General features: G+C 47.5%; 4 protein-coding genes across 4 annotated transcripts; 2 read left to right on the top strand and 2 right to left on the bottom strand.

The window, feature by feature from the left end:
* Nucleotides 1–3,912: 3,912 nt before the first annotated feature.
* HSPA12B (heat shock protein family A (Hsp70) member 12B) lies at nt 3,913–24,420 on the top strand. Its single transcript, XM_053458070.1, has 13 exons — nt 3,913–4,088; nt 10,629–10,674; nt 14,910–15,010; nt 15,258–15,382; nt 17,124–17,310; nt 17,546–17,650; nt 18,159–18,275; nt 18,493–18,664; nt 18,904–18,990; nt 21,240–21,344; nt 21,809–22,067; nt 22,883–22,986; nt 23,098–24,420. Exons 2-13 carry the CDS (start codon nt 10,632–10,634, stop codon nt 23,736–23,738), a joined length of 2,046 nt encoding a protein of 681 aa, XP_053314045.1. The 5' UTR covers nt 3,913–4,088; nt 10,629–10,631; the 3' UTR covers nt 23,739–24,420.
* Nucleotides 24,421–26,325: 1,905 nt separating this feature from the next.
* Nucleotides 26,326–32,540, bottom strand: ADISSP (adipose secreted signaling protein). Its single transcript, XM_053458075.1, has 5 exons — nt 32,445–32,540; nt 30,640–30,782; nt 29,875–30,013; nt 28,725–28,847; nt 26,326–27,265 (listed from the first exon to the last, which is right to left on the bottom strand). Exons 1-5 carry the CDS (start codon nt 32,461–32,463, stop codon nt 27,165–27,167), a joined length of 525 nt encoding a protein of 174 aa, XP_053314050.1. The 5' UTR covers nt 32,464–32,540; the 3' UTR covers nt 26,326–27,164.
* Nucleotides 32,541–37,483: 4,943 nt separating this feature from the next.
* Nucleotides 37,484–47,800, bottom strand: SPEF1 (sperm flagellar 1). Its single transcript, XM_053458069.1, has 7 exons — nt 47,575–47,800; nt 45,049–45,160; nt 41,985–42,135; nt 41,312–41,354; nt 40,747–40,819; nt 38,492–38,597; nt 37,484–37,625 (listed from the first exon to the last, which is right to left on the bottom strand). Exons 1-7 carry the CDS (start codon nt 47,672–47,674, stop codon nt 37,518–37,520), a joined length of 693 nt encoding a protein of 230 aa, XP_053314044.1. The 5' UTR covers nt 47,675–47,800; the 3' UTR covers nt 37,484–37,517.
* An 8,614-nt stretch (nt 47,801–56,414) lies between these two features.
* ADAM33 (ADAM metallopeptidase domain 33) lies at nt 56,415–68,748 on the top strand. Its single transcript, XM_053458068.1, has 14 exons — nt 56,415–56,831; nt 57,882–57,988; nt 58,272–58,348; nt 60,489–60,567; nt 62,318–62,394; nt 62,699–62,849; nt 64,826–64,879; nt 65,122–65,193; nt 65,354–65,523; nt 66,164–66,248; nt 67,244–67,380; nt 67,975–68,080; nt 68,423–68,468; nt 68,554–68,748. The coding sequence occupies exons 1-14, from the start codon at nt 56,675–56,677 to the stop codon at nt 68,706–68,708; spliced, it is 1,473 nt and encodes a 490-aa protein (XP_053314043.1). The 5' UTR covers nt 56,415–56,674; the 3' UTR covers nt 68,709–68,748.
* Nucleotides 68,749–71,574: the final 2,826 nt, after the last annotated feature.

Raw genomic sequence — 71,574 nt, 5'->3', positions numbered from 1 at the left:
AACCAGCGGCAGGAAAGCGCTCCCCGTGTAATCATCGGGCGAACGTTGGGTGCCGCCTTTCAGGGGGTCTTATTAGACTCCACGGAGGTCTTGCACAGACCGCCGCTGGTCTCGGCTGGTGGGGAGCACAGGCAGGAGATATGGTGAGCTGGAGACATCTGTGTCATCCCTAGGAGCTGGGGGCAGGGAAAGACGCAAAAGGGGGGGCATTAATATAAAGGGGGCGATCAGCGATCAAGCGTTAAAGAGCATACGACGGCTGGAGGGTCCTTCCAAGCTGCATTATGAAGGGGCAACTCCTGTACGCTTCTCCTGCAGGGGGGCAAGTCGGTCCTGGTGGGCAGACTCACTGATTGTCAGCTCTGCAGGTCAGTGCGTACACGCACACACAAAGTAGGTCGGTTGTTGCCCAAGTTTTATCTCCAAAGACAGATTTTCCAGCATTCTGTAACCGGTCGGCCCCCGGATCTTTGGCCGCCCCCCTCCCCCAGCGCTCCTCATTGATGTCACACACGTGCCAAAGAGCTGCTAGTGAAAGAGCTGTGAGCCGTGAGATAGCAGCCAAGGCTATGATGTCATAAGGAAGAGAGAACTATACCACAGACGTGTTTCGCTGTCATCGGGGACTCCACATCCCCCGTAATATTTCAGATGTTCTCGGAATGTTCTTTGCCGCCAAGATCTTCTTTTCATTTCCGGATTGTTTCCCTTTTTTTTTGTTTACGATTTCCTACAGGAATTCTGAATTTTCATCGACTTCTTTCTCGACTTCATTCTTTTTTCTGCTGAAAAGAATAAAAACCACGCTTCAGCTGCAAGTCATTTCTGCGCGGATTTCTGGCAGATTATGTCATTATTCGGTCCGTGGGTCGCGAGCCAGAGAACATGTAATCTGAATCCTGGTAACGTTACACACGGGCCGCACGGCTTAAATAATAAAGAAAAAAAATAAAATATAGAGTCAGAGCGGGGCCAACCCCACCTGGGGAGGAAATGAACGGGGGGGGGCCCTGGCTTTGGATTCTAGAGTTTCGGTCTTTACTCTTTTTCTCTCTATGTAGAGAGAGAGAGGCAAAAAAAACGAGGGTAACAGAAAACTGTAGGATTTAACGGTATTTTAAGTCAGACGACTGGATGCGCGGGGTCACGCACTACCTTTATTTCTACTTGCATAGCATGTAGCCGGGCACATCAAGCCACCGGCCGCACACACACCAGCACCCCATCTGCCACGGCTGTATAACAAAGGATTATGGGGCAATTTTCTAATGTAGAGCAATCACCATGGAAACCGGTAGTATCTGCTGACTCCAACCCCCAACCCCCATCCCAGGTATATCATTGTATGTGACCCGGGTTACGACTATCCTAACTGAACAATTTCTCTCTAAATTTCTCCTGAACTCCCTTTTACTTTAAATGAGGAGACATGTTAGAACAAAAGGTCATGATCTAAACCTGGGGGTCAGAAGCTTAGATATAGACAAGTAGTAGATAAGTGAAACGGCCTCCCAGCAGAGGTGGTAGATGCTTATTCGGTGAGAGATATACCGCTCGTAATGCCTGTATTACTTTATTGCAGAGTTTTTATATTTTTAGAATATAATTACCTGCATTCAGTGCTGGCACCCCCATTACCCCTAATGAATAACAACCACCTGTCTGGGAAAAGCCCCAAACATTTCAACTATGGCGTCGAATAAAAGAAGCCCCATCCACGCCGTGCTGCCCCACTTCTCCAAATCATGTGTGGTGTGTGGGGGTATAACATAAACCTCTATTTCCTTGTGCCTTGAGTTATGCCCCACAGGCTAATGTCATCCCCCATGGTTTGGGTAGTTAAGGGGGATGCAGAATTGGTGACTTTTAGCCATCTAGAGAGGGACAAATCTCTTCCAGTAAGCACGAGGTGAAAGGTCTTCATGGCGCCTCTGGGGTCTGCAGGAGGCCCCCCTGGCTGTAGGAACCTATAGGTATAGCTGGGAACTTTTGGGCTACCTGGAGCCTACTCTTGTGGGACATGGCCAGGGATTCCCGCTAACATCAGGGGGTAGTCTTGCTGACGTTGTTGGGCGTTCCCGCGGATGTCGTCAGACACACGCCTATTTAAGAGGGAAATGGGCTAGAAGTGGGTCGGATCAGGACTCCGTTCCCACAAACCAGAGGATTCGAGTGTCAACCCAGAGAATCCGTGCTTCTCCCGGAGTCTCCAGCCGTGACCCGGAGACTTCCCAGGCTGAGGAGCCGCTGAGGAGAACAGAGTATCTCTGCACAATGGCTGCCTCCTCGGGCAAAGCCTTCCCTCGCTGCTCCATCTCACTTCTACGAGTGGTCGGATATGGAGTCATCTCCTGGCGCGCCACATGATCTGCACAGCCATGATGATGAGTTCTCTGCTTACTACAGAGGAATTTGAGGAGCCCTGCCTCAGGCATGAATCCAGGCCCGGGTCAAATGCACACCGATCGGGGTCCAATTACAACTTCTGCAAGTAATCTTCAGCTTAAATTGAAGTGAAAAAAAAAATGCCTTGACAGGGTGTTCAAAGAGCAGGAGTCAGGATCGTCACACGGGGGTAGAATGGGATCTTAAAGGGAACTGAGTGAAGTCATCTTCCCACCCCCCCGTGCAGGTTCATCTACAGAGCTGCAGCCTCCCAGCGGCCAAGGGGTTAAATGCATAAATGCCCAATTGCAAACAATGCCTGGAAATAAGGAGAGGAAGGGGTGTTAAAGGGAATAAAATGCGGCTTTTAGACCTTTGCCAAAAAGTTTCACTAGAAGGAAGGTCCGCGTTGACCACGTTCAGGGAACCGCTTGTGGTCCGGCCGCGCGGATCATCCACGGGGGGACTTGTCTGCAGCTTATGGGTCCCGGCGTGGAAATCTCAGGGCCGGGTTCATAATGCAGAGCAGGGGCATTGGGGTCGCCGCTTTATAAGTGGGGTAGAAACAGATGCATTAAGTGCCCTCCCTATCAATGCTGAAAAACGCACCGGTCCATCCAGTTCAAACGACCTCGCCCCGTGTACCTTTATTCACGTTAATATTCCATTTAATAGCCGCTGAAAAAGGCTCATAGGCCTTGTTGCTTTTGGTGACAGCTCTCCCCAGGTAGTGGATTCCGTATTTTTACTGCTCTTCCCTCACCCTCACTGTGTGATCTAAACGACCGTTCTCTGCCTGAACGCATTCGCTGACAGATCATTTAAGAGCATTTTTTGGCGTGATCGGTATGGAAATTTGACTTGGGGGGGTATGAGGAGAGCGAGCGAGAACCACGAGAGAAGGAGAAAGTGTGTCAGAGAGAACCAGGGGGAGAATGGAGAGAGAAACAAGGGGAGAATGAAAAAGAGAACGAGAGAGAGAGAGAGCCAGCTGGAAAATGAGAGAGAACTGGAGTGGGGGTCGAGAGACAACCAGGGGAAAAAAGAGAGAGTAAATGAGAGAGAACCAGCGGGAGTGAGAGTGAGTGAGTGAGAGAGAGAGAACCAGGGGGGAATAAAGACCAGGGGGTGAATGTAAGTGTGAGTGGAAGAAAATGAAAGGGTGAGTGAGAGAGAACCAGGGGGAGAATGAGAGTGAAGATGATACATAAGACCTCATTTAGTGTGAGAGGCTGTGAAAGTGACGGAGAGAGGGTCACATAGGAGAGACACCCTGCAGCAGAGAGAGTTGACCCTGCGGGGGGATAGAGATAACATCTGAGAGAAGGAAGGGAAGAGAGGAGGAGAGGGATCTGGAGGAAACAGACCCAGGGAGAGGGAAGCGGGAGGCAGGAAATAATGGCAGCAGCTAATTAACCTGCATGGAAATGGAGCAAAAACAAAAGAAGCCCTAAGAATAACACGAAGCGCAGAGAGGGCCTGGAGGTGGCTGCTCTGCTGAAGCTTCCCTCCCTCTGCATTCCTGGCCCTGCCTCCCCTCACTTCCATCTGGGATGGCCATTTAAACCAGCGCTGGGCTGGGACTGGGCTAGAGGAGGCTGAGCACCGCAGACTGGGACGAGCTGGGGAACGGGGGCCACCAAGCAGGAGACAGCTGGACCACATCTGGGCTCACAGCCGGGACTCGGGGACCCAACGCCAAGGTACTGGCTCGAGCCATTTAAACTTCCAGTAATTGGATCGGGTCACTTTGTAACTCTTTGCTGGCAAACAAAAGGTTGATCCCATCTTTCTTTAGAACATCGGCGCCCAACCTCTGGGACCCTTTCGTCGACTTTGCGAGATGAGATTCATCCCAGTGGCACTAACGGGGTTAATAACCCCAATCCTTTTGGGCAGCGCCATGTATCCGCCAGTACTTAGACGCTGAATGGGTTAAAACGTGGAACAACAAAGCTTGCAGATGTTAACTGGTTGCTATGTACCCAGGCAGCAAAGGGTTAACCTTATATTTTTTAGCAATGAAACGAGAAAAGATGCAAAATAACTGACTTTAAAAATTGACGAATTTCAGTAATTAAGTTTCGGCGAGGCTTGAGTTCTCTGGGAAAAGGGGTTTTGGGGGAAAAACAACGGTTTTGCATGTTACCTGAAACCTACACTTTTCAGAGCTTGTAGGGGGGGTTCCTGGAACCCACCGTCTGCTTTATATCAGAGAATGCCAACCAAAGCCGGGGGTCGGTTTTCATTTTGTGGAATTTGTTTTCTTTTTCAAAGTTTATTTAACGCAAAGCCCCCGACGCGTGGAGAAAAAACAAAATGTATTCAAAAAACATAAAAAAAGTGAGATTTAAGATGTAATTTGTCTGTAATAAGTCCCCTTGGAATGTTTATTCATCATTGGAACTTTTTTGCCCAAATTTGCTAAAAACATTGTTGTATTCTAGAACGGTGATCTAGAACGTTGGACGCTTTGGAATTTTTTCTTTTTTATGAATAAAGTGAAAATTCTGATGTTTTTTTGTAAGTTTTAGTCCGGAGCGGCAATGCGTTTGCATCGGATGGGTACTGATTGTTGGAATTAGTGATTATTGCACAGATGGCTGGTTAATCCAAGTTAAAATGATCCGAGTTTGGCTCTTATCACTGAGCCAATAGGCAGAAGGCGGTCACGGCGCAGCCGTTAGTAAATGGCGTCCATCCACATCACGCCGACCGGTTAAGAGTCCCAGTAGCCGGTGGGTGACGGCTCCCCAATGGCTTCTTCTGAGCTCTATGTTTTTTGGGTCTACTGGGTCTTTCCCGAGTCCCTCATAATAAGATTGGTGGCTCTACTGGGCCGGACTGGTGATGACTAGGTAGCCCTGGCACTTTAAAGCCCACGGCCGCCAATGGCTGCTCAGCAGCATGTTTTGTTTTTAAGCTTACATAGCGTGCAGCCGGCCGGCCGTATTCAGACTGTTGGCCACAGACTCGGGTGGGTATGGGCCACCGATGGTCAGTGTGGGCCAGTAAGTGGTACTTGCCATGGAACACGGGAGCAAAGCTCTGAGATACTTGGTCTCATGTGTTGGTGTGACCTCTTATTGTGCCACCAAGTGCATGCTGGCAATGTTTCCACCCAGAAGGTCTTCGTCAGGCACGGTGTGGATGGAGTGGCTACTGTGCGTTAGACATCTTTAGTATAATGCTCACGGAAGGGACTATCATGCTTAATTCCCTCAAGGATCAGCGATGCTTCACAGCCTCTGTCTCTGGGTAACCCAAGCTTTATCTTAAATGTATTTATGTTATATTTATTTATATTTGTGACGTGGTCATCATGTCGTGATGTCAACCTTATGATGTAACTTGCTGCTGAAGCTGTTGGTGGAAACTGTGATCTTCTCATGTGTTTAGATGATGTTTTCGCGATTAGACTGAATAAGGTGTCAGTCGGAGGCTTCATCTAGGCTGTCAAAGTAACAAAAAAATGGGGCGGAAAAAAAAATTTATTGTGGGTATTCTGGGTTATAAAACAAAGATTGTTTGTGAAATGTCTGGTGGCAACTGTAATGCAAGTCCTTCTCCTGCTACCATGGAGTCTTTGAAGTCGTCTCATTGAAACCCATGGGACCCTGAGTGTAAGGAACCTGTAAGACCCTGAGTGTAAGGAGCCCATGGAAACCTGAGTGTAAGGAACCCATGGGACCCTGAGTGTAAGGAACTCTATAGGACCCTGAGTCTAGGAATCCTTGGGACTCTGAATGTAAGGAGTGCCGAGTGCCTTCTCCATGGATATTTAATTGAGGAGTTGACCCTGGTGTTGGTGGAACAAAGTTTTGAAGTCCTCTGCTAGCTGAGTGTTAGTGCATGTCAGTGGTCCCCATGGCAACTTCTCAGGGCTGACCCCAAAAGATAAGGGGCCTGGCTAGCTGCACCATGGTGCGGCACTACCCCAAATATCCTCGAAAGGGGCAGGGGAGGACAGGGGAGAGTGGGAGGAAGCCGGGTGCGGAGTGGGTACGGCCTAACATCGGCCACAGATGAAGCACGTTGGTCTGGAGGCCAGGTAGTCAGCTTGAGAATATGACCATTGCCCATGTGTGGTATTCACTTACCTGCAGCTAGTAAACACCAGGGGCCCGTTCCTCAGAGATATGATAAGAAACTCGTCGCGCATGTCGGAAAATAATTACAGGAACCAGAAGAATATTAGTGAAAGGAGAAATGTCCACATTGCTGAATCTATCGGATTTGACACCGTCAGGTTTCTATAGCAAGAAGACTTGAGCTGGCCCTGTATAAAGCATAATTTAATAACTATATATTATACAGGGCCGTCCAGGCTCTTCCACAGCAGAAGCTCACTGGCGATGGGCTTTCATTATGTAAAGAAGCCGAATCACAACCTCCAGCACAATGCAAAAGAGCATCAAAACCAGACATTCTGTACAGAACCCGACGAGAACGCGAGACAGAGGAGAGGACAACGTAACATCCTTCATCATATTCACCATCATACTCACCATCATACTCACCATCATATTCACCATCATACTCACCATCATATTCACCATCATACTCACCATCATATTCACCATCATATTCACCATCATACTCACCATCATACTCACCATAATATTCACCTTCATACTCACAATCATACTCACCATCATACTCACCATCATATTCACCATCATACTCACCATCATACTCACCATCATATTCACCATCATACTCACCATCATATTCACCATCATACTCATCACCATCATACTCACCATCATACTCACCATCATACTCACCATCATATTCACCATCATACTCACCATCATATTCACCATCATACTCACCATCATACTCACCATCATACTCACCATCATATTCACCATCATACTCACCATCATATTCACCATCATATTCACCATCATACTCACCATCATACTCATCACCATCATACTCACCATCATACTCACCATCATATTCACCATCATACTCACCATCATATTCACCATCATACTCACCATCATACTCACCATCATATTCACCATCATACTCACCATCATACTCACCATCATATTCACCATCATACTCATCATCATATTCACCAATCAGCGACGGGCAAAATGGTAGATCTCGGTAAAAGGACTCAGATTTCCCCCCCTTCGGTGTTCACGATGTTGTTGGTTTTTGTGTAACGGAGCAGAGAGGCCGTGGCTCGTTATACCTGCCTCTGTCCCCAGGAGAGATTTCTGGTTTTAAGGGGTAGTTCAGTTGATTTGCTTCTCCCCTGTAGCATAACCCCCAGCGCTGTATACAGTAATATAACCCCCAGCGCTGTATACAGGAATATAACCCCCCAGCGCTGTATACAGTAATATAACCCCCAGCGCTGTATACAGTAATATAACCCCCAGCGCTGTATACAGGAATATAACCCCCCAGCGCTGTATACAGTAATATAACCCCCAGCACTGGATACAGTAATATAACCCCCAGCACTGTATACAGTAATATAACCCCCAGCGCTGTATACAGTAATATAACCCCCAGCACTGTATACAGTAATATAACCCCCAGCGCTGTATACAGTAATATAACCCCCAGCACTGTATACAGTAATATAACCCCCAGCACTGTATACAGTAATATAACCCCCAGCACTGTATACAGTAATATAACCCCCAGCGCTGTATACAGTAATATGACCCCAGCGCTGTATACAGTAATATAACCCCCCAGCGCTGTATACAGTAATATAACCCCCAGCACTGGATACTGTAATATAACCCCCAGCACTGTATACAGTAATATAACCCCCAGCGCTGTATACAGTAATATAACCCCAGCACTGTATACAGTAATAACCCCCAGCGCTGTATACAGTAATATAACCCCCAGCGCTGTATACAGTAATATTACCCCCAGCACTGGATACTGTAATATAACCCCCAGCGCTCTATACAGTAATATAACCCCCAGCGCTGTATACAGTAATATAACCCCCAGCGCTCTATACAGTAATATAACCCCCAGCGCTGTATACAGTAATATAACCCCAGCGCTGTATACAGTAATATAACCCCCAGCGCTGTATACAGTAATATAACCCCCAGCGCTGTATACAGTAATATAACCCCCAGCGCTCTATACAGTAATATAACCCCCAGCGCTGTATACAGTAATATAACCCCAGCGCTGTATACAGTAATATAACCCCCAGCGCTGTATACAGTAATATAACCCCCAGTGCTGTATACAGTAATATAACCCCCAGCGCTGTATACAGTAATATAACCCCCCAGCACTGTATACAGTAATATAACCCCCCAGCGCTGTATACAGTAATATAACCCCCAGCGCTGTATACAGTAATATAACCCCCAGCACTGTATACAGTAATATAACCCCCAGCGCTGTATACAGTAATATTACCCCCAGCACTGGATACTGTAATATAACCCCCCAGCGCTGTATACAGTAATATAACCCCCCAGCGCTGTATACAGTAATATAACCCCCAGCGCTGTATACAGTAATATACCCCCCCAGCGCTGTATACAGTAATATAACTCCCCAGCGCTGTATACAGTAATATAACCCCCAGCGCTGTATACAGTAATATAACCCCCAGCGCTGTATACAGTAATATAACCCCCAGCACTGTATACAGTAATATAACCCCCAGCGCTGTATACAGTAATATAACCCCCCAGTGCTGTATACAGTAATATAACCCCCAGCACTGTATACAGTAATATAACCCCCCAGCGCTGTATACAGTAATATAACCCCCAGCGCTGTATACAGTAATATAACCCCCCAGTGCTGTATACAGTAATATATGCTTTATGGCGATGCTAATGAAGTCCGCTCCTCCATAGACTTTCATTGGTCAGTCGGCTGAACGTCTCTGATTTGCTGGAAAATTAAAGGTTTTTATGCTGATAAAATCTTGATGTTTCCCGTTCTCTCCCAGTTAGCAGATAATAAACATATAAGACGTCCCACCCCGGGAGCATGAGGCTGTGACGGGTACCAGCTGGAGACTCCCGTGGGGGGCTTTAATATGTGCTCTGCAGACTAATGCGTTTAAAGACTTTTCCCCGGGCAAATAAAACATTTATTACTGATAATCACGCCCCGGGAGATCAGACTCACTTACACGATGACGCAGAGTCAGGGATCGGTCAGCGAGAGACCTCCCGGTCCTGAAACATTTAAATTAAAGGAATTCATTATATGAGAAGACGGCTAATCGTCATCTGTGACTGGGAGTCTTTAAAGCCCCGCGTTGGGGGTATAAAGGGGGCGCCTTTGTTTATAACATGCGGCTGGGGGCGGGGCTTTAATCAGATTTTGTGGCCTGTTGGTGATTATTTCTGTAAGTTTAGAAGACGAAAAAAGGGACGAAGGGTAGGAAAGTAGGACAGAGGGATTTGGGCCATAAAGAGGGACTGATCCTCCTGAGTGGGGACGCTTAGGAGGTATTCGCTGAATTGCCCCACCTAAGTCTGGATGTTGGGCAGAGAGCACTTGTCTTACTCCTTACACCCCCAATGGTTCCATTCTACACAAAGAACGTCCAACCCCAGTATCTAATAGATTGTCCTTCTAGCCCCGCCATGACCCTCAGAACTTCCTTCCAGTCCCTCATTGGCTCGAAGAGCTCCTTCCCGGCCCTTGAGGGAGAAACTCCTTCCCGCCCCACCAAACATCCAACACAGCGGCGTGCCATGCCGAGAGCGTCTCATAGACCTCCTCCCACCGGCCCTTTACTGCGGGGACCCCCTTCCATAGACTGACTACCATCGAAGGAACCCAGGCTGCTGCCTGGACCATACCAAGTGTTGCAGGGTGGAGGGGTGCCAGGTCTTACGAGTTAAAATACACATTAATAATATTAATAATAGTGATAATAATAATAATATTAAATATGTGATATTACTAGGCCAAAATACATTTAATGTATGTTAATTACAAAACAAAATCACACCCCTCCCCCCAAAATCCCCAAATTTTATATCCATAATTAATAATCATAAAAAATAAATGAATAAACACGTTATTAATACCGGCTCGTGGGAACAGAGTATTTTCCTATTAGCGGGTGATGATATTGTGGTCTGGCTCATTTAAAAAAAAAATCACAGTTCTTGTTGATAATTTTCTGAATAATTTCGAATATTTAAGTTAATCTATTAATAGCTCGGCACAAATCGCAGATTTCCCCCAAAACGCTCTATTCTCGTGTTTTTCAGGAGATGTCAACTCTACTTGACAACAGGATGAGGACCCTGCAGACAGGTGAGACGCGGAGGCCGAGGCTGGGGAGAATCGGGGAGAAAACCGTGTAATTGGATATTTTTGGCGCGTTCGGTGTGCCGCGGGGGATGGCGGAGCCGGAAATGTTAATGACATCATATGCCAGCGAATTGGGTGGCCCAGGAGGGGCCGCTGTGATCCCAGCCTCTGGGGTAAGAGGGGCTCTTTCTGCCCCCACCGTGCTCCTCTTGATCTATCAGAAGCGTCTCATTGGCTGACGGTCCGGCTGGGAGCAGTAGGAGTGATCCTTCTACCTCCGAACGAGTGCTGAACGTGTCAGGAGGTGCACATTGTGCTCTGTGCTGTACACCCCGGCCCCAGTGCGGACACGTCGGTCTGTGTCGGGGGGCCGGCACGTGGTGCTGGGGGGCTTCTCCCTGCCCGATTACCATCACCCAGACGCGGCCTCTCTACCCCCATCTCTCTGCAGCCCCTCCGTATATCGCCTGCTCATCCCATTGGCTGGAAAATGTATGAAATAAATGAGATCTCCACGGTAACGGCAGATACGGGGTTTGTACCGCACTCTGCCGGGCATAATGTATATTTAATAACCCGACGGCTGTTTTCTTTTCCTTGTGGAATTTGGGAATAAAGCGAGTAGGTTTAGACGGGAAGAAAGAATCCAAAGAAACATCGAACGTAATCGGCCCCGTCTAGATCACCTCTGCTGGGAGGCTGTTCCTCTTACCTACCACCGTCTCGAATGCAGACCGTGAGCTGCTGAAAGCCAGCTGTTGGCCGTTGTAAAAGTATGTGGGTAGTCAGCCATTCCAGCACTCTAGGGGTTACTACCACCCCCCACACACTTTTCATCACCCAATGCAAAGCAGGTCCTCCCAGTACAGATGGTATTCATCAACAGGAGATTTCTGCTGTCCAAGGGCTTTCACATCAAATAACTTGGCAGAGAGATATTTCCCAAACACTCTGCCTGCGCGGGTCGGAGACTTCCGAGGTTTCCCTCATTCCTCTGATGCAGATGAAGCATCCATTGGTATATTAAAAAAAAATCATGACTGTCCAGCAAAACCCGGGACACTTGGGAGGTATGGGGCAGCTCCTCGGGTTTGAATTGAGAAATGATTGGCGGGCGGCTCATTAACCCTTTAAATACAAGGCGCAGGCAGCACGCACAATAGATAAACCTTACCTCCCTACCAATCAGGAGCATGGAGGGGCGGGGCTTGGGAGGTAGGGTGTCACTGAAACCGGCAGCGCTACTGCCCATGCGCACAGTTCTGAGCATGCTCAGTACGCACCTTCCGTGTCCCCGATGCCGCAGGGCTGCGACCCGGGATCCAATGGGATGGAGAGGCAAAATCAGGACTGGCCTGATCAAAGCGAGACAGTTGGGAGGCATGAATCATATTGCATCATACCGCATGCGCGACAGCAGCTGCTGGTTCTGTGAATATCCCGCCGGCGACCCGTTTGGGGCATCTTTTTAACCCCTTATAGTTTTGTAGCATCCAAATCTCTGTTACAGGGACAGTGACGTGTTTCGGGGGTCTCTGTTATAGGGACAGTGACGCGTTTCGGGGGTCTCTGTTATAGGGACAGTGACGCGTTTCGGGGGTCTCTGTTATAGGGACAGTGACGCGTTTCAGGGGGTCTCTGTTATAGGGACAGTGACGCGTTTCAGGGGGTCTCTGTTATAGGGACAGTGACGTGTTTCGGGGGTCTCTGTTATAGGGACAGTGACGCGTTTCAGGGGGTCTCTGTTATAGGGACAGTGACAGGTTTCGGGGGTCTCTGTTGTAGGGACAGTGACGCGTTTCAGGGGGTCTCTGTTATAGGGACAGTGACAGGTTTCGGGGGTCTCTGTTATAGGGACAGTGACGCGTTTCGGGGGTCTCTGTTATAGGGACAGTGACAGGTTTCGGGGGTCTCTGTTATAGGGACAGTGACGTGTTTCGGGGGTCTCTGTTATAGGGACAGTGACGCGTTTCAGGGGGTCTCTGTTATAGGGACAGTGACGTGTTTCGGGGGTCTCTGTTATAGGGACAGTGACGCGTTTCAGGGGGTCTCTGTTATAGGGACAGTGACGCGTTTCGGTGGTCTCTGTTATAGAGACAGTGACGCGTTTCGGGGGTCTCTGTTATAGGGACAGTGACAGGTTTCGGGGGTCTCTGTTATAGGGACAGTGACGTGTTTCGGGGGTCTCTGTTATAGGGACAGTGACGTGTTTCGGGGGTCTCTGTTATAGGGACAGTGACGCGTTTCAGGGGGTCTCTGTTATAGGGACAGTGACGCGTTTCGGGGGTCTCTGTTATAGGGACAGTGACAGGTTTCGGGGGTCTCTGTTATAGGGACAGTGACGCGTTTCAGGGGGTCTCTGTTATAGGGACAGTGACGTGTTTTGGGGGTCTCTGTTATAGGGACAGTGACGCGTTTCAGGGGGTCTCTGTTATAGGGACAGTGACGCGTTTCGGGGGTCTCTGTTATAGGGACAGTGACAGGTTTCGGGGGTCTCTGTTATAGGGACAGTGACGCGTTTCAGGGGGTCTCTGTTATAGGGACAGTGACAGGTTTCGGGGGTCTCTGTTATAGGGACAGTGACGCGTTTCGGGGGTCTCTGTTATAGGGACAGTGACAGGTTTCGGGGGTCTCTGTTATAGGGACAGTGACGCGTTTCAGGGGGTCTCTGTTATAGGGACAGTGACAGGTTTCGGGGGTCTCTGTTATAGGGACAGTGACAGGTTTCGGGGGTCTCTGTTGTAGGGACAGTGACAGGTTTCGGGGGTCTCTGTTATAGGGACAGTGACGCGTTTCAGGGGGTCTCTGTTATAGGGACAGTGACAGGTTTCGGGGGTCTCTGTTATAGGGACAGTGACAGGTTTCGGGGGTCTCTGTTGTAGGGACAGTGACAGGTTTCGGGGGTCTCTGTTATAGGGACAGTAACGTGGGTAGGAGGCTCCATTGTGGGCTCTCTGGGCCGGTCAGAGGATCGCCCAACGTGCCCCTTCATCTCGACTTCACACAAGAAGCAGGACACCTGAAAATAGGGACTGGCCTGCAAAATCTGGGACTGTTGGGAGATTTGGGGCTATTCACAGGTGGAAAAGAGACCGCTGAGTTTAGAGCGTTCGAAAAGGACGAGACTTCTGGAAAGTTTTATCAGAAAAACAGGAGAATGCGTAAAATCCGAAGTATTTGTGTTTCTTGGCACAGGGCCGGGGGGCATCGCTCCGCCGCGCAGGTTCCGAGGGGCCGACCTGTGAGACTCCCTACATGTAATTCATTCTGATCGGCGGGCTCCTTAAATACCCCCTGAGTTAACCCTTTCACTGCTTCACTGTTTATGACCCTTAGTGCATTACCCTCTAACGCTTCTGCTGGGAGGCAGCTCCACTTATCCACCACCCTCTTGGTAAAGTAAAATGTCTTCCCCAAGCACTTGGTAGTGTGATGGACGCTGTGCTACTGGCATGCGACATACGGTGACCGCTGCCGGGGCACAATGTACTAAACGGGCTAATGAGAAAGTTTAACAAGCCTGTTCCTGCCCCAGCGCCTCGTACCCCACCGAGGGCAGAATCGCAGCTCAACGCGCGCCGCTACCTGCATCTTTATCTTGTGTTTCTCTTGTAATTCCACAAATGGCCACCAGGTCGATTAACAAGGTCTGTAGGCAGCATTTACACCCGCACCGGATCCTTTTTGAGCTTCTCTGTGGGATTTTCCTATGCATTTTTTTCTCTTTCTACTACTTGGTTGGATTTGCCCCCCTGGGGGGTAATAGAACCCCCCAAGGCCGACGTGAGTCCCAGTGAAGAGTTGAGTAACTCCAGTGAGATCAGTTGAGCTTCATCCATAACTCAGCACATGGCTTTAGTTGAAATACCCCGACGAGGATGGGGGGGAGGGGCAGATTCGGAATCTCATGCGTGTGACACGTGTGCGGAAGGCTTGTTCATGTATGTTTCCCCACGTTCACACACGTGTTGTTGTGGTTGTCGGACAGGCGGCCCCCGGGGGCCGTTTTCCTCCCCACACCACGCGCTCCGGGAATGTGAATGGTTTGACACTAACCCAGCCCCGTGGATTCCATGTGTGGAGATTATTGTGTAGTAGTGACTGTTCCTCATTACCCTGCGGCTGCGGCTGATGTTGTCATGGTGATTAGTGATGGCTGGTGTTTGGCCTCCTCAGGAAGGGGTATTTTGGGGTAAAATCACATCGGACGGTAATAAGAAGAGGTTTTTTTCTTCCAGTTTCCAACATGGACGGTTCCTGTACCCCGTCGCCCCCGAGCTCGCCGAGTCTCCACAACGAGAGCTGCAACATCGCCCCGCTCACCCCAGACCAGTCCCCGGTAAGGGCTCGCTCTACTTTCTGCCCCATGGCGGGGTATTTGTGTATTGCTGGGTATGAGGGGATCGCAGGGTTCTACGGCCCTAAAAGCCCCGATAATGTGTATAATGTTTTCATAAATTGATTTTTTGTAAATTTTTAAAACCGACCCAAAGTTTTTATTCATGAATTCTCTTCCAGTAAATAAGTATTGAGTTTGGGGGTCCGCTCTGCCCCCCCCCGTATGAACCTCGTGTCTTCTGTTTCAGAGGAGCGAGCACCGGATGGTCAGGAGCTCCAGCTTTTCCGTGGTGGTGGCCATCGACTTCGGGACGACGTCCAGCGGCTACGCCTTTAGCTTCTCCAAGGACCCCGAAGCCATTCACATGATGAGGTACGGGGGGCTTCTGGCACCGCTGCATGTAGCCACCGTCATTCTGAGTTATGGGGGATTTGGGTGGTCTGCTTGCCCCTGCGCATGGAGGTCTGATGTCAGGATCTCCAGCTGGTCTACGGGGGAAAAGGCACCAATGTCCTTCGGCAGAAACCCAGCCAGGCCGTCCCTGAACTCATTATTGAACCTAGCGTGACCCTGCGGAAAAGCTAGACCAGCTAGGAGCGGTAATATGTATGCTTACATGTATGTGCCCCCCCACATGCCCACCCACTTGCCCCTGTACGCAGTAGTTGAAGCCCACTGGCGGCTGGATTCACTGGGGTTGTCCACCTCCTCGGAACGCGTTGGGTCCATCACAGCCTTTTGGTAAATATATAGATCCTTCAGATATTACTCTTGGAGTTGCCTTCACTGCCCCCCCCCCCTTGTCCCAGATCTTCTCAGGATGACCTCCCGCATGTGGTCTGGTGTGAGGGAGAAACCCCCGGGGGGGGGCAGTTACATTTAATTTCATATAATGAGCCCGAGCAGCCCGTTGAGGGCCTGGAATCGTTTTTTTCATGCGCAGGCTGGAGGAGGTTTGGGGGAGAAGCCGTTCTTGCCCCCCCTCCCCAATCTGAAGGCAAACATCTGACCTCCGCATTTATGTTTTTACTCTTTGAGGCGGCGCTGCTCAGATTACGGGGATTTCTGAGCTTTTCAGCCGCCGGTTTTAATCAAATCCCAGCAGAATGGAGCTGTTTCGGATTTCTCCTCGTCTCGTATGACCGGCGCGGCATATGCTCCAAATTAGACCTATTTCAGGACTAAGTGGGATTACTTAAACGTTTACATACTTCGGCCCCGTCTTGGCGACCTCTTGGACCTTCCTACAGCTTTGCTCAAATTCACTGTTTTTTTCTTTTTCTTAAAACAAAATCCTCGTAGCAAAGAACAGCGAGTTTGGGTTTTGGCCGCTGGAGTCCATCAGGACTGTTGGCGGAACGTTCAGGTTTGTGGACATGGTCGCCGCTCCCTGGCAGGCTGATTTATGCCGATTCCTGAGAATTCCTAGTTTTCACCAGTTTTGTTTGAGTTCGCTCATTTGCACGAATGTCCGACGAGGAGGAGGAACACCCAACGACACTAGCGGAGGTGGTTTAGTGCCTTTATGCGTAGGGGAGAGAGAAGAAGCCTTCCGAATTCCATCCGAACCGAAAAAACAGGAAACTAAATTAGTTGCATGATGAGGAATGATCCCCCCCCCAAAAAAAAATTGTCCAAATGTGTTTTTGGTCCTCGTCCTCACGTCTGGTCGCTGGTAATCAGTACCGATAACTCACCAGAGTTCCTACTGACCTCGATAAGGACCTGACCGGGAAAACAGATCTCCTGGAGGTTCCACCACAAGTGTCATCTCCAACCTTTCATGGTCCCAGGGGTTTCTGGTGGACTCCGCGTGGACTGTGATCCGGTGACGGTTCCAGGAAAATGTGGCTTCATTAGTCTTATCGTTTGCTGACCGGTTCATCATAACATTTGCCCCGTTTAGATACAATTTCCGTGATCGGTGTCCTCTCTGTGGACGTCTTAGATAATGTGGTGTTTCCTTCATGTTGTCTTTGTTGAGTTGTTGGGATGTTCTCTCTGGACCAGGCCGAGATAACCGAGAGCTCCATCATGTCTTTCTTTGCGTTGACATTCTAATCATGGTTAGTCCTTACATTCTAATAGAATGTTCTTTTCTCATTCTCTTTAGGAAGTGGGAAGGGGGCGACCCTGGAGTCGCCAACCAGAAAACCCCCACAAGTCTTCTTCTGACCCCAGACAAGGGTTTCCACAGCTTTGGATACACGGCCAGGGACTTCTACCACGACCTGGACCCCGAGGAGGCCAGAGAGTGGCTCTACTTTGAGAAGTTTAAGATGAGAATCCACAGCACCAGCGTACGTAGAGCTCTGCCCGGTGTGTTGCCCCCTTCGCTCTAAACACAGGGGGCAATTAATAATTTAAGAATTATTTTAGGGAAGGGTTTGGGGGTGGAGCAGGACTCGGGGTGATGTCTATAACGCTGCGTTTAGTTGCCAAGTGTTAAATACTAGGTGGAACAGCAGCTTTAAAAGCTGCACCCAGTGACACCAGTATAAAGACGGTTCACATCCCTGTTTATTTGTTTTCTAGGACCTGACCATGATGACAGAGCTGGAGGCAGTGAACGGCAAGAAGGTCCAGGCTGTGGTTGTGTTCGCGCATGCTCTCAGGTTTTTCAAGGAGCACGCCGTGAAGGTGAGTAGGCCCTATAATAAAAACACATTTTACATTACCTGCCATTTTTTTTAAATGTAGTTTTCATATAATAATAATCCTAATAATAATATTGTAATATAATATTTTTGAAATAATAATATAAAAATAATTTCATAGTAATAACAATATTGTAAAATAATATTTTTTTAATAATATAAAATTAATTTTATAATAATGTAAAAATAATCATTTAAAAATAATATAATAATAATAAAATACTATGAAAATAATTTAAAAATAATACTTATATAATAATAGTAATAATAATATAAAAATTATTTTATAATAACATAAACATAATATTAATTAATATAATATAATAAAATAATATCAAAAATAATAACAATAATAATTTAAACATAATAATAATCATCATCCTAATGAAAAAATAATAATAAATTCCCAGCATCCTTTTACAATACTGTTTTTATAACCGGTGCAGGAATCGGGAATGGGTTTTTCCGTGACTTTCTTGTGTTTGTAAAAGGAACTGAGGGACCAGTGCCCGTCTCTGGACCCGAGCGAGTCCATCCGGTGGGTCATCACGGTGCCCGCTATCTGGAAGCAGCCTGCCAAGCAGTTTATGAGGGAGGCCTCCTACCTGGTGAGACATTGTAATAAAACCTTTTCGGCCCCCGTTACCCTTTCAGGGCCACGCGGGGGTGAAGCGGTCCCTCCTTATGCCCATTGGCTTCCTGATTAACACTTTGAGGGCAAGTGACAAATCTCCAATATGCTCTCAAAGGGTTAAGGTTGGACCCCGTGTGGCCGTCTTCTGCTGTGCCCCCCGTTATGTGTGACCCCTCTTTTATTATTAAAAGGCTGGACTGGTGTCTCCAGAGAACCCCGAGCAGCTGCTGATCGCCCTGGAGCCCGAAGCGGCCTCCATTTACTGCCGCAAACTGCGCCTCCACCAGCTCATCGACCTCAGCTCCAAGGCCTTCTACAACGGATTCCACGCCGAGCGGAGCATCGACTCCAGCTTCAGGCAAGGTACGAGACGGCGGGGCAAAGAGACAACTTCGTTTGTTTACTGAGAAGGTGGTAGATAAGTGGACCGTCCTCCCAGCAGAGGTGGTAGAGGGTAATACAGTGAGGGCATTGAACATGCGTGGGATAGACATACGGCGAGACCAACGACTGGTTAAGGCAGACTGGACGGGGCGACTGGCGGAATACGTCTGCTTCTAGGGGGTAGCTGCCTGATTGTTGGTCTTTTCTGTCGTTCCCAGCGAGGGAGCAGCTCCGCAGATCGCGACACAGCCGGACCTTCCTCGTGGAGACCGGGATGGGGGAGTTGTGGTCAGAAATGCAGGCAGGTAAGGGTTAAGTGTGCACGGTGCCGCTCCAGCGGGAGGTCCTTTCCTGATCGCGCTCCGAACGGTGGGAAGCGGGAGGTCCTCGTGGCAGCCAGGCCAGGAACCCCGATCTTCCTGCTCATCCGCAGAACGTCACCTCCCGTCTGTCCCTGTTTAATCTAGCCAGTCCCTCTTTGGGTCCCAAATCTCTCCGTCCATCTTGCGCCCCAACATCTTGTATAAAAAGAGCCGTAAACGGGTTTAAAAAAGATATTATTTAATATGTAAATATTAGAATATATCATGAAAATTATATCAATTCTGTAACTCTACACATTCTTCACCTTCAGTCCCTTCTTAGGTTCAGGATAGCCTTATGCCTGTCCAACTTAACTGTATCTACCACTTCTGCTGGAAGGCTGGACCACGTAACTACTTGCCTTTCACATTAACTAACATCTTGTCCTAATGCGTCTCTTCTTTTTAAATATCCTTCCCTCCGGTATTAAAATGATTCCAAGCCTCCACGGCGCACGCTCTCTCGCTTCTCTTCTGTACATCTGTTTGTAATTTAGGATTCATACATCAAATATTTCATCATTGGGTATTTTGCATGAATTAGAAAAATAAAATACCTAGAAAAAAACATAACTATATAAATTTCCAGCAGGGGGCACCAGTTATCTGTAGATTGCTTTTATATTAAGACGGTATAATTCCTCAATCGATTTATTCCGGTCTAAACTATTCTACTACTAATAAAGCTATAAATATTTTAATAAAATAAATGCAAATAAATGTAAAATAAATACATGTAAAACTAAATGCAATATTAAAAATAAATATAAAATAAATAAATGTAATATTAAAAATAAATATAAAATAAATAAATGTAATATTAAAAATAAATATAAAATAAATAAATGTAAAAGTAAATGTCATATTAAAAATAAATATAAAATAAATAAATGTAATATTAAAAATAAATATAAAATAAATAAATGTAAAAGTAAATGTCATATTAAAAATAAATATAAAATAAATATTATAAATTTAAAAATAAACGTAATATAAAATTATAGTATAAATAAAAATATATATAATATAAATATAAAATAAATATAAATATACAAATAAATGTGATATAAATATTATAAATATAACATAATATAAATATAATATAAATATAGATGTGAGTAAATATTATTTATTGATATGACGTTACTGCATTTAGTCGCCGGCCGAGAAGGGGCTGCGTCTGATTATATTTTAATGTTCGTGTGGCTGAGGCCAGGCATGTGATCCGGTTAGCGGGCGTCACAGCTCTGTATCCACCTTCTGGGGAACGGAGTCAATCCGAGGGCATGATACTCGTTACTGATGTGCGTAAATTGATAATGCGACGGCCCATTGCTTGCTGGGCGTGAAGGCTTCTCACAGCCACCTCTGTCATTCTTGGCGGCTGGCACGCGGATAATGGGAATTGTAGTTAGCTCTGAGATACGCAGTCCCCATCTGTGGGTTACCCCCCGTGTGGTCAGACCCCATGGTGGTTCTTTAATAAGTCCCGCCGGAATGTTTATGGAAAGCTCTGTAAGCGTCGGCACTAAAAGTTATTACCGGATGAAGTGGGCAGTAAATTCTTCCCGAGCCGCCGACCGGCTGAGATCATCGCTGAGCCTCTTCCACCAGCGTCTGTCTGACGCACGCAGGGTACTGAAGACAGAGCTCCGGACAGCCGTCTACATATAACACTCTCAGCCGTACGCGCCCCCCGACCCCCCCCCCCCCGTTACCGGCCAGAAGCAGACAAAACTTCTAAACGTGTCAAATCACTGCGCCCCTCGGGGCCGGGGTCGGCTGCGGAGCCACACAGTTACAATAAATAGTCTCAGGGCTTTACCGAGATGTTTTATGTGGCTTTCTGCCCTTTTTTTTGCCCCGTTTAATGTATAAAGCCGTTCCCTGCTGTTTCTATACACATTATCGGGGCTTTTAGGGCTGTAGAACCCTGCGATCCCCTCATACCCAGCAAACATTCTGACCTCCTAGAAAAGAGGGGCATCAGGGGAGGAGAGAAGGGCATCAGGGGAGAAGAGAGAGGGGCATCAGACAGGAGAGAGGGGTACAGGGATTTGGAATCATCCAGTAATAACATAGCAAGACTGGACAAACTAACCAGGGACACTTGGGAGGTTTATGGTTGCGTTGGATCTCGGTCTAGAGCGTCGTAAATCACCATACCTCTGCTGTCTCTCTGTGACCGTCAGGTGACCGTTACATCGTGGTGGATTGCGGAGGAGGGACGGTGGATCTCACAGTCCATCAGATCGAGCAGTCACAAGGAACGCTGAAAGAGCTGTACAAAGCGTCAGGTAAGACGCCGTCCGTCTGTCTCTCTCACCCCAAGCCCTCTGATGATGCCTGGTTGTGGTCTCACATAGTAGACGTCCGGCTCCATTGGTGAGCGCCGGGCAAGACACATGAACTCTCTGAGAAGCTTAAGCTCCACGGGGCAGATGCTTTACGGCCAAAATGTGAGCCAAGTGCCCCTGAGTTGGCGTCTTTAGGCACCTAATTTAGGAGCGATAACCCGGAGAATAATAACCCGGAGAATAATAACCCGGAGATAACCCCTCGGGGGGATGATGTCAGCGGTGGGATCGCCATACCCTTTGGTTCCATTTAATTTGAGACCTATCGACATGGCGCTGTCCGCATCATCCTGCCCCGTGCAGATCTGTTGGCTGTTCTCTCGGTTCTCTCAGCCGCTCTGCTTGGCCCGTCTCGGCCCCTGATTCTTTTTGCTGTTCTTCGAAGGGTCTCTGTTTTCTTGCAGGTGGTCCGTACGGAGCGGTGGGAGTGGACCTTGCCTTTGAGAAGATGCTATGCCAGATTTTCAGCGAAGACTTCATCCAGACATTTAAAGTCAAGCGCCCCGCAGCCTGGGTCGACTTGATGATCGCTTTTGAAGCTCGGAAGAGGACGGCAGCTCCACAGAGGTCCAACCATCTGAACATCTCCTTGCCCTTCTCCTTCATCGACTTCTACAAGAAGAACAAGGGGCAGAACGTGGAGACGGCCCTTAGAAAGAGCGGGTAACTAAAACGGGCCTTTCTTTATTAGTGTGGGGATTGTTCCCCGAGGAAGAGCCACACCACAAAGGACCATCTGTTCTTATGGGTTGGTTAGTTGGCAGGATTTCTTCCACGTAGAGTCAGCGGTGAAGCAGAAGCTTCGGTTTAGCAGGAGGATAATGGTTAATTAGGTTTATCTGTTGAACGTTCCCGGCGCCGTCTCCTGGAGTTAAAACCGTGCCAAAACACAAAGGTCTCTCTGGAAAACAAATCAATCTCCTGCCATCGATCTCTGTCTTTAACGGGTAATTAATGTGCAGCTTCCTCTTCTTCCCGCGCACGCACACTCCCTCGCCTGAAATAAATCCCCCAAGAGAGGCCCAAAGTAATCATTCCATCTCTCAGAGACCACCGCCGACGTGGGGTCTCCAACGCTGCGGATGAACTATCGGGGACATTAACACTACGTGTCTTCAGTGTGTAAGATCTTCATAGAAGGAGGTAGCGCAGGAGAGATGCAGTTTCATCTCCCGGACTTCACCTTGCAGCCGGGTGCAAAAGCTGGGCCGTGTAGGGGACTGGGGTTTATTTTTTTGGTTCCTACTGGAAAAGGGTGTATTATTGGTGGGGGGGTTGCATGGGGCAGAAGATGTTAGACCCCCGGTCACTGTAGGAGGCTTCTGGTTCATTCAAAGCCACGGGGATGAAACAAACATTTCCTACGCAAATCTGTGGACGGCTTCTTCAACTCCTTCTCCGGTATCTCATCCTATCTTCTACTCCACGTCGCTCCTTTGGGGTTTTCTCATTGTTTGTTTATTTTTGTACCTTTTCAGCGTGAACTTTGTGAAGTGGTCGTCGCAGGGCATGTTACGAATGTCCTCAGAGGCCATGAACGAGCTGTTTCAACCAACCATCCAGCAGATCGTCCAGCACATAGGTACGGAATCAGAGCCTTCACAGATACCCCCAGCCCGGGTCATCATTCCTCCTAGACTTGGCTGTCTGGGCTACCGTTTTGGGGTAATAATGTCTTTTTTATGTCCTTCAGGTGACCTCATGAAGAAACCGGACGTTAAGGGTATCAAGTACCTCTTCCTAGTGGGAGGTTTCGCCGAGTCACCAATGCTTCAGAACGCCGTCCAGACGGCTTTCAGCGACGTCTGCAGGGTCATCATCCCCCAGGACGTTGGCCTCACCATACTGAAGGGCGCCGTCCTCTTCGGACTCGACCCGACCATCGTCAGAGTCAGGCGCTCCCCTCTGACCTATGGAGTCGGGGTACTCAATAAGTTTGTGGAAGGCAAACACCCAAAGGAAAAACTCTTGGTGAAAGAGGGGAAGAACTGGTGCACCGACATCTTCGACAAGTTTGTTTCGGTTGACCAATCTGTGGCCCTCGGAGACATAGTGCAGAGGAGCTACTGCCCGGCGCGGCTGGGACAGCGCAAGATCATCATCAATATCTACTGCTCTTCCGCCGATGACGTGGTTTATATCACCGATCCGGGCGTCAGGAAGTGCGGAACCATAAATCTGGAACTGCCAGACGTCGATGAGTCCGACGCGAAGATCAGCCGCCGGGAGATCAAAGCCAGCATGCAGTTCGGCGACACGGAGATCAAAGTGGCAGCCATGGATGTCAAGACTTCAAAAACAGTCCGGGCCGCCATCGATTTCCTCTCTAATTGAATTTAAACATTTCGGTCCTCGGCTTCTGGCCTAAATCATTACTTAAACCCGGAGATGCGCCGCGTTCAGGGGCCCTCTGGGACAACGGACCGCCAAGTCTCATGTATGGACGGAATCGTGGAGCGAAGTCTTCTCCGTACGGAGAATTGGAATGATCTGCGCCAACTTCTCGGTCTTCTAAACCGGAACCCAATTAGTGGCCAAGAAGGACAGACAAACCCAGATCCCATTGGCTCAGCAGGTCCTCGAGACCCCTCATTCATCTCAGGTGTTACATACGCGGACCCCGGTAAACCCTCTTAGTACTTTGTTCCTATAGGGGGTGCCACAGGTTATAGGGGGCCCTGCAGTGCTTTGTGTCGCCGCTCTCTCACACGTGGGGGGCCCAGCGCTCATTGGTAGGACTGGGATTTGGGGGTTCGTAACTGGAAGTAGAAGATATGCTGATCCCCTAAAGTGTTAATATTTGAAGTATATGTTTGAATGTTTCGATTTTCCCGCGTCCGCCCTGAGAATTCAAATAAAATCCCCGTAACTAATAACTCATCGCTCCCGTGCTTTTCCCGACAAATTCAAAGAAAATGTTCGAAAAACAACAACAAAAAAAGACTGAAATTTTATTTTTGTATTTTTTAAAGCATTTCTGTATTTACTGCGTAAAAAAAATAAACTGTAAGCTCTTGTGTATCAAGATGTGAGGTCAGCGAGATAACAGGCGGGGTCACCGACCTCCGACGCCACAAGAATGTATAATAAAATAATAGCGATAATAATATAATAATAATAATAAATCGCAGCGACCCTTTAGGTACTCAGAGGGCGTGTATTTAACAGAAGCTTTGGGTGTCATTTTCTGGGTTTAGGTCAAATCACCTGTTCTGAAGATCGCGCACCACGTAAGGGAAGAGTGTGTAGTGTAAGCGTGTGTGCCGGGGCATTAGTGTGTGTGTGTGTTAGTGCGTGCGAGTGTGTTAGTGCGTGCGAGTTAGTGTGTGTGAGTGTGAATTAGTGAGTGCGTGCGTGTTAGTGAGTGCATGTAAGTGTGTGTGTTAGTGTGTGTGCGTGAGAGTGTGAGTTAGTGAGTGCGTATGTGTTAGTGTGTGTGCGTGAGTGAGTGAGTGCGTTAGTGAGTGCGTTTGTTAGTGAGTGCGTGTAAGTGTTAGTGTGTGTGTTAGTGCGTGTGTGTGAGTTAGTGAGTGCGTGTGAGAGTGTTAGTGAGTGAGTGCGTGTTAGTGAGTGCGAGTGTCTCTCATATTTATTGTTTTTGGAAAGCATTCTATCCGCGGATATTATTTGGGTTTCTCTGTAAGCGGAATCTGCAGCAGTAACACAAAGCGTTTCACCGCTGGGAAGTTTCAGAGCGCTTGGGCGCCGCCAATGTAATTAAGGCAAAAAAACAACCATTACCACAAAATGCTTTTTAATGATCATTTCCTCTTAAAACGGAGATATTTTGCCCCGGGAAGCGGACGCGGCTCTAACGCCGGAGCTATTAATATTTAAAATCAGCAGGACTAAGAGCTCATCTCCCGGCTGACGGCACGAGGCGCCCATTTCCCCGAATCAGCGGCATCCACGGCACTTTCTCCATCATTTTATTCTCTTACGAAAACTCAAAAAACACAAACAAGATTGTAACCGCTTCGGTTCCAGACCAATAATACATTCATTTCTTCATACACCCAGACTGAAAGGGTTAATAAACAGGAAGTAAAGGGACCGTGATGGCTGCGATTATGGAAATTACCCTTAGAGGCCTTAACCTAAAACTAGAGGCTCAGAGGCCGAGACGGAATGGAAGGAAGTTTTACTTTATAGAGAGGGTGGTAGATAAATGGAACAGCCTCCCAGCAGAAGTGGTAGAGGGTAATACAGCAAGGGTAAACAAGTATGGGACATACGGCTCCTGATGAGACCAACAACCGATTCATGTTTGAGTCGTTACAGCAGGAGAAACGGGCGACTAGACGGGGGCCGGTCAGCCGGTGGGTCCTGTGTGCTATTGAGGACCCTTTGTGCCCCACAGTTAGGGGTCCGCACATCGATCCACGACCCGTGAAAATCCGGTTCCTCCCAACCTGCGCGGTGGCTCCTCGCTACAAAGACAGACGGGCCGGACCCCGGGGGCCAGAGCCAAGCAGGAGCAACGGCCGCTGGAAAGCTTTCCTCCCCTCCCCCGAGCCAAAACCTGCCCCAAGAATTCCCATTTCTGGCTACATTCCGAAATCTATATTTTCTGTTTTATTTTACCTTCAGATTTTTATCATTTAGATTCCAATCTGCGTGAAATAGAATTAGATTTTATTTGCTGATATTTTGCGCTGCAGAAGTTACAGTTTTTGGGATAAAATCAGTTTACTTAATTCACATTTTATTTGCTCCCTTTTTTGGGGGGGGGGAGACATGGTGAAAAACGATAACAAAATAACCACCCAGATTTTGTGATTTAACGGAGACTTTAAATTAATGACGATTTGCTTGGAAAAAGTTTTGCTATCAAAAAGAAAGAAAACAAACAAAAAAAAAAACTATTTTTTTTCCCTTTTATGATCAAATGAAATCATATTTCTTTTTTTAACTCCGGGACGACCAGCAAACATTTATTTATTTCAGGTTGGAGCAGCGCGTCCTTCATAACATCTCTACTGTCATCAAAATGCTTCAAATAATAAAAACCCATAAAACCGCATTGCACAGAAACTGGAATTTACAGAGTTAATTTTCTGCGACATTCATTCCGCGTTTGGATTTTTTTTGATACGATTTCAGCTTTTAGCGGTTCGGGCATAAAACGCGTGCGTCTGATCGATAAATATTTCATATAAATTCATACACGGAAAGTTAGAATAATGCTAAAAACAGCATTTACGCCATTTATTTATAGAAGCAGCAGCCGCCGGCCGGCACACGGCTTCACACGTAACACGTAACACGCGCCGGGGCTTGGACTCGCGAAGAAGTTACTGCGGAGAGATTGTTTGGGGAGAAAAATGCCAAAATCAGGACATAACTGTCATTTTCGGGTTTTGGTTATTGTAACGGGGGCCGCTGCAGCTGCGAAAGTCCTGAGAAGTACCAATAAAGAGGGGGGTGTGGCCTGTAACATTCACTCGGTAACCCACTTAATACCAGCAGCGTGGACCGTACCATGTGTGCCCCCCCCCCGCTCATAATCCTGACAGCGCGTGATAAACACTCGCGACCTTCAAAACGAGTAAAGCACAGAACACGCAACATAATTCACACGGCCCACGGAAGCCGCAGCAGGCGGGGGGCCGGCGGGTAGCAGGGGGGGCGCCCTAGACCGCTCCGGCAAATTTCAGAAATACTCCACTGAAGACGTTCTGTCTCTAAAACTCCGAGCCTGGAACGTTAGCTCTCCGGCCCAAAAGCAGAAGCTGCGTGTCGTCCGTCCGTCCGCCGCGCTCAGTCGAAGCCGTGCCAGTCACTCTGCTCCGAGTCGTACTCCGGCTCCGCGCCGACGCACTTCACCCCCTCCAGCAGCATCGGGGTCCCGTGATGCCGATCTGCAAGAGAGAAGAGGGGGGGAATACTGTGAGACCCAGCGCGGAAGCCCCAAAACACTACAGCCAGCCGCGCGTCTCTGAACATGCGCGGGAAACACGAGGGGGAGTGGTACCGGAGCATCAGAAAGAGGAGACCCACAGACCCCTCCCCTGAGGACCCCAAATCCCGCCCCAGCTGAGCTTAGAACCCCCGAATATCTAAAGACAGAATGTAGAAGTGTTTTCCGAGTGGTTTTGCTCGATTAGGAGATTATTGGACGGGGAGATTAAGGTTTGAGGGGATCCGGTATTATCTTCCCGTATTTATAACGGACGGGCGAGATAACGACAATTATTTAATACTCGCAGGATTATGCGGCTCTCGGCTCCTTAAATCTCCTAAAATATATACAAAAAAAAAAAAAACGTAAAAAAAAAAAAAAATGTACGTATGGAGAGAACACAAAAAATATTTAAATGCCCCGGTATTTGGGACGGCTCCCTCGGGGTTAATCCCGCACCGGATATAAAACGAGGGCGGCCGCTCCCTCGGGGTCGTTTTATAGAATAAAAACAGCGGTCTCATTAACGGCGTCACTGCCCATCCCGCCGCTTACTAAACGCCAACTCTCACAGATCCCGACGGCCCGGAGCTTTTAACGAGACGGGAAAATAAAGGGGAAAAAAAAACATCCCCCTCGGCGGCTGGATTCTCATATAAAGAAAAAAGATAAAAGAAAAAAAAAAAGGAGAAAAATAACACCGTCTGCACCCAGTAAGGGATCGGGGAATGGAATTTGCCCGGGTTGCCGGATGGCTAGTCCAGGCCCGCCGGCGCCTCCTCTGAAGACAGTTCTTCCTGCAGTCATGTGACCCCATGGGCGGCAGGACTTGGGGGTCCATCCCCGGCCATGTGCGGCTTATAATTTTAAGCAGACAGACGCGTTACATATAACCCCCCCGCCTTCCAATTCAGCAAGAAGAACAGGGACCCCAAAACACAGCCTTTCCACAAAGAGGGTCAGGAATCGTTACCAGCTTTTTATTATTTCAACCCAACCCCAAGAGCAAAAATACCCAAAAAAAGGAGAAAAAGAGAAAATGCGCTAGGAACCCCCCCCCCCCGTGCCGGGTAACCTGCAAAAAATAGATCTCTACCGCAGACCGGCCCTAAAAACATTGAAATACTTTCCCCCCACGGCCCGTCAGCTTATCCACAAACACGGCGTGAGACTGTCTCCCCGGACACTTGAGGGTTAAGTAATATTACATTTCCCGCTGATTGATTTGGCATGAAGAAGGGTTAATAGCTAACGGCCGTTGCCATGGTAAATACATAGAACGTTTATCAGAAGGTCCCTAAAGGGTTAAATAATTAAAGGGAAAATCTGTTAAATATAGCGTTACCCAGCTGAAGCGGCTGCCGATTGGCTGGATCGCTGTAAAGCAGTGACGGGACGGAAAGGGTTAACAGACTCACCCAGCACCCTCGCCTGGACCAACACCTTCACAAACGTCTTCTCGTCGGCCTCGCTGGCCAGGACCACCTCCTCCTTCAGCACCCCTTCCCTGCGCGCCGTGTACTCGCACCTCACGCGGTGCCCTGCCGAGGGGAGACGGACAGCTTAACGGGGAGGAATAACGCCGCAGAGCCCGAGCTACGCCAACGAAGAAGTCACATTCAAGTAGTTTATCGAACCCCTCTCTACCGCACACGGAACGGGGGGGGGGGGGACTGAACGCAAAGAGACAACAAGCGTAATGACCGCGCCTCGCAGACACCACAACCGACGCCCCCCTGCCCCCCTACCCCCCCATGGAGCGCAGATGCCAGCCCCCCTCACGAAGCGCATCAACCCAGAAGATCCCGGAGCCGGAAAGCAAACCGGATTTATCTTTAACGGACAGGGGAAGCAAGAACCCAGCCGGGTCACGTGAACGCACATCACATGACTCTGTTCCGTTCTTTCTTCCCCGGGGGGGGCACAAGGAGAAGTTGCAGCCGGGCCCCTGCAGAAGTCTGCAAGTGAGAGATCTGCAGTTCAGGTAAAGGGGTGGGGAAGGGTGTATGCGTGTTTAAGGGAATGAGTATGAGTATATGAATGAGTGTATGAATGTTTGTAAATGAGGGTGTGACGGCCTGGAAGTGTGTGTGTAATCACACCCCTATCATGCTCATGTTCCATCATGTACTGGCTCTGCCTGTAATTATATATTAATATTGTTATTGATTTTTTTGTCCACTTTTGGTGAGTTACTTACTTTTATTCAGAGTGTGTTTATTATTTAAAACAAAAAAAAAAAGTGCATGTGTGGGGGAGGGGGTAATTTTCGTTCCAGAATTTTCATTTCAGTGAATCCCTAAAATTTTATCAAAAAAGAAAAACCTCAACAAGTAAAATATACACAAAAAATAAAACATTAAAATGGGATGCGGGACAGGGAAAAGGAAAGGGGGGGCTGCACCATCCACGCGATACGCCCCAGGAGACGCCAAAACACGTTATATTTGATCAACTTCCGGATTCACTGCTAGGGCGGGGCGGCGGATCACGGCGGCTGCTGCCTTTATTTTATTACATGGGGGTCTCCCCGTGCCCTCGGCCATTACTTCTAACCCCCCCCCTTACCTTCCGCCAGCGGGGTGATGGCCGTCACGGCCAGGTCTCGGCAGGGCAGCGGCGCGGCGCACACGTTCCTCCCCAGTCTCTGGATGGCGGGGAGAGAGAACGAGATCTCGTACTTGTGCAGAATTTTCAGGAATCCCACCTAAAAAAACAAAAGCTGGGCTTTAGGCGGCTCCGTAACCTAACCGCGCGGCCCGACGTGGCTGAGGGTGCTGAGAGTAAACGGGGCGTAAAGACATAGAAATATATTATTCAAAGGAATTAAGGGCCCCTCCCCCCACTCCTCTGCCTCTCATTCCCTCGCATCGATCAGCGGACATTGAAAACGTTAAAGGGTTAAAACCCTTCATGGATTTATATAGCGCCAGCATACGCCGCGGCGCCTTCACATACCGAGCGTCTCCATAAACGGTAACGAGAAGCGGGCAGAACAGCAGAGGCGGTATCCGACGCTCGCTTTATTCGGGTTGTAAACAAACTGTCAGTGCTGGAGTTTTTCAGGTTACGACAAACCCCAGGAGCTCGTTACTCATCATCCGCCGACCGGCTGCGGGGGGCCAAGACACCGCCGGCAGATCGGCCCCCGTCTAGTCGCTGTATTACCCTCTACCACTTCTGCTGGGAGTCTGTTCTACTTATCCACCACCCTGGTCTCCTGTTTTCATGAAGGTAGAGCGCACCGTCCTTCCCCCGCATCACCGGGGAGGAATAACGGCACGGCATGGATGGGGAGGACTCCCGCAGACCCCCCCCCCGGCGATCCTTTACCTTGACCAGCACGGTGCCGTCTTCCTCCTCTGACACCGTGACCACCGAGTCGTGCAGCTTCTCGTCAAAGTGGACGTGGTTGGGGGGTCCGCTGGCCGAGAGCCCGGCAGAGAAGCGGACGGCGGCCACCTTGGGCTTCGCGCCTGGAAGATGGAGAAAGCAGGAGGTGGTTACGCCCCGCCAATGAAAGGGTTACAGACACCTCCTCTGGGTATACACTCCACGTCACCACCACCCTTCCCCTCGAGCAGATAGAGCGTAGGGGTGGCGGCAGTGCAGGGGTTAATCGCATTCACAGAGCCACCGGTGATTAATAACCATAATAACAGGAAAATTACATTACGTGCAGGCGGGGGAGAGACAGAGGCAAGCGAACGAGAGAGAGGGGGAGAGACAGAGGCGAGCGAACGAGAGCGAGAGATGAGGAGAGACTGAGGCGAGTGAGACGGGAGAGAGACGGGGAGAGACTGAGGCGAGTGAGACGGGAGAGAGACGGGGAGAGACAGGGGCGAGCGAACGAGAGAGAGAGGGGGAGAGACAGAGGCGAACGAACGAGAGGGGGAGAGACAGAGGCGAGCGAACAAGAGAGAGGGGGAGAGACAGAGGCGAGCGAACAAGAGAGAGGGGGAGAGACAGAGGCGAGCGAACGAGAGAGAGGGGGAGAGACAGAGGCGAGCGAACGAGAGAGAGGGGGAGAGACAGAGGCGAGCGAACGAGAGAGAGGGGGAGAGACAGAGGCGAGCGAACGAGAGAGAGGGGGAGAGACAGAGGCGAGCGAACGAGAGAGAGGGGGAGAGACAGAGGCGAGCGAACGAGAGAGAGGGGGAGAGGGGGAGAGACAGAGGCAAGCGAACGAGAGAGGGGGAGAGAGAGGCGAACGAACGAGAGAGGGGGAGAGACAGAGGCGAACGAACGAGAGAGGGGGAAGAGACAGAGGCGAGCGAACAAGAGAGAGGGGGAGAGACAGAGGCGAGCGAACGAGAGATGAGGAGAGACTGAGGCGAGCGAACGAGAGAGAGAGAGGGAGAGAGGCGAGCGAACGAGAGAGAGGGGGAGAGACAGAGGTGAGCGAACGAGAGAGAGAGAGAGGGGGAGAGACAGAGGCGAGCGAACGAGAGAGAGAGAGATGAGGAGAGACTGAGGCCGGCGAGAGAGAGAGAGACGGGGAGAGACAGAGGCGAGCGAACGAGAGAGAGACGGAGAGAGAGGCGAGCGAACGAGAGAGGGGGAGAGACAGAGGCGAGCGAACAAGAGAGAGGGGGAGAGACAGAGGCGAGCGAACAAGAGAGAGGGGGAGAGAGAGGCGAGCGAACAAGAGAGAGGGGGAGAGACAGAGGCGAGCGAACAAGAGAGAGGGGGAGAGACAGAGGCGAGCGAACAAGAGAGAGGGGGAGAGACAGAGGCGAGCGAACAAGAGAGAGGGGGAGAGACAGAGGCGAGCGAACAAGAGAGGGGGAGAGAAGAGGCGAGCGAACAAGAGAGGGGGAGAGAAGAGGCGAGCGAACAAGAGAGAGGGGGAGAGACAAGAGGCGAGCGAACAAGAGGGGGGGGACAGAGGCGATATATTTGTTTATTATTTTATATATGAAAAATTCTTTGGGGAGTCATCCGATTTACCAAACCCCACCGCCCGGCCGTGCCGAGTCACATGACTGGATACGGCACGGTAACGGGGACAGAGAGCGAAATTATCTCAGCAGCGAATTCACCGGAATCGGCAATAATTAGAGAGAAAAAAACGTTAAAAAAAAGGGAGAAAAAAAATTTAAGACAATTTTTTTTTCCACATTTTAAGCGACTCTTACCCTTTTTGGCGGCAGCCATGGGGCCGGCCGATGACCTCACGCCCAGCCCTCTTCACACAGACTCCTAAGGAGAGAGACCTATTTAGAGACTGTCCGGGATACACCATCTCCCCCCGGAGAATACCCGCGGGGCAGTAACACGGGCTCTCCGAATCATAACGTGATAACCGGCAGTCTACTCTGTTCTCACGGGGAGGAAAAATACTTACACTGCCCAGACAGCCAGAGGGAGAAGGTAAAAGCCGTCAATCAGCTCAGAGCGGCACCAATGTCACAAAACAAGCCACGCCCAACGCACGAGCCCCACCCACAGCACGTCGCCAGAGACGTACCCAGATAACCCCGACGGCCCCCAATGGCCCAACCGAACCCCGCAGCGTGGGGGGGGAGAGGGATTTAACACGATACAGGAGGAGAAACGTTACAACAAGAGACCACAATCTGAGATGGAATGGAAGGAAGTTTCACTGAGAGTGTGGTAGATTCATGGAACAGCCTCCCAGCAGAAGTGGTAGAGGGTAATACAGCGAGGGTATTAAACATGCATGGGATAGACATACGGCTCCTGAATCTAAGACGAGACCAACGACTGATTAAGGTTTGTGTCTTTACAGCAGGAGAAACGGGCGACTGGACGGGGGCCGGATATCTGTTAGGAGAGTATTTGGGGAGGAAAAAATAGAACACGCATGTAACACGTACTTACATGAGCATCCCCCCATAATAACATGCAGATTATTAACTACACCGCGCGGTAACAGGGGGGGGGTGGTAACCAGGCCACCATACGATTTATATGATTTATACAGCTCCCCGGCACGCGGGATCACAGACCTGTGCTTATATACATAACAAACGTAACAAATACAGTAAATATAACATAACGCAATATAAATAATATAACCGGCCGGCTCGGAAACTCCGGGGCTCATAGCCGGGGAGACAGAACGGCTCTCAGTTACCCCGATCTGAGGGAGGCGAAACGTGTCGGGGAGTCAAGGAAACGCCGGAGGAAATTAACTCTCGAGGAGCCAGAAGCGTGCAGGGCTATCGCCACAACAAGAAGGGAAGGGCCGAGCCGGCCCCGTGTAATGTATAGTTCACTCAGAGGACTGCAATCTCTCCCCATTAACTATACATGGCACAGGGCCGGCTGGCGGGGTCACCCCTGAAGCGAGCGAGACGAGGAGTATAATCCTGCAATAAATTCACAAAAAAATACAAGTTAATGGCTTTATATATCAGCGTGCAGCGCTACGGCATCCGCCGGCGATATACAAACCGTAATAAATCACTACAAATACACAAAAATCACGCAGCGGCAAGTTTTATGCTGAAGAAAACCTTAAAAAAACAAAAACAAAAAACCATGCCGTCCAGTCTTCTCCGTGAGTCGCAGCGCCGCGGCATGTGCCGGCGATATACGAGATACACGAAAGGTCGGCTGCTCTCATCACACCTGATCGCAGCCAGCGGACGCTTCCAGCATCTCACTGAACAGATTGCAAGCTCTCCGGGCCGGGATCGCAGGTATCGCCGCCGCACCTGTGGGTCGGTTAAATGATTGCTATACACTACTAGTTATGTGCTGTGTATCCACCGTACTGCGCTACCGAATATGATGGCGCTATATAAATAATAATAATTACTGCTCATTAACGAGCCTTATAACTCACCCCGGATACAAGAGACCACACCTATGACGTCATCACTCAAATAAAATAGACAGACAACAGTAATCCCGTATAATATTTTTATTATAATTATTAATCAGGGGGGCGGGGCGGCCCTGGTGATGGCCCCCAATGTATATATCGAGCTGACTGTGATAGGGGTTGCAGTGACCATGGGCGGACACTGCAGCGTCACGGACAGCACCTTTTAACCCTTTAATCGCCGACCTGGGCGATTCACAAACATCCCCCACCATTACCGCGCAGCTGGGGTGGAGAAGGAGGAGAGTTTGGGCCGAGTGAGCGGACGGCGAGGCTCCCGGGACTCACCAGTAAGCAGGCAGCACTTCCGGTGGCGTAGCGACTCCCTCTCCCACCTGCCCGCGCGCGTCCCGGGAACGGACTGAACTTCAGCAGCGCGCCCTCCTCCAAACACAGAAAGAGCGCCTCTGACAACAACCCCGCTCCTCATTGGACGCATTTTGTAGGGGGCGGGTACACCAAGGGGCTAGCCCACTGCCACTTCTCTGCCTCCCCATTGGCCGGAGAAGTGTGACGTCAGTGGAGTGTGGAATTGGGGATAACAGGATCCGACCGCCACAGCCTCTGGTTACATCAGTCATCGCTACAGACTGTGTTGGCGCTATATAAATAACATGTGTTATCAGGAATACTGATAGGCGCATGCGCACACGGAGAGGGGGCGAGAGAGTGACAGCTCCAAACGCCCCTCCCTTCCAGACTCTTGGGTTCCGCATTGATGAGATGCCTCATATTACAGCGCCGCTTTCCACAGGACGGTTCCGATTTTCAGGCGCTGCCCCACGGACCTTGCACCGGACTCAGCCATAAACACAGCGGTGCGGAGCAGATCGCCGCCGGAAAATTATTTCACCACTTAAAAATAAATGTGACGGCAAACCGGCAGCGACCTTTCCATACGGCCTCTAACGTACGGGATACATACGGGGCGGCGTGTCCGGGGTACACTGATTTATCTATACATTATACAGGGCCCGGTCACTGATTTATCTATACAATATACAGGGCCGGCTCACTGATTTATCTATACATTATACAGGGTCCGGTCACTGATTTATCTATACATTATACAGGGCCCGGTCACTGATTTATCTATACAATATACAGGGCCGGCTCACTGATTTATCTATACATTATACAGGGCCCGGTCACTGATTTATCTATACATTATACAGGGCCGGCTCGCTGATTTATCTATACATTATACAGGGCCCGGTCACTGATTTATCTATACATTATACAGGGTCCGGGCACTGATTTATCTATACATTATACAGGGGCCGGCTCACTGATTTATCTATACATTATACAGGGCCCGGTCACTGATTTATCTATACATTATACAGGGGGGCGGCTCGCTGATTTATCTATACATTATACAGGGGGCCGGTCACTGATTTATCTATACATTATACAGGGGCCGGTCACTGATTTATCTATACATTATACAGGGTCCGGGCACTGATTTATCTATACATTATACAGGGGCCGTTCGCTGATTTATCTATACATTATACAGGGGCCGGTCACTGATTTTTCTATACATTATACAGGGGCCGGTCACTGATTTATCTATACATTATACAGGGGCCGGCTCACTGATTTATCTATACATTATACAGGGGGCCGGTCACTGATTTATCTATACATTATACAGGGGCCGGTCACTGATTTATCTATACATTATACAGGGGCCGGTTACTGATTTATCTATACATTATACAGGGGGCCGGCTTGCTGATTTATCTATACATTATACAGGGTCCGGTCACTGATTTATCTATACATTATACAGGGGCCGGTCACTGATTTATCTATACATTATACAGGGCCCAGTCACTGATTTATCTATACATTATACAGGGGGCCAGCTCGCTGATTTATCTATACATTATACAGGGTCCGGTCACTGATTTATCTATACATTATACAGGGGGCCGGTCACTGAATTATCTATACATTATACAGGGGGCCGGTCACTGATTTATCTATACATTATACAGGGTCCGGGCACTGATTTATCTATACATTATACAGGGGCCGGCTCACTGATTTATCTATACATTATACAGGGCCCGGTCACTGATTTATCTATACATTATACAGGGGGGCGGCTCGCTGATTTATCTATACATTATACAGGGGGCCGGTCACTGATTTATCTATACATTATACAGGGGCCGGTCACTGATTTATCTATACATTATACAGGGTCCGGGCACTGATTTATCTATACATTATACAGGGGGCCCGGTCACTGATTTTTCTATACATTATACAGGGGCAGGTCACTGATTTATCTATACATTATACAGGGGCCGGTCACTGATTTAACTATACATTATACAGGGGCCGGCTCACTGATTTATCTATACATTATACAGGGGGCCGGCTCACTGATTTATCTATACATTATACAGGGGCCGGTCACTGATTTATCTATACATTATACAGGGGCCGGTCACTGATTTATCTATACATTATACAGGGGCCGGTTACTGATTTATCTATACATTATACAGGGGGCCGGCTTGCTGATTTATCTATACATTATACAGGGTCCGGTCACTGATTTATCTATACATTATACAGGGGCCGGTCACTGATTTATCTATACATTATACAGGGGGCCAGCTCGCTGATTTATCTATACATTATACAGGGTCCGGTCACTGATTTATCTATACATTATACAGGGGGCCGGTCACTGAATTATCTATACATTATACAGGGGGCCGGTCACTGATTTATCTATACATTATACAGGGGCCGGCTCGCTGATTTATCTATACATTATACAGGGTCCGGGCACTGATTTATCTATACATTATACAGGGGCCGGTCACTGATTTATCTATACATTATACAGGGGCCGGTCACTGATTTATCTATACATTATACAGGGGGCCGATCTCGCGTGACCCGCTCCAAGTGATGAACCCTTTAACCCCCCCAACATCGTAAAGGGGAGAATCGCCCCGAACGTTTCTTGGATCTCCCAGGTTATTTCCGGGGAACCCTTAATTGTCGCGTGACAGGAAAGCAGCTCCAGAATATTAACCCTTTAACAGCCCATGGTGGAGATTCTATGCAGTAAGTCCCCAAATGTGTGACCCAAACGGTCCTAACACCGGCCCTCGTGGACACCTTGACTTGTCATTATTTAACAATACACTTAATGGAGTCTGGGCTTTATTGGGGAGGAATAATCTGCGCTGATCATCTTATAAATCTGTATAAAAATAAAGCAATATAAAAGGCGCGAGTCCGCTCGGCGGTGCGTCAGGCGGTGCGGGGGTGCGTCAGGCTAGGTGGGGGGGTGCGGCGGGGGTGCGTCAGGCGGTGTGGCGGGGGTGCATCAGACACGTCGGTCCTCCGCCTCCTGCAGCCGCCGGCTCAGATCATCGATCCGCACGTTCTTCAGCTGGAGGAGCCGCTCCATCCGGCGGAGCTTCACCTGCAACACCTGAGGACAAGCAGACGCCGCTCACTATACATTATATAGTGCTGATTATACATTATACAGGGGGCCGACGCGCTGATTATACATTATACAGGGGGCCGGCGCGCTGATTATACATTATACAGGGGGCCGGCGCGCTGATTATACATTATACAGGGGCTGGCGCGCTGATTATACATTATACAGGGGCCGGTGCACTGATTATATATTATACAGGGGGCCGGTGCGCTGATTATACATTATACAGGGGGCCGGCGCGCTGATTATACATTATACAGGGGGCCGGCGCGCTGATTATATATTATACAGGGGGCCGGTGCGCTGATTATACATTATACAGGGGGCCGGCGCGCTGATTATACATTATACAGGGGGCCGGCGCGCTGATTATACATTATACAGGGGGCCGGCGCGCTGATTATACATTATACAGGGGCCGGTGCACTGATTATATATATTATACAGGGGGCCGGCGCGCTGATTATACATTATACAGGGGGCCGGCGCGCTGATTATACATTATACAGGGGGCCGGTGCGCTGATTATACATTATACAGGGGGCCGGTGCGCTGATTATATATTATAAAGGGGCCGGCGCGCTGATTATACATTATACAGGGGGCCGGTGCGCTGATTATACATTATACAGGGGGCCGGTGCGCTGATTATATATTATAAAGGGGCCGGTGCGCTGATTATACATTATACAGGGGGCCGGTGCGCTGATTATATATTATACAGGGGCCGGCGCGCTGATTATACATTATACAGGGGGCCGGTGCGCTGATTATACATTATACAGGGGGCCGGCACGCTGATTATACATTACACAGGGGGTGGTGGTAACGGGAGCAAGGGGTTTCCTCACCTGGACGGACTCCTGCGCAGCCATCAGCTCCTGCTCTTTCTCCGCCAGCTGGATGCGGAGGCCGCTGTCCGCACCGGCCCCCTGCGAGTATCCAGACTGGGTTTTACTGGGGAACAGAGACAAAAAATAAAGTCTTCAGGAGATCGGCGGGGATGGCGTCCCCGGGGGCCGGTATCACACATAGCGCCGCGGCCCCCTCCACTGCCGTGCTGCATGCTCGCAACGGGGCCACCAACATGTGTGAACTTCAATACAGGAAAGGGTAGTCTATACAGTGCAGGGGTAGCCTGGCTTTAAATAACATTAAAAATATATATAATAAAATTACCCTTTCTGCCCCCCCCCGCTGCAGTTATTAAAATGTTATTTATTAGATTATTTGTTACAGTTCTAGATATTGAATCACTTCTGGCGTGTGGGTAACGTCATGATAATGTTGAATGATGAACCCTGTCTGATCTTCACTGTTATTATTATTATTATATTTATGTGTACCCGGTTTGAATGCAGCTCCAGCCTTCAAAGAGACGATCCTATAATCTGTCTGGGGCTCTTAATCAGCCAGCACAGCCCTATCTGCCCAGACGGCACCCGCACTACAGGGGGGATAACACAGGTAGGGGAACCCATTGTATCCCTTAATCCCCTCACCTGATACATCCCCTGTATACTGATGGGATTTGTGAGGGGATGGGGGTGATGGGATTTGTGAGGGGATGGGGGTGATGGGATTTGTGAGGGGATGGGAGTGATGGGATTTGTGAGGGGATGTGGCTGATGGGATTTGTGAGGGGATGTGGCTGATGGGATTTGTGAGGGGATGTGGCTGATGGGATTTGTGAGGGGATGGGGTGATGGGATTTGTGAGGAGATGTGGCTGATGGGATTTGTGAGGGGATGGGGGTGATGGGATTTGTGAGGAGATGTGGCTGATGGGATTTGTGAGGGGATGGGGGTGATGGGATTTGTGATGGGATGTGGCTGATGGGATTTGTGAGGGGATGGGGGTGATGGGATTTGTGAGGAGATGTGGCTGATGGGATTTGTGAGGGGATGGGGGTGATGGGGTTTGTGAGGGGATGGGGGTGATGGGATTTGTGAGGGGATGGGGGTGATGGGATGTGACTGATGGGATTTGTGATGGGATTTGTGATGGGATTTGTGAGGGGATGTGGCTGATGGGATTTGTGAGGGGATGGGGGTGATGGGATTTGTGAGGGGATGGGGGTGATGGGATTTGTGATGGGATGTGGCTGATGGGATTTGTGAGGGGATGGGGGTGATGGGGTTTGTGAGGGGATGGGGGTGATGGGATTTGTGAGGAGATGTGGCTGATGGGATTTGTGAGGGGATGGGGGTGATGGGGTTTGTGAGGGGATGGGGGTGATGGGATTTGTGAGGGGATGGGGGTGATGGGATGTGACTGATGGGATTTGTGATGGGATTTGTGATGGGATTTGTGATGGGATTTGTGAGGGGATGTGGCTGATGGGATTTGTGAGGGGATGGGGGTGATGGGGTTTGTGAGGGGATGTGGCTGATGGGATTTGTGAGGGGATGGGGGTGATGGGATTTGTGAGGGGATGTGGCTGATGGGATTTGTGAGGGGATGGGGGTGATGGGGTTTGTGAGGGGATGGGGGTGATGGGATTTGTGAGGGGATGGGGCTGATGGGATTTGTGAGGGGATGGGGGTGATGGGATTTGTGAGGGGATGTGGCTGATGGGATTTGTGAGGGGATGGGGGTGATGGGATTTGTGAGGGGATGTGGCTGATAGGATTGGGGGTTGGGTTTGGTGCACAGTGAATGGAGATTGTATATAAGTTCTGTGTGTTTGTAATAAAGAGAGTTCTGTTTTTAACCTCAAAGCATGAAGTTCTGTCTCATGATTGAGGGGAGTGCTGGTCTGTGACTGCTTTCTTCGGACAGCCACAGCGCGTCCGCTTACTGGGAGAGGGAAGGAGCTGACGGGCGGATGTGTCCAGTCTGGGGCACAGGACGATCTGTCACAAACGTTATCTATATAATGTATATAATGTATATATCACGTGGATCTGGACACACTGCACAGAGAGGTTCGCTTAATTGATTCTAATTACTAGGGCGTCAATTGGCAGTAGGTGGGAATGTGTGAGCATGCGCGGACACCCTGTACTGCTGCCTGACCTCACAGCACCCGTAACGGAGGAATAACGGAGCATCGGGACCCCTTTAACCCTTCCATAGACAGCCAGAGGGATCCCCAGCCTCTTACCTCCCATGATCGGTTTTCCCAGCAGGCCGTGGGCTGTGCTCCGCGCCGTTCCTTTTCTGCTTTGTTGAATAACCTGCACGGTGGAGAGACAGCCCCGGCGCACAGCGTGTTATAACATACCTCCCAACAGCCCCGGCGCACAGCGTGTAATAGCATACCTCCCGACAGCCCCGGTGCACAGCGTGTAATAGCATACCTCCCAACAGCCCCGGCGCACAGCGTGTAATAGCATACCTCCCAACAGCCCCGGCACACAGCGTGTTATACCATACCTACCAACAGCCCCGGCACACAGCATGTAATAGCATACCTCCCAACAGCCCCGATTTTATCCCCTCCATCCGGTTGAGCTCTACCTCTATCGCTCACATACCTCTCAAGCTCCTCCCCCCGGGCTCCCGATTCGCCAGGGGAGAAAGTTGGGAGGGATGTAGCAGGCACACCTGGGAACTCCCTGCGATTCTCCCGGAGACTCCGGGGTAACGCGCTGCTTCTCCCGGTCTCCGGGTCATGGCAGAGACACGCCTCTGCCCCGCCCACTTCCCCTCCCACCGTTGCCTTTTACCTGTGTCTGCGTTGTGATTGGCTTCCGTGCGGGGGCTCTGAACCTGCCGGGAGACAAGAAACGGTTACAAGGAGTCCTTCTGTCAATGAGCAGAACGGCTGGAGCACAGCGGCCCCTAGTGGCGCATCAGAAATTTACAGGTAAAATACTTTATCATCACGTATTATTAATAGTTTATTGATTAATATAGCACCAACATATTCCACAGAGCGGTACAATGGGAGGAAAGGAGCAGGAGAAATAAATCTGCATCCCCTTATTCCAAATACAAACAACTTGGGGGGGGGTGCAATGGATGCAAATGAACACGTTGGTCTCATCTTAGATTCAGGATCCTATCCCACGCATGTTTCCATTCCTTTACTACTATTAGCCTTTACTACCTCTGCTGGGAGGCTGTTCCATTTATCTACCTGGGTATGTTTATGTGTCTGTCTGGGTGTGTGTGTGTGGGGGTGTATCTGGGTGTGTGTGGGTACATGTGTGTGAGTATGTGTGTCTGGATGGGTGTGTCTGGGTGTGGCCTGGTGGGAGTGGTTTTCATGGTCGGGGAGGGCAGCATTTCACGCTTGGCCCCAGGCATCACAATGTCTTTGGCCGGCCCCCGGGTCTCGGCTCACATTGCTGCGCGGTTCTTGGCAGAGCGAGTGTGTCCGTGCATGCGCCGTGTCACCTGCGAGGACTCTGCTGACGTCTGCTTCTGTTTTTCTTCGATCTTCTGCCGTAGCGTGTTAAGAACGAGCTCCACCACCCCCGGCGAGCAGTGCGCGACCTTACGGATCACATCATCGGGGACGGAAAAGTTCAGCTTACCGAGAACTTTCCTACAAGACAAGATTTCATACAATGAATATGTCCGGCTTGGAGGAGAGAAGAGAGAGAGAGGGGGGAGAGGAGAGGAGAGAGAGGGGGATGGAAAAGAAGAGAGAGAGACGGGGGAGAGAAGAGAGAGGGGGATGGAAAAGAAGAGAGAGATGGGGATATAAGACAGGTATATGATGGTCAGCGGCACGCCCCGTCAGATATATAATATGTATGATGATCAGCGGCACACCCCGTCAGATATATAATATGTATGATGATCAGCGGCACACCCCGTCAGATATATAATATGTATGATGATCAGCGGCACACCCCGTCAGATATATAATATGTATGATGATCAGCGGGACGCCGCAGTCAGATATATAATATGTATGATGATCAGCGGCACGCCCCGTCAGATATATAATATGTATGATGATCAGCGGCACGCCCCGTCAGATATATAATATGTATGATGGTCAGCGGCACACCGCAGTCAGATATATAATATGTATGATGATCAGCGGGACGCCGCCGTCAGATATATAATATGTATGATGGTCAGCGGCACACCCTGTCAGATATATAATATGTATGATGGTCAGCGGCACTCCCCGTCAGATATATAATATGTATGATGATCAGCGGCACACCCCGTCACATATATAATATGTATGATGATCAGCGGCACGCCCCGTCAGATATATAATATGTATGATGATCAGCGGCACGCCGCAGTCAGATATATAATATGTATGATGATCAGCGGCACACCCCGTCAGATATATAATATGTATGATGATCAGCGGCACACCCCGTCAGATATATAATATGTATGATGATCAGCGGGACGCCGCAGTCAGATATATAATATGTATGATGATCAGCGGCACGCCCCGTCAGATATATAATATGTATGATGATCAGCAGCACGCCCCGTCAGATATATAATATGTATGATGGTCAGCGGCACACCGCAGTCAGATATATAATATGTATGATGATCAGCGGGACGCCGCCGTCAGATATATAATATGTATGATGGTCAGCGGCACGCCCTGTCAGATATATAATATGTATGATGGTCAGCGGCACTCCCCGTCAGATATATAATATGTATGATGATCAGCGGCACACCCCGTCACATATATAATATGTATGATGATCAGCGGCACGCCCCGTCAGATATATAATATGTATGATGATCAGCGGCACGCCGCAGTCAGATATATAATATGTATGATGATCAGCGGCACGCCGCCATCAGATATATAATATGTATGATGGTCAGCAGCACGCTGCTATCAGATATATAATATGTATGATGGTCAGCAGCACGCCCTGTCAGATATATAATATGTATGATGGTCAGCGGCACGCCGCAGTCAGATATATAATATGTATGATGGTCAGCGGGACGCCGCAGTCAGATATATAATATGTATGATGGTCAGCGGGACGTCCCGTCAGATATATAATATGTATGATGGTCAGCAGCACGCCGCAGTCAGATATATAATATGTATGATGATCAGCGGGACGCCCCGTCAGATATATAATATGTATGATGATCAGCGGCACGCCCCGTCAGATATATAATATGTATGATGGTCAGCGGCACACCGCAGTCAGATATATAATATGTATGATGATCAGCGGGACGCCGCCGTCAGATATATAATATGTATGATGGTCAGCGGCACGCCCTGTCAGATATATAATATGTATGATGGTCAGCGGCACTCCCCGTCAGATATATAATATGTATGATGATCAGCGGCACACCCCGTCACATATATAATATGTATGATGATCAGCGGCACGCCCCGTCAGATATATAATATGTATGATGATCAGCGGCACGCCGCAGTCAGATATATAATATGTATGATGATCAGCGGCACACCCCGTCAGATATATAATATGTATGATGATCAGCGGCACACCCCGTCAGATATATAATATGTATGATGATCAGCGGGACGCCGCAGTCAGATATATAATATGTATGATGATCAGCGGCACGCCCCGTCAGATATATAATATGTATGATGATCAGCGGCACGCCCCGTCAGATATATAATATGTATGATGGTCAGCGGCACACCGCAGTCAGATATATAATATGTATGATGATCAGCGGGACGCCGCCGTCAGATATATAATATGTATGATGGTCAGCGGCACGCCCTGTCAGATATATAATATGTATGATGGTCAGCGGCACTCCCCGTCAGATATATAATATGTATGATGATCAGCGGCACACCCCGTCACATATATAATATGTATGATGATCAGCGGCACGCCCCGTCAGATATATAATATGTATGATGATCAGCGGCACGCCGCAGTCAGATATATAATATGTATGATGATCAGCGGCACGCCGCCATCAGATATATAATATGTATGATGGTCAGCAGCACGCTGCTATCAGATATATAATATGTATGATGGTCAGCAGCACGCCCTGTCAGATATATAATATGTATGATGGTCAGCGGCACGCCGCAGTCAGATATATAATATGTATGATGGTCAGCGGGACGCCGCAGTCAGATATATAATATGTATGATGGTCAGCGGGACGTCCCGTCAGATATATAATATGTATGATGGTCAGCAGCACGCCGCAGTCAGATATATAATATGTATGATGGTCAGCGGTACGCCGCAGTCAGATATATAATATGTATGATGGTCAGCGGCACGCCGCAGTCAGATATATAATATGTATGATGGTCAGCGGGACGTCCCGTCAGATATATAATATGTATGATGGTCAGCAGCACGCCGCCATCAGATATATAATATGTATGATGGTCAGCGGGACGCCCCGTCAGATATATAATATGTATGATGGTCAGCGGGACGCCCCGTCAGATATATAATATGTATGATGGTCAGCGGCACGCCGCGCATGCTCTCACCTGTTCAGAATGGTCCAGTTGCTGACTTTCTGTTGGGTAGAGTTGGCCGGGACGTAGTTGTGCATTTCCACCAGTTTAGGGAAATGAAATTTCACCAGTTCCGCTGTGAGAACTGCAAACAGAAAAGATAAACTGGTTTTATAGTGGCCCCTTTGGACTGGGCGGAGGGGGGCCCTCCTCCTTCCCGCGTAATGTTCGCGGCCAATCAGGTGCTTTGTGACCGCATTGTGCGATGCGATGAAGTGTGTTGGGTTTTCTCCGTTTCTAAATATTGTTTTTTCATTATTTTAGTTTCCCGTTCTAGAGCTGATTGGCTGACGAGGTGACCCCGTCTCTGGGCTGTCACGCTGCGCATGCTCGGGGTCTCTTTGCCCACCGATGCCTCACCATGTTCACCAACGTTGGTTTGATGCCGAGGAGCCCCTGGGAATCTCTAACTCGGTACAAGGAAGGGCATTAGAACACTAAAACATACTGAGCCCAAACCCGTGTGGCCCTATTTCCTCCCCGATGCCTCGCTTTTCTCCTCTGATATTTAATATATGAGGATATTTCATATAACTATATTAAATAAACAGGGGACTACAATGGAGTCCCAGAAACGAGCTCATAAACCCCCTATTATAGACCTTTGGGGGCTGTAGGTTTGGTAACTACCCCTCTTTCCTTTTGTAAAAGAATCTGAAGTCTATGATACAATCTGATTTCCCAATAAAGGCTGAAATCCGAACAAATGCCTTAAAAATCCATCTCCCCAAAGAAACACAGCGGAGGCAGAAGAAAAGAAAATAGAGAGAAAGGAAAAGAGGGAGAGAGAGAAGAAAGAGGAGAAAGGACGTGTGAGGGAGAGATGGGGAGAGAGAGAGAAGGAGGAAAGAAAGAAGATAAAGGAGAAAGAAGAGAGAAAAGACAGGAAAGCAGAAAGAGGGAGAGGAGAGAAGGAAGGATTAAGAGAGAGGAGAAAAAAGTGAGGGAAAGAGGGAAGAAAATAAAGTAAGGGAGAGAAGTGCTCCTCATTTTATAGACGGCACACGATGTCTACGTCGCCTGCGCACAGGATGGCAGAAGATCAAACAATAACCTAAAAACCAGAATGAAACGGTAAAAAATCCCGATAAAGAGATCAGGACCGAGCATGATGGGAGCTGCCACTCTCAGTATCCTCAGCCAGTGCTCGTCCAGTAATACTCGGTACGATTACATCTTCGTGCTGTTATAGGATCTCCCCAGAATTCATTCTTTCGTTGTGAAAACATTTTCATTCATTCATAATTTTCAGGGAATGATTAAAGATGATGTGACACAAAAGCAGGCACTGCTAGGCTGTTGCCATAGAGACAGAAAAAGCTCCCCACATTTTTTTAATGTGATTTGATGAATGATTAAATCTTCACTGGCAATAATTCAGCGACGGATCTGCTCGGTTTTTTTGCTCAAAGGATTAGGGAGTGCGACTAACGATCCGCGCCCCTTCTGTAAGAATCAGATTGCAAGCTCTTATGGTTCCTGCAGGTAACTGAACTATCAGTGCTGTAATGCTATACGCCCGGATTGTATGAAGCACTCACGAGTTTAATAAATATTTAAATAGGTAAATAACCATTTACAGACATGACAGGGTGACCGAGTGCAGCTACCACCCCCACTGTGTGGCAGATCACCATACTTAAAGAAATCTATTGGCAAATCAGCCCCTCTCTACAGCCAAAATATTCTGAATTCCCTGTACTATGGATTTTTCTACCACATCTGCTGGAAGGCAACTCCTGCTACCACCCACTGTACCTGGGGACTCTCTGACCCAGAGAGTCTTCCGGCATTAACCCTTTCACAGCGACCCTTATGGAAACCATGACTGGTCAGGAGGTAAAGACATTTTGAATGAAGTCCACCCGTGTTCAAGCAGGGATTCCAGCGGTGATAAAGCAGGGAGAAAAGAACCAATCGGGATGCTCGGGTATCATTAAATCATGTGTGACCCCCGAGAATCTGCCTCTTCCCCCCCATGCCCAGAGATTGGGGTAAAAACATCCTGGCAGGTCCCGGGAATTGAGACGCAGAAGAATTTCATCTTTTTTAAGGTATTTTATGCCCCATGTACCCCACTGTTGGACATTAAGTCAAAATACCCCACCATTGGGCAACAAGCCAACAGGTTAACAGCAGCCGCCCTGGCTCCTCGGGGTTATTACTACGGATCCTCCGAGTGAGTCTCTGCTTTTCTGGGTCCCGGCGCTCTGCTTCCAGGATACGGAGCACTGACTAGACATGCCCACTCCCCGCCCTATTCCCCTCCTACCCCCATACAGATTTAAGCTATTTTGGGGCTAGCCCTGTCCTTATAGTCATAAAATCCCACCCACATGGCCCTGTCCATTGCTCAGCCACTCCCCTGAAGAGCGAGGGCTCCGCGTAGCCTTAGCTGGGAGGTACCCAGGTGTGCCCAAAGTGCCCCAGCTGAGAGGGAGAAGTAAGACGCGGTGTAACACAGATAAGAAGGGGTATTCCGGACACATCGATACGAACCTCCATCACTGAAATCCCGCGTGATGTTCCTCTTGGGTCGAGAGAGCGGGATTTTATCCACCCAGGCGTAGAGGTCATGCAGCGTCTCCTCATCAAACATTTTCCTCTATAGGAGAACGTCCCCAAAACTGCCCTAATATTCCCAGCAATGCCCCGGGTCGCAGGCTGCTGCCGCGTCTCCTCTCCCTGTATACACCTTCTTATGTCAGTGAGTACAAAGCTCCAAGCCTGCAACCATATTGTTTACTGTAACCATAGCAACAGTCCTGCCCAGCAGCGTTCAGGAAGTAAACAAGGCTTCTGGGGGTTGTAGTTCTGCGATTGCTCAATAACTGCAGTCACCGTGTATATTATATCATCATTATACTATTATTATTATTACATAACAATAATGATTCACACTAATAATAATTATAATAGTAATTATTAGTAGGAAACAGCGGGTGTGAAAAGCTAGGCCAATAGCCAGCCGCTGCCTAATTCCCATCTTAAAGCTAAAAATCTGAACTCTGCAGCCGGCCCCATCGGAGACGTCCTCTGCGAAGCCGGATCAATCAAAAACATTGCCAACCTTATTGAATCTTTGGATCCAGGGCCGGACTGGGACTGAAAAGCAGCCCTGGAAACATTCGGAGAGCAGCCCCATATAGTTTATCTCGTGGTCGAGCTCTTTAACCACACGCACCCCTTATACACACCCGAGTCACACTATTCGCCATTCTTTTTATCTCATTATTTGTATTAAAATGCCAGAAAGCAAAAGTGTTAAAAGGCCCTAATAAATTAAATACATTACACAGAATGGGATCAAAACATTTTTAGATGAAAAAGTTGCATTTTATTCAGTGGAAAAAAACACTGATCACATTATTCTTCACGATATTCTGGTAAGAAACTTTTATTTCTTTATTAATTCATGTAGACTATTTTTTCATATTTCAGAAAAGCTATGATTGAGAAATCTTTGTTTTTATTTCCTTTTATTTGCCAACCTGCCCCCCCAGTTATGCACATCTGCCCCCAGAAATGCCTTATACCCCCCCTATATGTCACTCTGCCTCCCTGATATGCCTTATACCAGGCATGTCCAAAGTCCGGCCCGCGGGCCAATTGCGGCCCGCGTTCCGGACTGATACGGCCCCCCAAGTGAGCCACGGGACTTGGCGTCATCAGCCGGCGCAGGGAGAAGGAAAGCGCGAGATTTGGGCTTTCCTTCTCCCTGCGCCGGCACACACAGCCACAAGGGCATCTGATGAAGAAATTGTGTAGGGGAGGGTTAGATTTCAACCCTCGTCTACAGTAACTTTAAAAAGGGTTCATGTTTGACTGTAGACGAGGGTTGAAATCTAACCCTCCCCTACACAATTTCTTCATCAGATGCCCTTGTGGCTGTGTGTGCCGGCGCAGGGAGAAGGAAAGCCCAAATCTTGCAATCTCGGACGTCGCTAGATTTGGGCTTTCCTTCTCCCTGCGCCGGCACACACAGCCACAAGGGCATCTGATGAAGAAATTGTAGGCAGTGGCGGAACTACCGGGGTCGCGACTGCGACCGTGCCCTGGAGTTCTGCCAGTCAGGGGGGCCCAAGGGGTGCTGAGCGGTTGCTGAAAACGACCGCTCGGCACCTCTTGGGCCCCCCTGACTGACAGAAATCCAGGACTCCTCTGCTCGCCGCCTGCCTCTGCTGCTGCTGCTGCCGCCGCCGCCTGCCTCTGCTGCTGCTGCTGCCGCCGCCGCCACCTGCCTCTGCGCTGCCCAGAGTGCAGTGTTGGAAGCGTGAGGCGTTTGTCTCATATGCCGGCACTCAGCTGTGAAGCGCCGGCACCCGAGACAAACGCCTCACGCTCCCAACACAGGAGTTGACGGTAAGTGACCTAGGGAGGTAGTGGGTAGATCGTGAGAAGGGGGGGTAGGGAGGGAGAGGGTAGATCGTGAGAAGGGGGGGTAGGGAGGGAGAGGGTAGATCGTGAGAAGGGGGGTAGGGAGGGAGAGGGTAGATCGTTAAGAGGGAGGGAGAGGGGAGATTGTGAGAAGGGGGGTAGGGAGGGAGAGGGGAGATTGTGAGAAGGAGGGGTAGGGAGGAAGAGGGGAGATTGTGAGAAGGAGGGGTAGGGAGGAAGAGGGGAGATTGTGAGAAGGGGGGAGGGAGAGGGGAGATTGTGAGAAGGAGGGGTAGGGAGGGAGAGGGGGATTGTGAGAAGGGGGGAGGGAGAGGGGAGATTGTGAGAAGGGGGGTAGGGAGGGAGAGGGGAGATTGTGAGAAGGGGGGTAGGGAGGGGAGATAGTGAGAAAGGGATACATGTGGTATGCCGTTTTCAATAAACTTTGCATAAAATAGTTAATTTGTATTTAATTTTAATGGTTCAGAAAATGTCAGGCAAAATGGTCGGCCCTCGCACATGTTCACTTCATCAAATCTGGCACTCTTCGAAAAAAGTTTGGACATGCCTGCCTTATACCCTTCTATATGCCACTCTGCCCCATGTTATACCTTTTAACCCTCCTATATGCCACTCTGCCTCCGTGATATGCCTTTTAACCCCTTATATGCCACTCTGCCGTCAGAAATGCCTTATACCCCTATATATTTCATGGGACAGAGTGGCATATAGGGGGGTATAAGGCATTTCTGGAGGCAGAGTGGCATATAAGGGGTTAAAAGGCATATCACGGGGCACTCTGCCTCCAGAAAAGCCTTTTAACCCCCACATACCCCTCCGACTTACCACTGCTTCTGACTCCCTGGTGTCCGGTGAGGGCAGCAGGTGGAGGCAGGCATTCATGAAATTAAAGGGGCCGGCATGCACACACGCCGCTGCCCAATGGCCGTGCCTCAGCTCTTCGTCCATCCCCTTTTAAGACTTGGGAGGAAGTGCTGAGGCACGGCCATTGAGCGGCACGGTACACGCCGGCCCCTTTAAGTTCATTAAGCGCCGGCGGCCGAAGATCAATCGCACTCGCAGCCGGTGTTCCAGCTTGAACTTGAAATCCCTGCTGTAAAAGTAAACCCAGTAGTAAGGGGGGCCATCACTGCCTAAACATCTCCTCAGAGCGAACAAACGCCCCCCGCCAAGGCCAGCCAAACGCCGCTCATTAAAGGGTTTGACTTCACCGATCTTTTTATCAAACCTCGACCTAGCAGAATTACTGGGCACCTGCAAAGACCCCAACTTACTAGCCCAACAGTATAATAAGAGGGTGAGCGATACCTTGAGCAGCCCTGCTCCGCTTCGCATTGAACCTATAAAAACCATCCGCCATGCTCCATGGTTTGATGACACCACCAGAATGCGGAAGAGAAAAGGCCGTAAGCGTGAAAGAAGGCGGCGTAAAACACGCGTGTGTGAATCTCGTCTAGATTATTAGAAATCAACCCCGCTCGTGCCATATTATTTTACCTATTATATGGGAATTCACTTTAAGATAGGCGGACCAGGGACCCTGTTACCTGAAAGAGCTATTAACACCCTACATCCCTGCTCGCCCCCTCCGATCCACACATATGTCTCTTCTCTCATTATATGTCTCTTCTCTCATTATATGTCTCTACTCTCATTATATGTCTCTTCTCTCATTAGATGTCTCTTCTCTCATTATATGTCTCTTCTCTCATTATATGTCTCTTCTCTCATTATACGTCTCTTCTCTCATTATATGTCTCTTCTCTCATTATATGTCTCTTCTCTCATTATATGTCTCTTCTCTCATTATACGTCTCTTCTCTCTCATTATATGTCTCTTCTCTCATTATATGTCTCTTCTCTCATTAGATGTCTCTTCTCTCATTATACGTCTCTTCTCTCATTATATGTCTCTACTCTCATTATATGTCTCTTCTCTCATTATATGTCTCTTCTCTCATTAGATGTCTCTTCTCTCATTATATGTCTCTTCTCTCATTATATGTCTCTTCTGGAACTCTCTGCCGCTGTCAATCAGAGAGGCCCCCTCTTTAAGAATCTTAAAAAAGACTTAAAACCCATCTTTTCTCCCAATCCTTCAGATATTTCCCTCTTTTTCTCTTGTACGCAAATACCTGTAAAGTGCTTCGAGAAAAGCGCTGTATAAATACTCGTTGGTGTATTAGTAGCATTAGTATTGTTGTAGTAGTATTATTAGTAGTATTATTAAATAATAATAATTGAAATGCATTATGTATTATTATTTATTGTACTAGTATTCATATTATTATTAGTATTATTAAATAATAGTAATAATAATAGAAATTCATTATGTATTTATTGTACTATTATTATTGTTAGTATTAAATAATAATAGTAATAATGATAGTAATGCATTATATATTATTATTTATTTTATTAGTACTAGTATTAGTATGATTATTAGTATTTTTAAATAATAATAGTAATAATGATAGTAATGCATTATGTATTATTATTTATCTTTTTATTAGTAGTAGTGTTATTAAATAATATTAGTAATAATGATAGTAATGCATTATATATTATTATTTATTTTATTAGTACTAGTATTACTAGTACCCTCATAACCTGCAATACCCACCTTCATGTTCCCCACAATCAGCTGAAGCCCAAGCAAACCTGCATACTTTGCTACAAGGTATACAGAGTGGACCAAGAGATCTCCTGTATTATCTGTTATTGTTTTCTGTATTGTTATTATCATTTTCCTGTTTCTGTGCCTGAATTGTCTATTACCCTTTTTTTTTCTATCTATGCTTTATGGCCTAGGAATGCCCTTACTGGGAGTTTCAGCATTTTTCCACTGATTGTTTTATTTGTTTTTATTTGGTAAAATTTATGTCATGCCTGTCACTACTTAAGTGTGTTATATTTTACTTTCTATCTTTCTGCTCCACTAACCCCTTATCTCCTATATCTGCCCTCTTACTGCCCCCGTCCACTTTAACACTATTTAACACTCTCTATTACAGCCCTCACAACCTGCAATACCCACCTTCATGTTCCCCACAATCAACTGGGGTTTTTTGCCTGCCCCCCCCTGCACCTCTCCCACCCGCCCCAGTGCTGTTCTAATATATAGACAGTTAAGTACCGGATCTACTGGATCACGCCAGTAGGGGGCACCAAACTGTGGATCCCTTTATTACCCACAACTCCCCATTAAAGCATTCCAGATCCTATCCCTCCCAATCTCTCTGCTGTCAAAGCTATCCCAGTACCTCTACACTCAACCTGTATATGTGAAACCTACCTGCATTTGCTCTACCACTCCTGTCCTATTCCTATCATTCGCAACCAGCAAACTCAATCAACATGCGCATCCTAACCAATCTTATTCCTATCATCTCCAACCATAAACTCCCTCCCGTCTTTAACTGTGCCCTATGGAATGCCCGCTCGGTATGCAACAAACTCGCTTGTATACATGACCTTTTTCTATCCCATGCTTTTAACCTCCTAGCTCTTACTGAAACCTGGATCCCCTCCCATGACACTAAAGCCTCTGCTGCACTCTCCTTCGGAGGACTACACTCCAGCCACACTCCTAGGCCTGATGGCAGAAAGGGTGGTGGTGGAGGCATCCTTCTCTCACCTCACTGCACCTTCCAGAATATACCAAGCCCTCCCTCCCTCTCATTCTGCTCCTTTGAAGCTCACACAATCCGTCTTTTCTCTCCACTCTCTCTTCATATATCGCCCTCCAGGCCCTACCTCGCAGTTCTTTGACCACCTTTCTGCCTGGCTCCCTTTCTTCCTCTCTCCTAATATTCCCTGTCTTATTCTGGGTGACTTTAACATCCCTTTAGAGATATCTAACAACTCTGCTAGCTCCAAACTCCTCTCCCTGACATCCTCCTCTGGTCTCTCTCAATGGACTAATTCCCCAACGCACACCGAGGGACACTCACTTGATGTGGCTTTCTCCAGATCATGCTCGCTTTCAGACTTCTCCATCTACCCGTTCCCTCTGTCTGACCACCACCTTCTATCATTTTCTCCAGTGCTAACCCCTAACAAGACAAACTTACAGCCCTCACCTCATACTTGTAGGCCATTACCAGAAAATACCATTACCCAACTGTCAGCCTCACTCGAACCTCTCTTACCTTCCATGTTAACCCTTTCCTGCCCAGACACAGCAGCCTCTTTTTACAACAACACACTTGCTTCATCCCTCGACACCATAGCTCCAATTACTACAAGTTACCCCCGACAATTTAAACGCCAACCATGGCATACCAAAACCACACGGTATCTTCAGAAGTGCTGCCGCACAGCTGAGCGCTACTTCAGAAAATCAAAATCCAGCGAAGACTTTACTCATTATAAATTCATGCTTCACACCTACAACTCTGCCCTCTCTCTCGCCAAACAGCTCTACTTCTCCACTCTCATATCCTCTCTTTCTTCCAACCCACGACGCCTTTTTTCTACTTTCAACTCCCTTCTCTGTCCCTCCACACCCACACCACAAACCTCTCTCACTGCCCAAGATCTTGCTACCTACTTCAAAGAGAAGATCGAGACTATTAGAAAAGACCTCTCTTCCTTACAACTCCCTCCTACACCACTCACCACCACCCTCTCTACTCCTACTATACTAACTGCCTTTTCCCCTACAACCGAAGAAGAGATAGCCACTCTTCTTTCTTCCTCTCACCCAACAACCTGTCCCCTTGACCCCATCCCTTCACACCTCACAAAGTCTCTATGTCCATCCCTTGGTCCATCACTTACCCACCTATTTAATCTTTCTCTATCATCTGGATCGGTACCATCTGCCTTCAAGCATGCGCTAATCACACCAATTCTAAAGAATCCTTCCTCAGACCCCGTCTGTTTGACTAACTACCGCCCTATCTCTCTGCTTCCTTTTACCTCTAAGCTGCTTGAACGGATTGTGTCCAATCGCCTCACTAACTTCCTCTCCTCTAATTCCCTCCTTGACCCTCTACAGTCTGGTTTCAAACCCCTTCACTCTACTGAAACAGCTCTAACAAAAGTCTCCAATGCCTCGCTCTCTGCCAAAGCTAAAGGTCACTACTCTATTCTAATACTACTGGATCTCTCTGCTGCTTTCGATACTGTTGATCACCACCTTCTTCTTGACTCACTTGCTTCTATGGGCATTCGAGATACAGCTCTCTCCTGGATCTCCTCATATCTGTCTAACCGTTCCTTCTCTGTCAACTTCTCAGGCAACACATCATCACCCCTTCCACTTTCAGTTGGTGTCCCCCAAGGTTCAGTCCTTGGCCCTCTGCTGTTCTCTCTTTATACTTCATCTCTTGGCAAACTAATCAACTCATTTGGCCTCCAGTATCATCTATATGCAGATGATACCCAAATCTACCTGTCTTCTCCTGATCTCTCTCCATCTCTCATGTCCCGGATCACCAGCTGCTTGTCTGCTATTTCTTCATGGATGTCACAACACTACCTGAAACTTAATCTTTCTAAAACGGAACTCATTATCTTCCCTCCCTCCATCTCCACTCCACTACCTGAATTCTCTATCACCATTAACAACACGACTATCTCGTTCATTCACTTATCATTTCCCGTCTTGACTACTGCAACACTCTTCTGGTTGGCACTCCACTGTCTCGACTCTCTCCTCTACAGTCTATCCTTAATGCCGCTGCTAGGCTCATCTTCCTTGCACGTCGCTCCTCTTCTGCTTCCCCCCTCTGTGAAACCCTCCACTGGCTCCCGATTACCTTTAGAATTAAATTTAAGATCCTGGTACTGACATATAAGGCCATCCATAACACTGTTCCTCCGTACATTTCTGACCTCATTAGCAAATACTCTCCTACTCGATCCCTACGTTCCTCCCATGGGCTAAGGCTCTCCTCCTCACTCATCACCTCTTCCTTTTCCCGTCTACAAGATTTCACTCGAGCTGCCCCATATCGCTGGAATCTGCTCCCAAGGAACCTTCAGAATTCACCCTCCCTCCCGACATTCAAGAAACATCTAAAAACCCACTTCTTCAGAGAAGCCTCACTATCTTAGCTGCTAGAACATCCTTGTCATCGATACGACCACCACACTACCTCTCACCCTTTCTCTATGCCTTATGTTTATCACCCCATTTTCCCTCTAGATTGTAAGCTTGCGATCAGGGCTCTCTCCACCAAATGTATCGGTTTGTCTTAGTCTGTCAATTCTTGTCTTGTCATATCCCTTGAATTTATGTATTGTATTAAGCGCTGCGTAAAATGTTGGCGCTATATAAATAAAAGATAATAATAATAATAATAATATTAGTATTATTATTAGTATTTTTTAATAATAATAGTAATAGTGATAGTAATGCATTGGGTATTATTATTTATCTTATTAGTAGTAGTGTTATTAAATAAGAATAATAATAGTAATAATGCTAGTAATGCATTATGTATTATTATTTATCTTATTATTATTATTAGTAGTAATACTAGTAGTAGTAATACTAAGTAGTAATAATAATAATAATAATTATCAAAATGCATTATGTATTATTATTTATTTTATTAGTACTTGTATTAGTAGTATTATTAGTATTATTAAATAATAATAATTACTATTAGAAATCAAACATGACAAAAAAAGCATGCATTAACTTAAAAATAAATGTATTTTCATGTTTTTAAATAAAAAGGCCGATGGGCTTCTGTGGACTGCAATGCATCTCCGGGATCCGTTTACTAAGTGAGGAGGGAGACGGTCTCCTGCGGAACCATTTGGACTTAAACCAAAATTACGGAGGGTAAAAAAAAATATAAAAAAAAATGCTCAGCATTTCGCTCAATCCTTGTGGTCTCGTCTTAGACTCAGAAGCCGTATGCCTATCCCACTACTTCCGCTGGCAGGCAGTTCCACTTATCCACCACTCTCTCAGTACGGTAGAATGATTAAAAGCAATGCGGCTTCAGGCACTCACGGGTTACTTGTCTTCAGATCGCTCTGGGAGATTAAGAGCCTTTTGAAGTGCCCTGCTGAGACCCTGTGGGGGTAGTGGCTGCCCAGGGGGGGTTTGCCGGGAGCCAGCTTTAGCTCTGTAGCCACAACCTGCCTGTACTTGCCGCCTCCTCCTCTTCACAGCCATTAAATGCTATGATTGTGAGCGCAGTCCGTCCCCGCACTCTCCTCCGCCGCCTCTCCGGGCGACATGAAGACCTTCCTGCCGTACCTACTCTGCACGGCCACCCACCTGCCGTACCTACTCTGCGCGGCCACCCACCTACCGTACCTACTCTGCACGGCCACCCACCTGCCGTACCTACTCTGCACGGCCACCTTCCTGCGGCTGCATCTCCCGGCACAAGGTACAGCCTCGCACACACCTTGGCAGGGATCGCTCTCACGGCGTTGCGGTCCTGCAGCTCTCGCATTCACACTCTGTACGCACTCTGCACACACTCTGTACACATGACCCAACAGGAGATTTTTCTGTAAATGCGTACAATTTGCTATTTTTAGTATAAAAAAAAAATGCTGACCTCAGGCTTATTGTTTAACTATTTCATTGCCAGTCATCGCTCCGTCCTCTGACTATTTATTATAGGTTTGCTTTTCGCTAATATTATTAATATTATTATTTATTGATTTATGTAGCGCCATCATATTCCGCAGCGCTGTACAATGTATATATATATATATATTCTAAATACCATTATTTACACTTATGCACTGGGAGAGATGGACTAAACGGCATGTAATGCTTCTTTTAGAGAAAATAATGCAGGCGTTGCGAAGGGTTAATACGCTAATAAACCTTGGCTCTGGCACTGAAAGGGTTAAAAAAACCCATAATTTTACGGCAGATCAGACCCCGTTAGAAAGACCCAAACCTTAACCAGTCGCTGGCCTCGTCTTCAGGAGCCGTATGTCTGTCCCATGCATGTTTAATACCCTCACTGTATTACCCTCTACCGCCTCTGCTGGGAGGCTGCTCCATTACATCGATAATGATTTTCTTGGTGTTTTTATGTATAAATAGTATAATTTGGCTCACCGCTGTACTATAAATGAATAATATTTGGGGTTTTGCCGAATTTATTTGGGGTTTCTGCCCCGTGAATGAACGTGGATTAACCCTTTCACGTCTTTTAACGATGCCGAGTTCCGGCCCCTCGTTTTACCGCTTTGTAAATTTAGCAATGATCGGTGGAGTCGGGATGCGCTTCTGCCCGTCGGCGTTGTACTGCGCTGCAGAATATGATGGCGCTATATAAACCAATAAATGATAATTGATGATGACGCTCGGTATAGGGAATCTTATTCTGCAGCCTGCGTGATAAACGGAGCCTTAGATCCGTAGAATTATCTCCACTTTTAGTAAATAGCATGTTTTTGGTGATTTTTTTTTTTTGAAGCCGTTCCCAGCGCAAAATTCCAAGATCCAGACCCGACCCCAAACCATCTCCTCCTCGTGCGGCGGATCCGGAGCGAGCCGGGGGCCGGGGGGAGTCGCGAGCAGCAGGTAAGAGTCATATGAGATCCTCCAAAACCCACGCTTTCACAGCAAAAATCATCCAAAATAATGATTTTCGGAGATTTACGATAGAAATGCATCACAAAATGGGTTAAATAAACGAAATTCAAGGCAAAATGAGAAAGAATCATGAATATAACAGAATTGGGGGCCCCCGCCTCGTCTATATGCTGTGAGACCCCAAACCTCATAAGTCTCGTCTTCAATTTAATTTACCTTTTTAGGTTTAGGGTTTGAATTGTTTGACACTCTCATCTCGCCTTTTACTCAGGGAAAATCCGAGAACGCGATTGAATTTGTCTTACGAATCGGGCAGAGAGATCACCTCCTCACGTTGCGCAAGGCACAGTAAGTACTACAATTAAGCATTGAGGGAGCAACGTTATAAGGGGGTTCAGATCTGTGTAATTATTAAGCATTATTCCGATTGGCTCCAAGAGACCAATCAGAACAGACGATTTTCTTCTGGGTCTCGTTAAAACAGAGCGCAGAATGAGGGCAAAAACAAGAAATTCACGAAGAAAATTCTGTATTTCAGCGTTAATGAAACCCCATAAATCTCACTTAACCCTTTACGCGCCAGATCCCGGGTTCTTGGAACGAGGAGAACCCCGCAGAGGGCGCTTCATTGGTTAATCGTTTCCCATCGCGGTGCTTCCAGCCAAATATACACCATGTGCTGTCCCTTTAAATGGCTGTCAATCACTCTGTAGAGTCTTAAAGATGTTTCTGTATCACTTTTTACCCAAACTTTCATTTATTCCCCCTATTTCAAGGTAAAGTCACGCGCGGAGAGTTTAAATTCCCTTACTGTATTAACCCCTACCACTTCTGCTGGAAGGCTGCTCCACTTATCCACCACCCTGCCAATGGTAAAAGCACGCTGCTCTCTAACATCAGAGGTACAGATGGCATCTTGTAATCTCGCGTGCCCTCGCCTCCAGCCAGTGGTGTTACTCGCAAACATCATTATTTATTGCTTTATATAGTGCTGCCATATTCTGCAGCGCAGTACAGTGGGTATAAAAATAGTGCATCACATCATAGTTTGGACTTACAGATATGGTGGGCCCTGCGCAAAGGAGCTTACAATCTACCATCTGTATGATTAAAACAAAAAAAAAAACTGAAATATTCAGCATCAGGGTAGTAGGTAAATGGAAGAGCCTCCCAGCAGAAATGGTAGAAGCTAATATAGCGAAGGAATGTTTCCTTTTCTTTTTTTATGTTTCTGTAGATCCAAATTGCGATGCTCTACTTGCTATGTCCTGTTTACCCATTGTACTGCGCTGCTGAATATGATGGCGCTATGATAAATAATAATAATAATTGCCCCTTCTTGGGACTCGTGTTGTAAAGCCCCAGCGGTACCGGCGGTTCCCCCCGTGGAATGTTCACTAACTATACACTAACTTAAAAGTTTAAATTTGGGAACATTCACTGCGGAAACATTAACAAAAAAAAGAGGCCCCTGGGGGCCAGCGTGATCCCCGCTCCCCCGCCAGCGAGGGCCGCTTGTTAGGACACGTCGGAAACACGGTCACGTCAAGACGTTTACACGATGTCCCCAGAGTTTACAAGTCAATCCTTTTTAGACGCTTAATATAATCTAATTATATTATATGATGTTATATTATATGATGTTATATTATATTGTATTGTAAACAGGATATGATATGATATATTGTATTATATTACTATTATTATATTATTATATGATATGATATTATATTGTATGGTATTATAGGATAATATTATATTATATACTATATTATATACTATATTATATGATATTATATATTATATGATATTATATGATATATTGTATTATATATGATATTATATTGTATGGTATTATAGGATATTACATTATATGATATTACATTATATGATATTATATTGTATTATATGATATATTGTATTATATATTATATGATATTACGTTATATTGTATGGTATTATAGGATATTATATTATATAGTACTATATTATATATTATATGATATGATATATTATATGATATTATATGATATATTGTTGTATATTATATGATATTATATTGTATTGCATTCTATTATATGATATTATATATTATATTATATAGTACTATATCATATATTATATGATATTAATGATATTATATATTATATTAATATAATATATTATATGATATATTGTATTATATACTGGTATTATTTGATATTATATTATATGATATTATTTGATATTATATTATATGATATTATATTATATTGTATTGTATAATATTATATTATATTGTGTATTATATTATATTATATTGTAATTTACAATATTATATTATATATGATATTATATTGTTTTTGGTTCATTTCTCCAAAATTTTCTCACTTTTACGGTTACTGATCTACGATATACGGAATATTAATAAATGTCATTAAAATACATTTGAAATATTTAAATTTTCTGTTTATTTGAAATATTTATTTTTAGAACGCTTGCTTTCCAGGGATCTGCTGGCGCCGGACTTTACCGCCTTCCACTACCATGAAGATGGGACGTTGGTCTCAGAATCACCGGGGCACCTGGTAGGTACTATGGGCTTCTTATCATAATGTCCCTTTAAATGAAGTAGCAGGCAATACTGTCAGTCACTGATTACAACCAGGGCTGAACTGGCCATGATGGGAAAGGCCTGGCACTTCAAGGCCAGCGGGCGCCTGACGGTGTAGGTGTGGCCAACGTTTGGACATGCGCGGCCGCACGCTAAGGTTTTATGCTCACGTACTGCAATGCGCTCTAAATATGGGGCCCCGGCGTGCCAGCTGGCTATACCTGGGAACTTTGTGGCACCTGCTACCCAGAGCCTCCCTTGTGGGATAGGGGTAGGCGGTCCCGCGGAAGTCAGTGGGCGGTTCCCTCTGATGTTGCTTTTGTTGGGAAGTGGGCGGGAGTGGGGTGCACCGCAATGCCCCTACCGCGACACGGAGTTTCCCTGTAGTGACCCAGAGAAGAGTTCCCCGGCATGCAGATGGCCAGTCTGGGCCTGATCACTAATGTAGAGGGCTGGGTCATACCATTGGAGCACAGAACAGGGGGGAAGGGCTCTCCTTTTGATGGCTTTGACATGCTCCCGAACTTGACACACGCTCTGTCTGCTGGAGGCTGCAAGGAATGCCTGTCAATCATTCCTTTGTAACCTGGTTTATAAGGTCATGGAGGTTACGGGTATGTACCTGCCCCGGGGCAATTACTTGACAGTAGAGCGAGTAGACAGAGACTACTGAGATCACGGATCGCTGCTCATATAAACGCTCCCAGTTTCATCTCGTTCATTCCAGGGTTTAATATCCGCGCATCACGGATGGCCTTGCCATAGATAACATTTGCGTAATAAGGTGCTAAGTTAAGGAGTGGGGGGAGGGTCACCCGGTCTCCGTGATACCGCGCAGCACTATAGGGGAGTGATTTCTACAGAAATCATATGGGAGGATTGGCTGCTGGCACCGAAGTATTGTGGCTGCGGCCGACTCGATCCAAGGCGGCAGATCCCCCAACATCATGGAGGGAACTCTCCGGGGGAGTCTGACCCTCAGCTCTCTCCTTAAAGTTCCGCATATAGATAACGGGGGGATCCAGGCTACCCGGAGCCCTCCCTTTTCAGAATGCTGGTGGGCAGCCCCTCTGACGTTAGTGGGCAATCTGCCGATGTCAGTGGGCGGTACCCCTGGAAGCTGCCCATTTTTGAAAGGAAAGTGGGCAGGGAGTGGTAGGTACCACAATGCCGCCCCCGCGTCACGGCGTTTCTCCGCAGGGACCCAGAGAGTTCCTGGGTATAAATAACTCCAGGGGACACCATCTAATAATGGGGTCCCCGTGAAGATACATCCGTGGCCCACGTGCTCGTGAAATGGAGTCACGGAGGATTTGTTTAACCCGGAGCCGGCCGGGGGGTTTACGATTACGATCTATCTGAGAATGTGACAGCACTGGAACAACGTCTCGCACGGCCCTCGCACGGCCCTCACAAACAGATGGCCTACAGCTCCTAACATTAGAAGCCACCAAATTGTACGGCGTGTCAGTGTCCATTACATACTATACATGCCTTGACACGTAACACGCAATTATCGGCGTCCTCTGCCTCACACGCCGACTAATGAAAGCTTTCGGCCATTTGACAAGATTCCTTCCAATTTAACCCTTTGTTCGTGCGGCTGTGTGCAGTGGGTTTGTCACCCCCTCTCCCCCGGGTCTTGCGCTCCCCTCACTTTGTATTCTGTCGGCCGGCGGGTGGCGGGCTGGGAATGCAGTGTGACTTGTGCCTTCTCCTCTCAGGCTCACTGCTGCTACACGGGGACAGCGGACGGACTCCCAGAATCCTCGGCTTCGCTCTGCGTGTGTCAGGGTCTCAGGTAAATGCAGAACGTCTGTTATTTTATTCATTTCATGACATCACAATTTAGATCCTAAATAACGACACGGCAGCAGGAGCAACAACACCCAGGAGCCTGAGGACTATAGATTTTAACGGGGCCCCTGAGCGTGAGTGGAGGGCCCCGCGGGACACTCTTTGTTAATTGAGTATTCCTCTGTCATCTGAGGTGGAGTCTCAATGCCCCCCAACAGTGTTACTCTGTAATAGCCGGGGGACAGGAAGAGGGGGGCACATGCATATTGGGGGACTCCATTTAATAAATCATTTAACCTCTTCTGCAGCGGTTCTATCCGTCTCGGTGATGAGATTTATACCTCTGAGGGAATCTCGTCCGAATCCGGGGAGTACCTGATGAGCAAACAGCTCCCCCCCTCCACGGAGCCCGTCACCCCGAAACGAGAGCGCCGCTTCCTGCAGGGGCCACACAGACAGGTGAGATATAATCATATATAATACATCCCCCAGTGCTGTATACAGTAATATAACCCCCAGCGCTGTATACACCCCAGCGCTGTATACAGTAATATAACCCCCAGCGCTGTATACAGTAATATAACCCCCAGCGCTGTATACAGTAATATAACCCCCAGCGCTGTATACAGTAATATAACCCCCAGCACTGTATACAGTAATATAACCCCCAGCGCTGTATACAGTAATATAACCCCCAGCGCTGTATACAGTAATATAACCCCCCAGCGCTGTATACAGTAATATAACCCCCCCAGCACTGTATACAGTAATATAACCCCCAGTGCTGTATACAGTAATATAACCCCCCTGCGCTGTATACAGTAATATAACCCCCAGCGCTGTATACAGTAATATAACCCCCAGTGCTGTATACAGTAATATAACCCCCAGCGCTGTATACAGTAATATAACCCCCCAGCACTGTATACAGTAATATAACCCCCAGTGCTGTATACAGTAATATAACCCCCAGCGCTGTATACAGTAATATAACCCCCAGCGCTGTATACAGTAATATAACCCCCAGCGCTGTATACAGTAATATAACCCCCAGCGCTGTATACCGTAATATAACCCCCAGCGCTGTATACAGTAATATAACCCCCAGCGCTGTATACAGTAATATAACCCCCCAGCGCTGTATACAGTAATATAACCCCCAGCGCTGTATACAGTAATAACCCCCAGTGCTGTATACAGTAATACCCCCCCGCGCTGTATACAGTAATAACCCCCAGCGCTGTATACAGTAATATAACCCCCAGCGCTGTATACAGTAATATAACCCCCAGCGCTGTATACAGTAATATAACCCCCTAGCGCTGTATACAGTAATAACCCCCAGCGCTGTATACAGTAATATAACCCCCAGCGCTGTATACAATAATATAACCCCCCAGCACTGTATACAGTAATATAACCCCCAGCACTGTATACAGTAATATAACCACCCAGCGCTGTATACAGTAATATAACCCCAGCGCTGTATACAGTAATATAACCCCCCAGCGCTGTATACAGTAATATAACCCCCCAGCGCTGTATACAGTAATATAACCCCCAGCGCTGTATACAGTAATATAACCCCCCAGCACTGTATACAGTAATATAACCCCCCAGCGCTGTATACAGTAATATAACCCCCAGCGCTGTATACAGTAATATAACCCCCAGCGCTGTATACAGTAATATAACCCCCCAGCGCTGTATACAGTAATATAACCCCCTGCACTGTATACAGTAATAACCCCCAGCGCTGTATACAGTAATATAACCCCCAGCGCTGTATACAGTAATATAACCCCCAGCGCTGTATACAGTATACAGGCCGGTGACCTGTTTTTATCTCCTTTTGCTCTAATAAACTCCCTTTATCTGCAGACTTGGAGCCGCCGTCGCTGTCAGTCATGTGATATTTTATGTGACTTTCCTGGCTCAAACACCACACTGAGCTGATGCTTTATGGCGATGCTAATGAAGTCCGTTCCTCCATAGACTTCCATTAGTCAGAGAGTCTGACTGTGTGATTAGTACTGAGAAATTCTATTCTTTAACCTCAAATCTACTTAGAAAAATATCTGTAACCCCCAAGTTAATGAAATCCCGTTACCGTTACCCGAGACCCCATCCTGACCATTCCAGCAGCAAACCCGGTGGGGTGGGGTCTGAGGGCCATTGACTTCACATGCTTCGAGACCACCGCTGCACCCGGATTATCGCAGAGGGGCAATAACCCCCCTCATCCTCTAGATTTTTAGGGTATCTCGATTTATCCTGTAATTAACCCATTAATCGATGAGCAGTTATAGTGATGCCCAGCTTTATACCTCCGGGGTGTATGTTCGGGGTCCATAATGATATTGAAAAGTTGCCTTGATGATAAAAGAACTGCCCCTCCGTGTAATATGTTTTAACCCTTTGTATGTCCGTGGCAGGCCCGGCAGCAGAGATACAACGTTGAGTTGTTCCTGGTGGCTGATAAGGCAGAGGTAAGCGAGCGAGATTCGTAGAGGGACTCTGGGGCCTTTCTAAGTCTACGTCACCTGTATTCAAGCAGGGATGTTAGCTGTGCAATAGCTGTAAATGATCAGATTACAAGAGAGCAGGATATGGAGGTGAGACCGGGGAAATGAGACTGCGCACTGGTGTGGGGATGCCCCCTAGACAGAGCGTGACTGCTAGGCAAGCAGGGGAGGAATTATCGGTGTAACGGTCATTGATTGTCCTGCAGTTCCAGCGTCACGGAGAAGACTTGGAGAGAACCCGGCACCACCTCATGGCGATGGCTCATCATCTAAACCAGGTACAGCCTCCCCGGCAAAAAAAATTAACCCTTAATTACTGTCCTCCATTTCAATAAAGCCTGTCCCCGGGCTGTCTGATGGGGGGGGCGGTCACAGGATAGCCTATCAGTGACCGATTTCATGTCACATGGGAATTATATATTATATATATTTTTATAGATCTTTTTGAAGATCAACGTTCAGATCTTCCTGGTGGGAACGGAGATCTGGACGCACGAAAACAAAGCGAATGTCTCCGAGAAGGCGTCCTCGACCTTGCTGCAGGTCCTCGAGTGGAGAAGACGAGTCCTACTGCCCAGGAAACATCACGACAACCTGCAGCTCGTAAGGTACGGACCACTAGAGACGGAGTGATGTCTGCGAGGGTCTTCCTTACGGTTCTCCTTAACCGTCTCTGAGAGGAGAAGGCTTTGAGGACCCCTCTACCCGAGCAGCGAGAGGTCTGCCTTCATAGAGGGAACAGTTGGGTTCTCCCAAGGTTCTACACGGAGAACTTTATGGCAATATTATTTATGGTCCGGCGACGCCGTAAGGCTGGGTTGTATGGCCAGTGGCATTAGTAGCCGGGGAGAGGGAGGAGGTTCTGCCACTTTACAGACCTCACCGGGAGTCTTGGGGACAGTTATGGGGGACCCCGTAAGAGGAGAGCTATAAATTGGTTTGCAAGAGAGAAATTATCCTGGAAAGAGAGACATAGAGGGAGTTTTACTTTACTGAGAATGTGGTGGATAAGTGGAAGAGCCTCCCAGCAGAAGTGGTAGAGGGTAATACAGTGTGGGTATTAACCACGCGTGGGATAGACATACGGCTCCTGAATCTAAGACGAGACCAACGACTGATTAAGGTTTGAGTCGTTGCAGCAGGAGGAACGGAATAATCTCTGAGTGAAGATCCGGGGTCCGTTTGTCTTCACTACAAATAACTGTTTTTTTTTCCCAAACGCTCTCAGTTTTGTTTCTTTTCTCCCAGCGGGATGCGTTTTCAGAATCACGCCCTCGGAGAAGCTTTTCTTGGCAAAATGTGCTCGCCGTCTCATAGCGGAGGCGTCATCAAGGTGAACCAATCGTCTTCGTTAATATTCTCACCCCGGGATTACTGGGTCTTTTCTGCGCCATATGGATGGAACGTATCAACAGGGCCACCATCCAAAATCTTGGGGGCCAATACTGACTTAAAGCCCATGCCCCTCCCACCAGCCTGCTCCATGCCCCTCCCATGCTCCACCCATCGCCCTGCCTTCTGATCCACCCATAAGAGCACATTCTCCTCCCACCATCCTGCCTTATGCTCCTACTACTGTTTTCAGCCAATTAGGAGAGCTGAGAGCCCCTCCCCCAGCTGTAACATTATACAGGGGCCGGCTCTCTGATTTATCTATACATTATACAGGGGCTGGTCACTGATTTATCTATACATTATACAGGGGCCGGTCACAGATTTATCTATACATTATACAGGGGCCGGTCACGGATTTATCTATACATTATACAGGGGGCCGGTCACTGATTTATCTATATATTATACAGGGGCCGGTCACTGATTTATCTTTACATTATACAGGGGCCGGTCACTGATTTATCTATACATTATACAGGGGGCCGGTCACTGATTTATCTATATATTATACAGGGGCCGGTCACTGATTTATCTTTACATTATACAGGGGCCCGGTCACTGATTTATCTATACATTATACAGCAGCCGGTCACTGATTTATCTATACATTATACAGGGGCCGGTCACTGATTTATCTATACATTATACAGGGGCCGGTCACTAATTTATCTATACATTATACAGGGGCCGGTCACTGATTTATCTATACATTATACAGGGGCCGGTCACTGATTTATCTATACATTATACAGGGGCCGGTCACTGATTTACGATACATTATAGATCAGGACCCTCTTCTCCTTTTTGTGCCAGTCTGTTATTGGGTGTGATGTTAAATGATTTTTACTGACTCTGATTGTAACTGCGCTACGGCATCTGCTGGCGCTATATAAATACATGTCATGTTTTTTGGGGATATTTTTTACCCTGTAGGACACTGGACTCAGCCCCAGAGAACTGGCCAAGTACGTAGCACACGAGATGGGACACAACCTGGGAATGTATCACGACACGGAGACCTGTTACTGCCCGGCTGCCTCGGGGAAGTGTCTGCTTTCGAGACGCACCGGGTGAGAAGCCATTCCAGCAGCATGGACGCTGCGTGGGGGGGAGGGGGCGTTAAGTCATAAGTTACTTCTCTTGATGATGTCACTGAGGCCAGAAGTGAAAAGCCCATCAATTTCATAACCGCCGGGGAAAAGCAGGGATTTTTACCCGAATATGATTTTTTTCCTTTTTTCAACTGGTAATTAATATTTATGTCTACGTCAAGCTGTTTGTGAATTAACCCTTAGCGTCCTACTTCAGAGTCTCTGAATGCTGTAGCGAATCCTTTCGCAGGATCCGGACTGACTTCCTTCGTCATAGAATAGTTACCGTGCAGCGCCACCAAGTGGACAGTGTGTGTATGACATGTAACAGCTCAATACATATTAAAGACGTCTAAGAAACAGGTTTTTGGTCAATTTTAGTGTATAAGCTCACTGACGAAGAGTTAGAAGTTTTCTTGAGAAAACTTTGCTCTGTGACCCTTGTCCATTAAAAGATTTTGCAGGCTTCTTAAGGTAATAGTGAAGAATTTGTGGCGTCTGTGGCCCCTCAGCATTAGTCAATGACCGCCTTGTTTATGGCAGTGATTAGTATTTACTTACCTCTTTCCTCAGATACAACATGGATGAAGTTTTTAGCGACTGCAGCCATCGCTTCCTCGATAGGTTCCTGGAAGAGAAAGATATCACCTGCCTAAAGGACCGACCGCAAATATACATGGTGAGCGCCACCGGCACGGGACGGCCCTGGCCATTTATAAGACAGCTTCTTGGTCCCTTAACATTTTTGTGTAAATCCCCGGGGGCCCCTTTCCCCCCACCCACCAGCTGCGTGCCTAGCAACCAGTAAACTGTCCCTTTAATTATCTTTAAGCATGTATGAAATCCACCCGGGCTCAGTTGTGAGCCGTGGCCGGTGTAAGCGTGTACACGCGTGTTGGCCCCTCATTAACCCATTGATTAAAACTGGTGTTCTGTGCACTGGGTAAACCATTGTCATTATGGGCCAACTAACTCATTCCTCTCCCCTGCATAATCTTCTCACCATTTGTGACCATTCCAGGACGAACCTATTAAGCAGAGCCACCCAAGCAGAGCTCTTGAAACTGGTGAGTATTTTTCTGGACTTTCATTTATTTTTTTCTACTTTTAGTTACCGTTCTCCTCTCATAAGATGTTCTCCGTCTTCTCCAGTAGGGAAAGTTTCTCTGATCCTCTGCTGTCTCGTCATTCTTCTTCTGGTTTCGATGATCGTGAGAAGCAGACTTTGCCAAAAACAAGGGAAGGAGACGAAGATGGCCTTCAGCCCGGTCCAGACGTTGGACGGACATCAGAGTGCCATCATTTAAACTGTCCCTCACATCTAGATTAAGGTCCAGCTGCCCCTAGGACTAAGGCAGAGCCTGATCAATATGGAAGGATTATGGTTGAACCGGGTGAAGCCGACATACTCATACATGTCCATAGGTGCCGAAGAACAAAACGGTGCCCTATGGATGTTACTAGTCTACCTCAGGGAAATGCTGAACAAGAGTGCGTTTCCCCTGTCCGTTTGTAGCAGGAGCGGCCCTTTCCTAACAGTAGAGGCTCCTTTATCCAAGTCAGAACTATTTCCCCCACCGAAAAAATGTTTCAGAACAGCCGCATGTAGCTGGGTGTGATAGGAATGATGTGTGGTAGGTGTGAGGGTGTGAGTTATGATGTGTAGTGGCTCAGTGTGATGGGAAGTGAGTTATGATGTGTGAACGAGAAGGAAGGGATGAAAGAAGGTGCGTGTCAGTGGGACAGACATATCGTAATCGGTGTTTAGAGTGTTTGTTCCGCGGAGCACTATCAGGGATCTCATTCATATCATGTTAACGCTATGTCTGTCTTTACATTTTTTGATCTACTGCCAGAGACCAATAAGCGGATTCCGGAGATTTCCCGCTCTCTCCAATCATGTGTTTTACCCGTCATTCTCATCAACGTCTCTCATTGGAAATCGGCTAAAATAACACGTATGATCCCGCTGTGGAGTTCCATGAATAAAAGTCCTCGTATAATCTGCATCTGTGTGATTCTTATATGTCGCGAGTCACCTGTGTTTAAGAAGACCTTCTCTCCCAGTGCCCACACCCCACTGACATCTTCTCTCCCAGTGCCCTTACTCCACTGACATCTTCTCCCCCAGTGCCCATACTCCACTGACACCCCCGAAAGCCCATATCCCACTGACATCTTCTCCCCCAGTGCCCATGCCCCCCCCACCTGTACATTTCTGCCTCCCCTACCATCTATACCTGTGTGTCCCCTCACTCCCCATGGTCCATACATATATTCCACTGGAGTCCATCCCTCTGCCATCTCCACCCTGTGCCGTTGCGCGAGGTAATGCAGGTGAAGTAAGAAAGCTAGGAACGGAGGTCTAGGGACCCCCCCCCATTCTTGTGTCTGGTGCAAAAGAAACATAGAAAGACAGAAAGTGACGGCAGATAAGAACCATTCGCTTCATCCAGTCTGCCCGACCTCTGAATACTTTCCTTAGTCCCTGGCCTTATCTTACATACAGCTTAGACGTATGCCTATCCCATGCTTGCTTAAATGTCTTCACTGTATTAACATCTACCACTTCTGCTGGAAGGCTATTCCATGCATCCACTACCCTTTCAGCAAAGTAATATTTTCTGACGTTACCATTAAACTTTTGCCCCTCTAGTTTATGGTTGTGTCCTCTTGTTGTGGTAGTATTTCTCCTTTTAAATAATCTCCCTTCCTTTACCTTGTTGATTCCCTTTAAGTATTTAAATGTTTCTATCATATCCCCCCTGTCCCGTCTTTTTTCCAGGCTATATAGGTTAAGATCCTTTAACCTGTCCTGGTAAGGTTTATTTTGTAATCCATAAACCATTTTAGTAGCCCTTCTCTGCACTTTCTCCAACATATCTATATCCTTCTGGAGATCCGGTCTCCAGTGCTGTACACAATACTCCAAGTGAGGTCTCAGCGGTCCTCTGTACAGCGGCATGAGCACTTCCCTCTTCCTACTGCTAATACCTCTCCCTATACAACCAAGCATTCTGCTAGCATTACCTGCTGCTCTACTGCATTGTCTGCCTACCTTTAAATCCTCAGAAATAATTACCCCTAAATCCCTTTCCTCGCACGTGGAGGTTAGGACCGTATCAGATATTCTGATTATTATTATTATTATATTACGCCCCAGATGCATTACTTTGCATTTATCCGCTTTAAACGACGGCTGCCGCGGCGCTGGCCGTTTCTCCCGTTTGCCGGAATCGTTTGCCATTTGGCTTCTCCAGGGATGAAGGATAAATCTTCTCACAACAGTCAGGAGCCCGGGAGCCGGCAGCGATAAAGAAAAGCTTTCCCGAGTTTCCCGCCCTTTCTCAGGTCCGGAAAAGAGGGGAAAACGTTTGAAAGCCGGTCTTTTAAGTATTACGTAAAGCCGATAAAAAAAGCTATCACTGCGTACTGCAATATTCTGCGATTTTACCATTTTATTTATAAATATTACTTATTAGTTCCAGTTTTGGGTTCGCAACAACATCTCACTCCTATGCGATGGCCCCCATGACGATAATATCAGATGCGAATTTACATAGGTGCCCCCCCCACGGGAGCTGATCGGACTGACCCCCCAAAGACAACAGAGAATGAAATAGTCAGGTGTATCGGCACCTATGACATGACATTTCTATAGTATTTTTTATTTATTTATTAGGAACACAATTTATTATTTCATTTATTTCATATTATTTTGCTGGCAAAACACCCAGAATTATTTATTCATTTAAACAAATAAGCTTCTCGTTACTTCATTACTAATTAGGAATACTTCAATTTTATATTTCATTTATTCAAACAAAACACACAGAATTTTTTATTAATTAATACAATTCCATGTTTCATTAATTAATGAACGAATTAATTATTAATCAGTAATAAATGCATTTATATTACATTTATTTGATATAATTTTACTGGAAAAAGACAGAATTAATACAATTACATGTTTCATAAATTACTAATTAGAAGGACATGAGTTTTATAGTTCATTTATTTTACATAATTTAGCCCCCAAATCACTGAATTCTGTATTAATTTAAACAAGTAGCTTTTATCATTTATCATTAATTGGGAATACCGTATTGCCTCGGATATAGGCCGCCCCGGTATATAGGCCGCACCCTAAAAGTTTGGTGCTTTTTTAAA

This window comes from Spea bombifrons, chromosome 1 (genome assembly GCF_027358695.1).
Source record: "Spea bombifrons isolate aSpeBom1 chromosome 1, aSpeBom1.2.pri, whole genome shotgun sequence".
Taxonomy (NCBI): domain Eukaryota; kingdom Metazoa; phylum Chordata; class Amphibia; order Anura; family Pelobatidae; genus Spea; species Spea bombifrons.
Note: the sequence above shows the minus strand (reverse complement) of the source record. Positions and strands in the feature narration are given on the sequence as shown.

Bases quoted from the DNA above. Each gene is read 5' to 3' on its own strand.
- HSPA12B (XM_053458070.1), top strand. From the start codon at position 10,632: ATGTCAACTCTACTTGACAACAGGATGAGGACCCTGCAGACAG. The intron at 15,011-15,257 runs GTAAGGGCTCGC...CTTCTGTTTCAG, and splicing joins TCACCCCAGACCAGTCCCCG to AGGAGCGAGCACCGGATGGT. The intron at 22,068-22,882 runs GTAACTAAAACG...GTACCTTTTCAG, and splicing joins ACGGCCCTTAGAAAGAGCGG to CGTGAACTTTGTGAAGTGGT.
- ADISSP (XM_053458075.1), bottom strand. The intron at 28,848-29,874 runs GTAAGGGGGGGG...TCCCCTCGGCAG, and splicing joins CATCACCCCGCTGGCGGAAG to GGCACCGCGTGAGGTGCGAG. The intron at 27,266-28,724 runs GTGAGTCTGTTA...TCTCTCTTGCAG, and splicing joins GGTCCAGGCGAGGGTGCTGG to ATCGGCATCACGGGACCCCG.
- SPEF1 (XM_053458069.1), bottom strand. From the start codon at position 47,674: ATGTTTGATGAGGAGACGCTGCATGACCTCTACGCCTGGGTGGATAAA. The intron at 42,136-45,048 runs GTGAGAGCATGC...CTTGTCTTGTAG, and splicing joins AACTGGACCATTCTGAACAG to GAAAGTTCTCGGTAAGCTGA. The intron at 38,598-40,746 runs GTAAGAGGCTGG...TCTGTTCCCCAG, and splicing joins GGGAAAACCGATCATGGGAG to TAAAACCCAGTCTGGATACT.
- ADAM33 (XM_053458068.1), top strand. From the start codon at position 56,675: ATGAAGACCTTCCTGCCGTACCTACTCTGCACGGCCACCCACCTGCCG. The intron at 65,194-65,353 runs GTACAGCCTCCC...ATATTTTTATAG, and splicing joins TGGCTCATCATCTAAACCAG to ATCTTTTTGAAGATCAACGT. The intron at 65,524-66,163 runs GTACGGACCACT...CTTTTCTCCCAG, and splicing joins GACAACCTGCAGCTCGTAAG to CGGGATGCGTTTTCAGAATC.